At 41.8% G+C, this 72089-nt stretch overlaps 1 protein-coding gene across 8 annotated transcripts; it reads right to left on the reverse strand.

Moving 5' to 3' along the window:
- Positions 1 to 5333: 5333 nt before the first annotated feature.
- On the reverse strand, positions 5334 to 59158 carry pcdh19 (protocadherin 19). 8 transcript variants are annotated; one of them, XM_051419734.1, is made up of 6 exons: positions 58777 to 59158; positions 55839 to 58642; positions 52896 to 53241; positions 30037 to 30096; positions 28070 to 28253; positions 5334 to 8001 (listed from the first exon to the last, which is right to left on the reverse strand). In XM_051419734.1, exons 2-6 carry the CDS (start codon positions 57983 to 57985, stop codon positions 7442 to 7444), a joined length of 3297 nt encoding a protein of 1098 aa, XP_051275694.1. In that variant the 5' UTR covers positions 57986 to 58642; positions 58777 to 59158; the 3' UTR covers positions 5334 to 7441. The 8 variants fall into 8 exon arrangements, with proteins under 8 accessions (XP_051275694.1, XP_051275700.1, XP_051275696.1 ...); XM_051419740.1 differs by having other exon boundaries at positions 28070 to 28242; positions 30038 to 30096; positions 53109 to 53223; positions 55839 to 59158; XM_051419736.1 differs by having other exon boundaries at positions 52896 to 53223; positions 55839 to 59158.
- Positions 59159 to 72089: the final 12931 nt, after the last annotated feature.

Here is a 72089-nt window from a genome sequence, read left to right on the forward strand (position 1 = left end):
ACCAAGAAGCATATTTCCACTGTTGCGTTCTTTTTTCACTCATTCTTTTTCACACAATGGAAGCATTATTTCCCCTGGCACTCCATATGAAAACAGAGGGCCAAGAAACGAGCACTGAACCATGTAAACTGTACAGCTTGCTTAAAAACATTATGTTATATAGTTGCAGAAAAACAAAAAGGTTAAAATCAATATGCCATCAAATGCATAGTGGATGATCAATAAAGTAGGTTACATTTAGTTATAGCATGAGTCACACAGATGAAAAACACTTGGAAAACACTTTGGCTCAATACATATTTGGTCTGAAAATCTTCAAACGACACATAAGTTTCTTGTCAAAGGAACATTTTCAGAGAACAAAGACCTCTCACTCCTGCAAAGGTTTTTTAAAGACATTGCATATTTTAGAAAACTACTCTCTTGTCTCTGAGCATACCTCAGTAACCATGAGAACTGACATTTGAAGTGACATGCTCCTTTGGTTTTAGCTTTTCACAGCACATTTTGGTCTCACTTTGGACTGCAATCCATCTTTCTGAATCTCTGTAGCAGTGGAACAACTGTTCCAATCTTTTTAGTCCCCTGTATATCCCTGTAAAAGGCTTAATTCCTCAGAGACAGAAAAAACATGGGATGGACACAATAAATTGATTAAAAATGGTTCCTAAACAATCTTGAAACATTTGTACCACTTATGATCCAGTGTTTTCTGTCAATATGCTTCTTTCCAAAAGTGTGCGGAGGTCAGGGGACGTACCTGTGCCAGGGCAAAATAAATCATTGGCAAGCAAAGAGTTTAGGTCAAATAATCACCCCTCCGATAATGCACGTCCATGGAGAGGGCTGGTGAGATTCATTGCTGTGCTCCTGCTGACAATAATGGAGGCTTTCAAAGGCCACAGTCTTTAATTTCTAGTCCCTGCTATCAGCGTTTCTATCCTCTAGAGAGGAGGAGGTCAACTGCCCCTGTTCCACAGCCCCAGAGCCAGCATCCTGGGCATTAAGGGCTGTGAGAGGTGGCTGAGGTCAGACTGTGATTGCTGCTGGAGATGGCAGGCTTAGGGGTCCTGGGGCTCATCGGACCCTTCTCCAACAAAGAGGCTTTACAAAGCAGCTCCCAGGTCAGTTTTATCAGGGCATCACTAATGGTTATGATATGATCTGTCTAGCATCACTTCCAATTAAAGCTTGCTGGGGGAATGTGGCTGCCACTATTCCCCATCTCACTGAGGGTTCAGTAGTGGTCAGTGAATGTAGACTATTGTTTGAGCCACTCATTTCAGTGGCGATCAAAGTTTCATTGTGACTACCACAAAGGGAAGTGGCCACTGGCCAGGCCCATTAGATATGTAGTTGTGGTGGGGATGTGGAGAGGGTAATCAGTCTTCTTACTGATAGCAATGACCAGCCCACTTCTCACCGTGACAAAGACTAACCTCTTCAATAGAATATAAAGCTATAACAAAAGGTTATTCTTCTTGTTTGGATAGGCTTGCCTTTAGACCAGGAAAAATGTGTCCCGGAGAGTCTTCATAATTTCTGCTTTCTCTGGCTTCACACTATAGTCTCTGAGCTAATATACAATTCATAGATCTTGCCACTTTCAAACGACTGCAGCAAAGCCTTAACAGTGTCAAAGTCTGAACTTCCTGAACCCACCGTGCAGCGCAAGCCAGCGTCCACAGAGGACTTCAAATCTCCACCCAGGCCCAGACTGAGAACTGTGCAGATGTTGTGCGAGGACACATACAGGGCGAGGTGAACCCAGCTCTGGGCCCAGGTGATTTCTCTCCAACAGTGATGATAATCGTCTTGCTTAAAGGTGTTGATCTGTGGAACAAATCATTATCTGTTTAGTAACTCATCCATGAGAATGTACACGCAGGGGCTTGAGGAAATCACTATTCTAGTCACTTTTCTTTGAGGATACTTAATAGTTTTCATTTTCTAAGTTTGAGCGAGAGTTACAAAGTATATCTTTCAAGGTAAAAGCTTTTTTTTCATGTTTGACTGAACCTCTCTAACTTGTGACTCTGATGTCTTGACCACTTCACCTGCTTTTCAGTGGAAATAAATTAGAGAAGAGATGTGAGAAAGGCAGTGTATCATTTGCATGCCTGATATAAAATGAAGCTGGCAAACTGTAGTGGAACAGGGAGAGAAAATCATTATTTGTAGATACTGTATTTGAGGGTGTAGTCAATGAAATACACAATCGCATATGGTGCCATGGGACTTTTCAGCCACATCAAATAACAGATATAACTGAATCAGCCCATTTTTCTGTACCAACAGACAAAAACAAAGACCTCTCACATAAATACGCTCAAAATTAGCAAAGAATTTAAATTAACTGTTTACATCAGTTGACTGCATTTCAATCAGGAGAGACTTCATTTTGAATTAACAAATATATTTAATTGAAATGTGCACAATAAAGATAAGAAATATGAAAAGTATTTGGTGATTAGACTCTCATCATTGTATTTGATGGAGTCTAGACACTGTTGGTGGTGGTGAAGAGAATGGCTGAAGATCTGGATGTAATGAGGAGTGAACTTCTGATGAAGGTTGCAACGATTCCGCACTGAAATGACAGCTGAAAGCAGCAGAGAGGAGAACAGCTTTAAAGTTTGACTGCAACAACATTATTGACTGGAGAAGATTGTGGCTGACTGGTTTAACTGAAAGAGTAAACGTCCATTGTCAGCTGATTAAAAAGGAGAGTGAGAGAGAATTATCTTCCTGAACTTGCACTGAGCTTCATTATTTTATTATCCTTTTCAGCAAACTTCTGATATTCAAAGTTTGCAACAAAACAGGAAGACAGTGGAACATTTATGTTAGTTAACTGTGTCAGACATTTTGTTCGCTGTCACCTGATCCCGTGGTGAACCTCCTCCAGAGGTTAGTGAAAAGAAGTAGCTGGTCATAATGAGGCAGGAGCAGCTGCAAGCCCTTTTGATAGAATGAGGTCATAAGAGCGACAGAGATCAGTGCGCCTGATTGTGGGTTGGTCGATGGGGGGTGGGGAAGGGCTCATTCAAAAGAACAGGCAACAAACTATTTTGTATTGAAGGAATGCAAGGCTGCAGGCCCTCCTCCTGCTCCTTTTCAATGTGTGTCTGTCTCAGAAATAAATCATTTTAATTGTTCTCTGATTCCCCCTCTCACCATTTTGCAAAATTATAATTTAAACATTAATAGGATGTTAATAGGATGTGTGTCCTGGTAACCTTTGATATAAATCTCGTCATAATGGAGGATATTCTCCATGACCACCATGAATCAGGAGTAATTAAATATGCGTGGACAAGCACCATTTTGGGAATTTACAAATACGGTTCCTGCATTGCAAATAAGGTTTGACTCAGGGGGATACTGTTGATATGGGAGACAAAGTTTTTGTTTTTTCCCCACAAAAATTACTGCAGCATTGTGCTACTAAGTCAGTTTTTCCAGTTAATCATAATGAGAATGGCTTCTTTAAAATATATTTTAAAATGCAGACTTTGCCCTTCAGTTGAAGGCAGGACTGTACCTTTAGCTCAGGCGGGTTTGTTATGGAGACCCAGGGGTCTAAACACTACTGAAAGGGCATGAGTAACTCATGCGAGTGGGGCATGGCTAGAATAGTGGTATTGCCCATGAGAAGAGAACTTAGCTGGAAGAAACGAGATCCTCCTTATAGACTAATGGATGTGTTAGCAAGTGCGCTTTCAGACCAGCTTTCATGTTGGCTCCACCAGAGGGTATAGAGGGAATGGCAAATTAATTATAGAAATGGAGCCAACCTCCTTTTCTTATCATAGAGGGCAGCTGTGTGTTTCCCCTAGCTCGTTTCCCTTCTTCTCTGTCTACAGTGCTGGAATGTGTCTTGTTCTACATCTATTCTCTGCTTCTCCTCATCAATCCATACAAACTTACTCAAGAGAAAGATCTGCTGTGTATGGTGAAGGTGAAGAGTGGGGCCTTTATAGAGTAAAAATGTCATAGAATTTGTTGCAGTCAGGCAGAGAAAGAATCAGGCTCTGTCTTGCCTTTCAACTTATTTCATAGCTTTTAGAGCCTTCCACTCAAAGTCGACTAATAAATCAATATTTCAAGTGGGATCTGGTGTTGTAATGACATCATACTGCTGGCTGTGAAAGCACATTAACCACCAGCTGAATGCGAGGCTCAATGACAGGCTACATGGTCCTGATCAGCGTCTGTATTGTAGTGTTTTGAGAGACATTTGGAGATGTTAAATGTCTCAAAAAATGGCATCTGTGACCCACTCTAGTATATTAAAAGAGCACTACCATCAGAAATAGATACTAGCACACACTCACCTCACTTGTTGGACCATTCCCAAAGGTCTGCTTTGGGAATAATGGGAAAGAGCAACAGTGAATGCATGGAATATTAATGGAGAGTGGGAGCCAGCCTCGATTCAAACTGTTAATTTCCATTTTATCATGACAAATAGAATAGACACATCTCCGTGTGTTATGTTGTTTTCAAGAACAGTTCTCAGACTTTCACATCATATTACAGATTGTAAATTGTAAATTATAGTAGACCTAAATTTTGTTAAAAATGGAAAGCTTAATGCAAACTGTTACACAGCACAAACTCATCTCCATTGATGGCATATAGATTATTCAAATTAAGTAAGTGAGTACTTTGTTCTAAGTGTTCTTATTTGCTCATAACTGTAAAAGAAGCTATATTTCTGATGAGACAGTGCCCTCTGTATTAGCATTAGGAATGGTAATCTAATTGGTGCAATATATGTGTGTCTGCCCACAAACAATAGTTAAATCAATTCTCTCTCTCACTCTCTTTACACCTATGGGCAACACAGACAGTAGTTGACCAGCTGGGTGAGCGACGTTGTTAGCCGTTCCTTAGTCCCATCTGTTATTGAGAACTCTGTTACTCAGGGTTTCAGGATTAGTGCTCTATAAATACAGCTGGTAGCCTTTGTATGATGCAAATGGTGGATAACCAACACAATGTTAGCTTGTTGACAAAGGGAGAAAAACAATGTGTCAATCTTTGTAGGCAGAAGTGCTCCAGGTAGTGGCTTACCAAAGAAGTTGATAGATCGTCTCCTAGGATTGCTGGGCCTCAGAAAAGAATGCAGTGAAGTCAATCATAAATGCCCACCCAGAGGTCTGACGTTTTCCACAAATAAGTCCAAAAATGGTTTTATCCTCTTTTGAAAAATGAAAAGAATCTACACAATAGCTCCGGTATCATTACAGTCTATAATTCCTTGAAAAAAAAAATAAGAAGCACAACTTTAAAACTGTGTTGAGTAAAGACAAGGAAACAAAGCAGAGAACATTTAATAGTTTAATTATAAGCTGCTGTATACATTCAGTGATTATTCCGATTTTCATGTTGCCAGAAGCCATGGGTGAGACCAGCAAAACATTCAGCTACAAGATCTAGTTTGTTGTATGCAATTTGTCCATTTTCATTCATATTTTCCACATTGTACATAGTTTACTGCAAAGCAACATAAAACCACATTGCTGATGTGCAACACGGTTCTTCCAAGACCTTAGTTCACTCAAACACGATTCCACCCAGTCTGTTGTGTGGTGCTCGTAGGAGGGGAGAGCCCAGTTCATACCACTCTGGTCTCAACCTTATCTTTGACATCAACTGAACACAGATGGCACAGGGTGACAGCAGTGCTGAGCAAAGCTACTCTGCATGTCCAATTGCCCTCAGTTGAAGCTAAAAAAGTCTTGTTTATACTTGATTGGGCCCAATAGGAAAGCAGACTCATTAAACAGTTAAAATAGGTGGAACCCTGTTACCAGCTTGAAGAACACTGGGAGCCTTAGATTATCCTCCTTAGATACTAAGATTAAGCAACATCCGGCAATCTTTAAGGTTTTGTTTGCATCTTTTTTGGTTTCTTTTGCTATCTCACTCTAAGCTCATTGAACTGACACACTAATGTTGGTGCTGATATCGCTTTTTTTGTTGTTTTTTTTTTTTGTCTTTTTACATTTTCTAGTAGCCCACACAGAAACTTGATGGCACAAGAACTGACCAATAAGAAACTCTTTACAACAAGGTAGACTGCAACAGTTGCCAGGGGTCACACAGTAAACAAAAAATAATCCAAGTTCATTTTGAAAATAAAAAAACAAATCAGGTTCAATATAAAAGCAAAAGACAAATGAACAAAAGCAAGTTAATTTCAAGTATAACTTACTCATAAAATAACTACACAGCATTAAATATTCTCATTATACATTTTTAAATTATTTATAAAATATATTTTGGCATATATGTTTTTTTTTATTTTTGTGTTTGTGTAACAAACGCTACTGTAGCTTCAGTTGAACACCAATGTTTATTTGTTTTTTTTCTCTTGAAACAAAACATTAAAGGGATTGTCACATAACAACGGGTTATTAAAAATGATAATAGTAAACCCTATAGAGAGTTTCACATAGCAAGACATGAGTGACGATCCCTTCTATCCTAGCCCCATAGTCAAAAGTCAAAAAAAGTACAAGACCAGAGCACAAAGTTCTAATTTGTGCTCCACTGGCTACAATCAAGGTTGGGCACAGGAGATTTCAAAAGCAGGAAGTCTTTTTTTCATACAACTCAATTTGAACACAAGGATCTGTCTGTCCCACTTCCAGTGTTCAGAGCGGCTGGGCAGATAGCGAGAGTTCATTTAGCTCCATCCTTGATAAAATATAAATACTGTAAAGACCTCACAGTCTGATGACACTAGGATGTCCTCAGGGATACGCAGAGAAAGTTTCTCTTATTAGTCAAGGAAAAGGACAAATGAGACGGAAAGGCCTCCCTTTCCTTCTCCTGAATGCACTGAAAACTGTTGAAGGAGTAAATTGAGGATATTTTAGATGAGTCCTGTGTATGTTGTTTATTACATTGATGAAGCTCACTATACAAAGGAACAAAGAGCGATTTTGGCAGCTAGAACAAACTGCAAAACCAAAGAAGGCAAATATCAGTTTGTGATACAAAAGTAGTTCAAAAGGCATAACTGTACTTAAGAAGTGGCACCTCAGGTGTCCAAACACGTAGTGTCCTGCTTTGGCGCAAGGGCTGGAGAGCTCCACTGGCCATGTCCATGCAGTCAACAGTAACCTGCCTGTCCACTCATTGCAGATAGAAAGAAAACTGAACAAAAAGCAAACAAGGAAAAAGTACTGCGACTACAACAAAGCCACATCCACTACCTCGGCTTGAGCACACAACTAGCTGCAGCATACTACAGTTCATCGTCCTCAGCTCGAGCTGGTTCTTGAATATTGTATACTGCAAATGGGTGTGTCTCTCTACTTCCACAGGCTGACTTTCTTCTGTGTACACACAGCTATTGTGGGGTACATATATGTGAGTTTACACTGTATGTGTGTATGCATGTTGGTGTGTGTCATAGAGAAGCTCGCTAAAGCACAATGTCCTTCAGGCGCTTGCTGCTGGGGGATTCCTTGTCTCGGCCATCATGGAGAAGCGTGTTGATCTCCCTGACAGCTGGCTCACTGTCCTTCCCCTCCGGCTGCCGCAGCAGGCTGTGGTTGGCGATTCGCTCTGCATCGCGGCATTTCAGCGTGTTGTAGGCAGATGACGGCTTGGACACTGGGCTCTTCAGGTGCACAGGGGAAGTGATGGGGCTGGCTGCCTCGCGCCCGTTGCCAGCTTCACGGACAGCCCCTCCATTGGCCTTGGGGCTACACACCTGAGACTCCTGAGTCCGCTTTCCCTTTATCTCTCCCCGTTCCACGTCCTCAGGCCCATCCTTGCCGAAGGTGGCAAAAGTCCTCTTGGTGGTGCCATCCTCGTAGTGGGGCACATCCACTGTGGTGGCCTCGATAGACAAAGCGATGACATTACGGGCATGCTCGGGTGATTTGGCACGTGCCGGGATTGGGACACGAGGCATCCAACAGCGGTCAGAGTGGCCTAGGATGCGACACTCGTCCTGGCAGTGAAAGCCTTCACTGGGATCTGTGGTGGGGAGGGGGGAGAGAAAACAATGATTGTTAGATTTACCTGTAAAATTTACTTTTATACTCATTTGCACACAGGTCTCATGTTTTTCTTCCAACGTGGAGGAGCAAATAAATTGATTTACGTATGTCAACCCTGTCGTGAAATAATACAATAAACAAATGAAAAACAATGCTGCATTTGTTTTAATTAAAACAGCCCAAGTTAAACATTTCCGAATGATGCTTTCATTTGCAATGCATTCCTGCATCTGCCCAAGACTGCAGCCCCGTTAACACTATTCACTGATGACTACAGCTGGATGTTTTGGGTACTTCTAATATGCCAATTAAATTATGTATTGTTAAATCAAAAGTCCATTTGCAGCTCTTGTATAATTGGGTTTTCTGTAGCAACACTAGATGAAAGGCAGGTTTAAACAGTGCAATCAGATATCTCACACAGACACCAGACGAGTTGCGGTGTTGTTGCCTAGTTCATTTCTCTCTCCCTCTCTGTCTCTGTCATCTGGCGCCGAGTTATAAATATGTAATGATGTTTAACGCTGGAGTGAAAAAAAGATTTGCCTGAGTCTGTATAACGGCACTCTTTTGTACTTTGTTGTGTTGGGGGGGAAGGACTTTCAAGACAATTTTTGAGTTGTTACAACAGCACTCTTACTCACACAGAAATGCTGTGGTATTGTTTTTCCCGTTTGTTTTAATTCACATATATGTATACTCTAATTGCCAATAGAGCATGGTGCAAGAAAATCTTTAAAATCCATACATGACTTTGCTTCTCTTCTGGAGAGTTAATAAAAAATGAACAATGTACATACACCCTTTCAAAATTGTTCAGCTCGAGAAAACATAGTTGCAACAGTTCTGTGCTGTCATGTTTTCCACCTGCTTCAATCTTGAGAAAGAACCTGCCACACAGATACACAATGACACATTTCTGCGCTCCCCTACTGCTTGTTTCACTCCCAGCTAGAGCCATTCTCCATTCTGGAGGCCCAGGGTGACAAGAGGGGATTGTGAGAGGGATTGCCATCGACCCAAATGCATACGCTTACATCTGGCAATCGCAGCTTGACAGATCACCTAATTAAAATCACTAATGATCTGTTTTTCTCCCTTCTTTCCTGCACTCATGAGAGGCACCTCTGCTTAGGCCCCAGGGATCGATATTTAAAGATCGGAGACAGGCTTTTCAGGGGCAGATATGCCAGAGGTGTCTTTCATAAAGTATAATCTGATGAGACTGACAGATAATGCGGTGACTAAATGACTGAATGAATGAGTAAAGGGTATTATGGGCCGTTTGAACTTGTATATGGAAAGTGGAGTTCTGAGGAAATCATAATGCTTGAAGACGGAAAACATGAACACCAGCAACAAAAATGCAGACCATGAGTGACCAATGTCAACGTGAATGCTACATAATGACACAGAGGCGACACATAATTAGTTTCTTTTGGTCACATTTGTGTCTACATGCGCGCACATACGCACACTGACAAACAGACATGGCATTCTCTGTAATAAAGGCAGACTTCAGACTTCCTCTTCCTTACAATAGATGCCATTGTAATAAGCATCTCAAATACAATTATAACACACTTACACGCATGTCCAAGTCTTACAGGATTTGTGCAAAAAATATGAACTTTTGAAATATATATATATATATATATAAAATATCAAATATATCATTACATACTATTATCCATATGATCCATACTGCCGCATAAATAGGCAGTTTTATATAACATCTCTACAGCTAAAATAATTTTATGAGGCCTGAAAAATGAGCAAATTGAATATATTTTCCACAGGTTTGCACTCCTGTATGTATGTAGGTTTGTATGAATGCTGATTGGTCCAAAGGACTGCACTGGCAGCAATCAGGGAGACAAAGGGCATGAAGCTGGGGGCTTTATTTAAAGAGAAGGGATCCAATCAGAATGTAATAATGTAATCACAACAGAAAGTCTTTACCAGGTAGCAGGAACATAATGGAGGCAGATGAGTAATAATAATAATATTAAAAAACATGCCCACACTAGATTAGATTGTCCACTGCAATGGTATTTTTAAAGCCCTTTCAAATCCCATGTTATTTTTTTAATCCTATGTAACCTATGTTGCATTTTCTTTGATAAATTGCTCACAATAAAAATGCATTATGGAAATAAGATATTCTAGTACTTTCTGGCATTGGAAGTGTGTAATATGTATTTGAAAGTTGTATCATACATTTCAAACTTGTACACATATGCTAGACTTCAGCTCTACATCTAGTAAACTGAAATTTCTCCCAAAATCTTATTTAACATGTTTGAGAAAGTAGGTCTTTTTCTACACTGATTAAAGATTTACAAGCATGTTGGTAATGAATGCAATTTCCTCTAAATACTTTGGCTTTTTTCTGTAGCCTGAAGTACTTTCTAAGGCATGAAAAGCCCTGAGGCACAAAGAAATATACACAAGTTGTATGCTCTCTAAGCAGTTCATGCATATGCAGTGAATACCGTTTTCTCTCCTTTCCTTCAGGGGTCTATGGGAGAGCAACTGGGTTGTAAATGACATTGTTATGAAAGCCAAGTGCCATTAACACTCACACATCCTGCCTCTGCTCAGAGCTTCATAAAACGCAGATGTTGCTCTAAAAGAGCCACAAAAAATGGAGGAGAGAAAATTTAAATGAAAAAAGTGACAGGCCATCGACCTCTAACAAAAACACAATCTCCTCCTATTTCAAAAAAACGGGCAGACTGTAATAGTAAAAGATGAATTAATGGCTTTTACAGCGGTACTTAAGTTTGGAAGTCAACAAGTACAGAATGGAAGACAGTGAAGGCACCTCATGCTGTGAATGTGTATTCAAAGTAATCAGGAAAATAAGCTTGCCAATCAGCTTCAGGAACAGACTTAAAGTACAGTACAGAGCAGGAAGTCATTGGGAACATTTCCTATCTACGATTTAATACCTATTAATTACTGAGAGAGCTCCATTGGGAGGTGGAGGCTGCCTGTGTTTTTTGGTGTTCTACATTTAAAATACAAACAGTCTAATGGCACTGGAGGCACACAAAAAAATCCATGTATCAAGTAGCACAGCACTGCTATCAAATCAGACCTTAATGCTGAATTAAGGTCCAAAGACTGGCATAGGGACTGGGGAGCACTTTCAATATGAATACTGATGCGCATTGCATTGGAAAATAATAAATATTGCCACTTCAAATATAAAAGCGAAATTCTCCTGATAAGTCTGGCCATGTTTTTCTGTTTGTAGTTACCTGGAATAGCATCACTCTGCATCAGCACAGAGAGAAAACCCACATGTTCCCTGCCATTTCATCTTGCATCTGCAGCTTGCCAGCAGCCGATTCAATCAAGTCTCTTTCCCTCAATCAGATGAAGGCGTCTCAGCTTCAAGTTGCAGCAGACAGATATTCAGCTTCAGCAAGGGGATCACAACCTGACAAGCTCATTGCTCAGTTTACCCTTGTGCACCACATATAATGATCCCTTCATGTCATACAGCTGGAGGTGCTATTTGTTTGTTGCTAATGTAGCAAAAAAAGAGGAATCATGTGTTTCCTGAAAGAGGCAACTCCCCGAAACCCTCCCAGAGCTTTTCGCCAGCTATTTTGCGTTCTGTTTGGCTAACACGCCAAGCGCTTGGCTTGGAAAACAAAGGCACTAAAAGTAGCGCACACAGCTTTGGGGTTGATAACAGTGATGTAATCCTATAAAATGAGTGTAAGCAGCCACAAGAAACAGAAGGCCAGACTGGAGGGCCACAGACAGGGTTGAGTTGATGTGAACCCAGATTCAGGTGACAAAATCTTCATTCTGTATTTCTTAGTTTAGTTAGAGCCACAAGGCGATGGGGACTTGCAGTATGACACAATTCAGTCAGTTTGGTTTTACAGCATGATGAACCCTAAAAGGAATTTGGAACAGCAGTGTGGCATGATAAATCATTTTTACAAAGAATGTCTGCCACTTTTGGCTTAAACTACTTTTTTGTATTTCCTCTGTATGCTGACATTTTTGTTGTAGCAGTAACAACGAATGTCCTAATTCTGTTTGTCATAAATAGATACTCCTGAACAGACAGCCAGACAGTATAATGTAGATGTTAGTGTGATGTAGCTGTTATGAAAGCAAATAATTTAGAGCAATTTACACCTAGATAATACTTTACTTGTGGCTTGCATAGACTTCACCAATTCCCTTTGATTTCCTGTTCCCCATGGTCTTTGATATTAAACCCTATCAAAATGCTGTGACAAAGCTATCAAATGTAGCCTGTCTATAGTCTAAAAAGACAATTATTCAGCTGTGGTATTGAAAGAGCAAACAACAACTTTGAAATTACACTTTGTGTCTCTTTTCAATCCTGTGTGAGATGACTGATATAAAATCAAAAAGAACTAAATCCACAGAAAATTAAATAAATGTGGCCGCAGTCCTGATGACCCTTTTTGAGGACAGCCTACGAAGCCAACACTCCCTGCCATGTCTGAGTGGCGTACAGAAGGATTCCGTTTACTGCTAAAATGCCGTCCACTTTTCTGCTCTCATCTTGGTGTATCTCTGACAGTGAGATGGCTGTTTTCTAATTGCTCTCCATATTAATTTTCCATCCTGGCAGTCACATGGCAAAGATTGATTAAATCTAAATTGTTACTACAGAGTCTTGATGGAGCCTGTGATGCAGAAGCCGAGGGAAGCGTCACAGGGGAGGAAATATTCAGAAAATATGGCACGAGCAGATTTGAGGATGATGGTCTGTGGCTGGTTGGTGCTCAGAGTCCAAAGCATGCTCGAGACCAAACAGGCTTGGCCCTGCCTGATCCTAACACTGGGGACGGAGCTTAACATCTAGTCTGCCCTAACTACAGTGGAGGGCAGTTCTACGGTCCAGCTGAGGCTGAGGCTCGGCCAAGCAGCCTCCTACACTACTCACCAGGGAGAGTCCAAGCACTGCTGTCATCCCAGCCAGCCAATTCAGTCTGTGGGCCATAAATCAGCCCGGAGGCCTGGCTCCTGCGGGAGCGGCAAGATGGAGTGTGATGGTCTTGTTTTTACAAACAGTAGAGGGGCACCCTTACTGCGCCACGCAAGCCATCATTCTCTACACAGCACCGAGTCCTCTCCTTCTCCCAACAGCATCTGGTTCAGTCACATCAAGCTACTCTCCCCCCGACACTCCCAGATTCATCCCTCGCAGCTCCCCGCACAAGCCCATCCTTTATGCTTCTCCTCCTTCTGTCCTCCTCTTTCATCTCATCAGTACTGCTGTCTCACGTACATTGGTGTAATTAAATAAATCCTTCACCCAAAAATCTCTTCCTCTCATTTCTGCCTATCTGACCAGATTTCCTTCTACTCTCTCAGTCAAATATTAATTGTCGAGGAAATTAGACTCACTGGGCAGCCTTGTTAGTACTGTCATGCGGATAGTGAAGCCAGGGGTTCATGTGGCCCTGGTTCTATTTCTGAGCATTAGTACCAGTCAATTTATCAAGAACAAATTCACTCTCTAATCCATCCAGCAATGCAGAGTGTCTGACAGCTTGTCCCGTCCACCACGCCTGCCTCTGTCCTCCCAAAAGCTGCCACAAAATGACATGCAAACTTAGCTTTGAGCCAGTCTTATAGTACTTTATAAGCATGATGTCAATAATTTTTTTAAGAGCTAGCAACAGTTCAAGCCCAATTCTGCAAATGTTTGCTTCCACTGTCTGTGTTCCCTCCCTCACTGCTGGCCCATCCAGCCCAGCCTGTATATTCTGCAGCAGATCCTGGTATAAAGAATGAATTTCCAAACTGGTGTTGACAAACAATGCACTAGCTTCTAAATTGGTACAAACAGCATCTGTTTAACAGCTGTGTAACAGCAGCGGGAGAAAAAAAAGCAATCGCTATGCTGTTTTATAAATCACTATGTCATCGCAGAGCACTGTTTTGCTCAAATGCAGGACCACTAGCCAATGGACTGCTTGATGAAGTGGAAACGATGCGAGCTGGTTGTCATGATGACATACATGAGTGGGCTAGTTTCAATGCCCCGGCAACAAAAACTGTTTTACTGGGAGCATTCTCTCGCCTTATTGTGTTATTGTATTGCTCCTACCATCACTGCCTCCTAGAGGTGTCTCCGTAACAGTTTTAAAGGCTTAAGAAGCATCACCCTTGGCTTCCGTCATGACATATGTAACGCCTGGAGGGGCAGGATTTACAGTAGTGAGTTCTTCTTGTGTGAGCTGTAGGTTTTTAGACCATAATTCCTGCCCTGGTTTTCATACACAACATGAGCCACTGACTGTTTAATGCTGTTTAACATGCACTCTGTACTCAATCCAGGCAGAAGAGCACAGAGACCTAAGCCTAGTTGCATAAGGCTGAACTTGGCTAAACAAAAAAATAGAGAGGTTGCGGAGAGGTTCCCAAGATTGGCAACAGCACCAATACAGCACACTCATATGTCCACAAAATATCAGAGAACCAGTGGGAAGGTCAGTATCATATCTGCCTGAACAAAGTCCAACTGTTCAACCAATCCAGCAACATGCCGAGACTCAGTAGAGAAATAAGTGTTCTTCCTCTGGGTCCCTCACTGGACACTGAAATACAGGTCATCATCAAAAGTAACCACAGAGCAAACCGATTCTGTTCAAGTTTGACTGTTTGTGTCAAATCACTGTCCTTAGAGCAAACTACCTATTGTTGCCAGCAATGTTTTTGGTACCATTCTAGCCATAAGGAGTAGGACTACCATTTTTAAAAAGTTATTTTACAGATTTTGGGGATGTGGCTTTGAATTTGGATGTGTTTGCCGACTATAAAGAAATAAAGTACTTGGGCTAAAACACAGTTGTTCTAGGTACACTTTTATCAAAAATAACCAAATGTGTAAATAGGGTTGGACAATAAATCCATATTTCTTTTTTTTTTCTTCTTTTTTTTTTTTTAATAAATACAGCTAATAAATTGTGAAAGAACTTGTAATATGTCTGTGCTTTTCCTCTGCCACAAGATAATTATGCAAACCATATCACTGTCATTGGAACAAGAAATCAGCTTAATAACTCTGTGGTAGTAAATTAGACTACTTTTGTGGCCATATATAACATTACCAAGAAAAACTAATCAGGGATGTAATTCAGTGATGAATTTCATCAGAGAAAATTCATCTTCGTATTACAAGTATTTTAAAAGGGATAATTATTTTAAAATATGAAAGATACCGGATGAAAAAGAATCCAATTAAAGTCAAAATGAAACTGCAACTTGAGCTCACCTTACTCACATAATTTGATACATTTCCAGTTAAAAGTGGATATTATGGGGAAGAATCACGCAGGGAGGAATCATCCAAAACTGAGACAATTGTAATTTTATTTGATTGAACAGGCATTTTTTGTTAAATGATTTGCTTTGATGCTCCATTCCTGGTTGTTACCAATTTCCACATTACTGACACAAATTGTAAGTAAACTACCTGTACTGGTTGGTAGCCTGTCAGCCTGTTGAGTTCTTGACCCTCACAATGCTTTCCACTTTCCAAAAACAGATAATATATGACTCTTTCATAAGTATTTTGTTGCTTTCGCGGTTTGAAACAGCAAGACACAGACACTGTCCTTAATGACAAGGGTTAATAAATGTCACAAAGATTGTTATACATATATAAATACAATTATTCAAATGGATTACGTTACGCCTTGTATTCATTCCTGATCAAGGTAGAAGTGCAAGTATTGTGTGTTGTACTGTGTATGTGATGTACTCCACCATACTGAAACAGCAAATGTCACCCTTGTCAATTCTCAGCATCCAAATGGCCCTTCTAATGATGGGCTTCAAATTAACCTGTGTTCTGGTGCTCCAGGCCCACAGCGACAGTACAATGCACTCCCAAAACTCATCACAGCAGGCCGCTGGCATCCCAGTTGCAGACCTGCCCACTCCTCCATGCCAGCCAGCCAGCCAGACCGCCTGCCTGCCTCTGTCTGCTTGGCTCGTTTCCTCTACAATGCATCGGCAGAGGACATCTTTAAATACACTGGAACAAATGCAGCATTTCTGTGTTTAAGCTTGACCGAGCTAGCAAGCTAATTTGCTCCTAAACCCTTGAGTCTGGGAGAAGCAAGGGGGACAGAAACAGACTCTTAAATTACATCTGTGAATGGGGTTGGTGGGGGGAAAAGGAAAGCAACACGGGGAGCAGGGATGGAGAGGAGTAGTTGAGTTGGCTTAGGGATGGCAGTGGTACGGAGTATGATCAATGATGAAACTGTGAGGAATGGAGCTTTTCCTTCATAAACAAATTAAAGATGTTTCACCAACACCAATATTTCTATTTGTGAATCCAAAGTTTCATCCCTACTGTCAAAAATGCAACTATCAAGTGTGGGGAAGCAGATTTATGAATTGATGGTTTTGAAGAATCTATAACCCGTAAACACCCTGGAGTAAGAAACCATTATATTCTCACATTTGCCATTAAGAGACATTTCTCATTATTATTTTTTCCTTTCTCAAGTGCTATTTCTATTAGCCATCTGAAATAAACACAATACTTCAGCCTGTCAGTGTGTCCAGCTCCAAACAACTATGGACGGCACACCGGGCAGCATACCAATATCTTGGGATTTCTCTCTCTCTCTGTGAGTTTCAGCTTTGCCTCAAAAGAGTAGCCTTACATAATTAATATAATGAGGCTTCTCATTCAGTCATGTTCACTTTGTGTCAGCCAGGACTATGTGTTTTATATTCCATTTTATCTTGTCGCAGAAGCACCAGCATGGTCCCAGCTCTTTCTCATTTCATCCTCAGAAAAAGAAATTTCTACATGTCCCTTTTTTAAGAACCTCTGGAAGTAGGACACTGTAACATGGTGAGTGTGGTAAGATGTAGTGAGATGGGCAAGTTTAGCTCAAGGCAGCTCAAGGCAGAAACATACAGTAAGATTGGGTGGGCCACACTGGGACATCATGGTCTGAAAAGACAGTCCCCCTGTTTCCCATTGAACCAGATTGACAGTGTCACTCTGGCACGAGCAGCACATAAAGGAAATAAAGAAAACACAGCAAGGCGCTTGCTGCGTGGAGATGCATTAGATTTGCACCTAGCGGGCAGAGGAAAAGCAAGGGGGAGGCCTTTCTAACACGTTCTATTTCCCTGTCACAAAGGCCATTCTGTTTGGCATCTGGGAGGCATGCTGCTTCCCTCCCAGCTTCTCCATTATTCGCCCCAGCGAGGTCTGCACCAAGGTACCACTTAATATCAGACAGTCAGAACCAATGTCCGTAGCATTAGCCACCCACCAGCCAGTGCTATGCGATATAGAGGATTGTCAGTAGTGAGGTAGTCCATGAGAAGAGCTGCAGCTCGTATCTAAGACACACAGATTGAAATGGAGGTGGGAGACTGGTCTGAAGAAAAGAGAAGGAACTAATAGGCACATCTTTTCTGATTTGAGGAACATGACTATAGCATACATAAGGATGATGGCAGGGGTCTGACACAGTGGTAGTAATTGGATTTCTCAGGCCCTGTGCCCACTCATGATAACATGCTGAGTTGTGACATGAAAAGTCCTTATGTGTGGCAAGGGAGCAAGGTGCAGCAGAGTGGAAGTGACAGGTGTCAAAGATCCAATTCCCTCGCTCCTCTCGCTCCTTGAGTTCTTTTTCTCTGGAGACAGCGGAGGAACAACCTGCCCTGTGGTAAAGCCAAACACCAAGCTTGACATTCAGTTGCAAATCCAAGCTAGTTAAACCTATGTAGAGTGCAGCGGAGGAGGTGGTGGTGGAGGAGGACGAGGTGGAGGGAGGGTGGGGGGCTGGCAGCACTGTGGATATAAGAGGTCACAGCCTGATTGCTTGCTTTATTTATTTTCTGACGCTAATGTGAGCTGAATACAGAAGGAGCTCGGGATGTCTATACGATGTGCTGGAAAACAAAGAAAGGAGCCTGAGACGCCCACTGGATGCAGGTCTTACAGAGGAGTGTCTGGCCACAGTTCCCTCCCTGTACTCTGCATGCATTCTGGCCTCATCTTTAACGAGGACTGCATGAGAAGAGGCACATCATTAAAAAGAGCCGCTCTGAGACTTTGTCTGCCATTAAACTTAACAGCCGACCTCTCCCATTACCTTTTATCCCCCCCTTTAAAAAGGTGGGGGACAGCAGGGTTTGAAAAGCCACATTTGGCTGTCACGATGCATCCAATGAGTGAATTCTGTCCTTTAGTCAATTGTACATAACAAGGAACAACAATAAAGCCTGGAATTCGATGTATTCTTTTGCATACTATAACCATATTACTGTAAATAATAATACATAATAAAGCAGATTAACCTAACAGTTACTGTAATATTTACATAGTTCACACTGACCTGATTTTACATAATACACTAATGTAATATGATAATTTGTGTAGTGCCACGGAAGATGTATGGCTGCCTAAAGGAAACATCTTATTAGCAGCACAAAAACAGAGTGAATTATGTTTTTTTATGTTGAGGAATTAAGTTTAATTTGATTATCCACCACCGCCAGCCACGCCATACTGTAGAAACACCACTCCGCATCCTGTTCTGCTCTTGACCTTCATCACACATGAAAAGAGTGAAAACAGGCAGAAATCCGACTGCAGTGTGTGCATAAAACACAGTTATTCAGATTGATTAGGAAACTCAATGTGGTGTTCAGGTTATAAGATAAATGCTGCAGCAATATGTCTGTTTCCTGGTTAATTATATAATAATTATAAAAACGGATCAACAGAGAACAGAGGTTTAAAAGACTGGGAGGTTCTTGAAATGAAGACGTGTTGAAAGACAAAATCCAAGCAAGGTCTCACGGGGACTGGTGGCCAAGAAAAGGTCGGGGGAAGCTCCCTGCATGCACACACACCTCAGCAGGTCCCTCCTCTCTGTTACTGTGCCTTCACTCTCTCATCAATAGTTTATAACCTGGGTCACTAGCGAGCCACAGCGTGCCTCCCACTATTGAGACCTACTCAAAATGTGGAATTACTACATAGTGAGCTCATCCCTGCAAGGTCATCTTGGGGACAGCAAGGGAACACTGACACTAATTGGTGAATGAAAGATAGTAATGATAGAGGTGATTTGGATGACTTCTCTTTAACCTCTGTTTAACTTCTGCTGAGTACAAATCCAAAGAGCACATTCTGCCCATCCGATGTTTTACAGTGTGTGCAGGGGCCTGTGCGAGAGAAATCCTGCATTTCAACAGCTATAAAATGTTAGGGAATAAATTATTCTCACTGAATATACATGAGGAGAGCAGAATATGGAAATATTATAGCAGCATGCCTGAGGTAGTAACCTTTTGTTGCCACAACTGAGGAGGACGACATAACTTTACATATTCCCGCTACATATTCCATCTGAGTTATAATGTTGTCAGGAGAAACAAGGTGATGAGAACTAAGATAAAAACAAGGGTGGAGATGACAAAGGCATTGGGGGAGACACTGAAATGAAAGAAAACTAGAATGTAGGAAATCTCAGATGGATTAAAGAGGATGGAGGTAGAGTGTTTTTCACACAGAAAGGAAGTAATAGGGGTTAAAAAAAGAAATGCACATTGCTGCAGCACAGGAGACCCCAGCCCCCCCTCTCTCTCTTCCTCCCTTACCCCAGCTGCAGTGATAAATGTCTCTTTGTATTCTGGACAGAAAACTGCAGGCTACAATGTACTTGTCAGAAGACAGCTGATTTTCTCCTTAAACAGAGCATGGAGTATTTTCTTAATCTTTCCTTTCATAGAGAGAGAAGATAAAACAAATGCCTCGCGCCAAGACACATAATGCCCAGAAAATCTCTTCCCATTCACTACGTTTGTGTTGCGTGTAGCTACAAATGTGTTGCTGTGTGTACAATGTATGTGTCTGCAGCAGGTGTAGCTATAGCATGTGCCACTGCATTCTGTTTGTACTTTTCCTAAATTTTCCCAGCATCCTCTAATCCCCGCAGTACAGCAGTATGGTTCCACTATGAGGGCTCATAAATGGGAGTCAGTGCTACAGGTAATGGAGCTGATTATAGCTATCTGGGCTACGGGCCAGCTGCCAGGCTCTGCCCTGCCTGGAGGGAGCACAGGCCGCCTGGTGTCTGATATCCTGGGATCCCTGTAATACAAGCCTTGCTTTGGCAGTCGCTCTGTGACTATCCTGCCCACTTCCAGCCACACACTGAGGCTCCTTTGAGTTAGTCTATGTGTATAGTATGTCCTCATCAGGTTGTTTACTCCACATGGCATCGGCCTATAGTCATACCATTTCAGCAACAAGGCTGTGGTAAGTCATGCTTTTTTAAAGGTGTGTTAAGGACTCTTGAGAGGAACTAAAGCTGTAACCAGAGGATCGGGATCGGATCTGGAGTTATACTGTCTGCTATTATCTATCCTAGGGGCAGAGCGGTTCTCGTGGCCAACTTTACTGTTACGCACACAACTTGCATTCCTGACATGACAGAAAACAATGGGTAATCAGATCGGGACACATTCCCCTGGCAGTGCCATAGACATCTTTCTCTCAGCTGAGCAGCAGCTATTAGTTACTACGGCAATTAAGCTTCTTCATTTCTTGTAAAATGCAGAGAATTGGGATGTCTTGAGCAGTGCTGGGAATGAAGTGATAAAAAATACCATGTTAGTGTCATCAAATTAATATTCCCAGGAAGTGTTCAGTATATTTTGGCCCTGAGTTAAGTATAAGTCCTCCAAATGAAACAACAAAAGGTGGTTAAAGGAGTATCCACAATGCAATCATCACTTTAAATTGTATGAACCTTTATTGATTAATCAAACAACACAAGTCATAAGATAAATAAGTAGTTTGTCTGCGCAGTAGTTTTCTGAAGCATTTTCTGATCTGATGCCCCTATCAAGAGGAACCGTTACAAATCCGTATTGTGATAACAGCATGGTTAGGTTTAGGGAGAAATCAGCATTTGAATAATAATAAAATAAGTACCTAGTTACGATGGGTTATGGGTCTCTTTAACTGTGTAACTTCACAGTAAAATTTCAACAGACATGCAACACAGAGTGACAGCCTGCATCAGTATCTCTAAAGGAAAAATTATTTGCCTCGGCTTCACTGTCGATTTCATTGTCACGACATGAGACAGCTTCTGCACGTGCACTGTTTGTGGGTGGGAAAGACGTAAATAAAGAACACCATGGCAGAGGAGGTTTTGTTAACCTCTCATTATGTTGAATTTACATCTTATCTCACTAGATAACGTTATCACTGGAAAATGTAAATTCAGTTCAAATTAGAATCCATGGCAGCAAGCCCACAATCCAACTGGAGGTATGGGATCCTCATCCCATTAAAGACACAGTAATGGTGAGAATGGCTATACAGGCTCAGATACATTTGTGGACAAGTGGGCCGCAAGTATCGCTGGGACTTCTAGAGAACGACTATTAAGAAACGTAATGAGTAAAACAATCTAATTTAAGCTATCTCATTAAGATTACTTATCACAAGCATAAGTAACACATGTCCGTTAGGTGTGCGCGATCTAAGTAGAAATGGTGCTGCAGTTCCTCCAGCCATCCAGTCTTAACCCACAGTCTTATTACTTCTTTCTTTGCACTGCAGTGGAGAAGGGGTTGAGCCCATGCAGTGACCTCAAAGAATTAAAAACACAATGGTGCGGTTAGGAAAAATGGCTGCTGCTTCTGTTCCTCAGACAAACCTAGAATCAATGGGAGCCATAAGAGGCCAGTAGACCGGAGACAATGCTATAGCTCTGCTACTTGAATTTCACCCTGTTTCCCCCCACCTGTAGTATTTCTCACTTGTGCCTTGTCTTTATCTTTCTCCCTCTCTCTCTCGCTCTCTCTCTTTCCCCCTCTGTCTCTGATTAACCTTTAAAGACACACACTTGCAGCCACACACACTCCATATACTGTGTACACACACAGATTTAAAATTCAGGTACTCTCTCCTCCCTCTCTAATACACACTCGGCCCCCATCAACTTCAGCACATTACCTGTTCTTAATCTCCCTCCCTCTGTCTGGGATCATCCTGATCCCCCTGTTTTCCCATCTGCTGTCAATTGGGGCCCAGCTTGGCTAGGTGTTCAACAAACAACTGTGATTCACTTGGTTTCTGCGGAGATTATTAACACACCTAGCATGCCACAGCGTCATGAATAAGCAATGGAGATCCGGAGCCCTATTTTCTCTCTGTCTCTGTGTTTCCTCCCTCTCTCTCTCGCGCTCTCTCTCTCTCTCTCTCTCTCTCTCTCTCTCTCTATCTTGCCCTGCCGCGTTGTGAACTGAACGACAGGATTGTCTAGAAAATGAGCTGTCAGTGGAGGGCCCGCAATGAGATACATCAGGCTCATTGTGAGCCCTAGAAAATAATGAACTATTCCCATTTCTCTCTCTGATATGTTCAATACGCTATCCATGACAAGTGCAGAGAGATAAGCAGTCCCCTCTTGAGCTGATTAAATACACTGGGTATATTCAGGAGAGCTTTGGCAGAATGAGGGTTCAGGGGATGCCATTATAGTATTATAACACTACTATATGTTTTCAGGCTGGGTTGGAGAAGAAGACTGCATGCATTTTTTGTTTGTGTCTGTGCAGTTGAGGAAGAGCAGCCAGAGGCGATGCTTGTAAAAACTTAACAGAGAATCAAAACATGTCAACTTTGTTAAAGCCGTTCTCCACATCTTTTAACTTATTCCCTCTTGGAATTAAGTAAAGAACTATTTTGTTGGTTTGCTTATGCAAGTGCTGAAAACAAACTCTACGAAGAGGCCACAGCCTGTGTAAAACAATGTTTTTTAATTCAGAAGAGACATAAAAGTGGAGTAGATTGTGCAGAAACCGGCATGCTTTACACAGTGAGATATGTAAAAACAAGGAGAGAGAGAGGGAGAGAGAGAGAGAGAGAGAGAGAGAGAGAGAGAGAGAGAAGGAAAGAAAACATCCACATCTTCCCTTTATGTGATAGAGGTATCTCGTCTACTTTACCAGGTGCAGAATCAATACTGGTCAGCTCTGTTTTATTACATTAGGTGTAATTTCAGTAAGACAGAGCCAGAGAACTCACTGAGTCAGACAATGTCACTGAGCGACGTGAACACGATAAAAAAAGAAGAGCACAGATGGACACAACTTGAAACAACATTTTATTTCCTTATACTTCCTCAAGTCTCTTCATCTCAGAGGTAAAATCTGCATCTTGGTTGTTCATTACAGACTTCACCACACCTGCCTGCAAGCATCCTCTGGTGTGTTTGTGCGTGTTTGTGTGTGTGTGCACTCTATCTTCCTTAATGCTTGTATTGCACTGAGCTCTTTGTCACTGTCAGCCATTTTACCTCCACCATGGGTTACACATTAGATTAGGCAAATCCAAATCAAAATGGATGGTCCCAGTATAGAGTTTGTATGTTAATCTAATCACAAAATATCATAACGCAACACGTGTTGTTGCCAGCCCGCAACACAAGAAGAGTATTGATGCTTAATTCAATAAAGTGTTGTTTGAGAATCAGTCAAATCCTCGGGCACATTCACAGTCTCAGAGTCAGGGAATGAAAAAAATCACTCCTACCTGTCAGAGAGATTGTTTCCTCTTTTCCTCTTTTTTATTTCCCCTCGCTAAGACTGCTTACTAGACTCTCAGCTCATCTCTCCATCTCTGTCTCCCTCACACACAGACACACTCTCTCTCCCCCTCTCGTGTTGTCAGCACAGCCCTGTTCCTGTTGCCTTCCTGATTCTGACACCTGTCAGCGTTTTCGTTAGTAGATCAGAGAACTGCAAACTAGAAATGTTCCCGTGTTGAATTTAGGGCAAGTTTGCAGCAGAAACATGTGAGGTGCTTTTACTCTTTCTTTAATTCAACAGGGGGAAGGGAACTGCTTGACTGGCATAAAGTTGGGAGATGTGGGTTGGAGATGTTTGCACTCAGTGGATGGTAACAGCGGAGAAAGACAGGAAGACATATGGAGGGAAAGAGAGAGAGAGAAAAAGAAAGGTGGTGGGGGGAGCGGAAATCAATTAGGAACACTGAAACCCTGCGGATCTGCTGAAGGAAGAAGGGAATATGGAAAAGACTGCGGCCCACGGAGGGGGCTTCCATTCCTGGGCTCCAGCTTCAGGCACACACCCACAGGGAGCTAACAGATAGATGAGAGATATTCTCCAGAGGTGGAGGCCAAGGAATATGTCAGAAATAAAGGAGGCCTGTTCCCTGCTCCGTCTAATTGAGCAGTCTTGGATCCCTTTGAGTCTAATAAGCCAAGAGGAAGAGCCTTTTTTTGAAGAAGAAGAGCACTTACATATTGACCTGGTAATAATTCCAAAACCAAGACCAGAAACCTCTAAACTCACAAATCGGACATTGTAAAAGGACATCATGCTCTCCCGTTCCCTCCTGCAGAGATAACTCGAGCGATTTAACAATACACGAATCTTAATCCTTAAAAACCATGGCTCATCCATATCCGGGGGGAATTAAAGTGTGAGCTATGACAATCAAAGGGAGTCGGAAAAAAATAGATTTAGCTCTCTTTGTCACCAGCCCCCTCGGAGTCTGTTCCCTTGCTTCTCCCTTGACACTAATGGTTCTACAGAGCCAAAACTAGCATGTCGCACATTTCAACCAAATCCCCCCTAACTTCACAGACATGCCTATAAAGATAAAGAGGAATTCATTTTATACTGTATAGCTTCTTCTCAATTTTTACTTACAGCGATATCATCCCGTTTTATTCTATTGGCAGATATGAGGGAGCCATTACATGTTAAAGATAGCCCTTCCTTTATAGATTTTAAGAGATTTAATGTAATTTGTTCACCAGATACTTCCCTAATCTAATCCACTGGGTGAGGATATTTCAGGTCAGGTTTTTAAAAAGAGCACACACGCCTCTTTAGATTCTTGGCAGGGATTCAACAAAGAGGCATTCGCTCAGATTTAAGTCTAAAATCTCTTCACAAGCACTTCGCTTAAAGTTACCTTGGTAGTGGCTGGTGCCGGAATAATGAATAGCAGTTGTTGAAACCACAAAAGAAAAGAGGCATAACTGTGGTGGACAAAAGCCAAATATCAAACTCCTAAATTGATACAGAGAAGGAAAAATTCCCACTGTGATTCAGAGCTGGGTTAGTTAGCAGCTGAATCTCGTCACACAAATGGATTCCCACATGAAAGCCCACTAGATGAGGGGGATGCAGGGTCTTTGTGTAAAGGTAATGGCTGTCTCCTGGGCAAACAACACCTTTACATGGCACTGGGAATGGTAAACATTTGCACTGTACAAAGCCTGAGAGTTTAACCCCCCCCTTCCAGCTTCCTTTTGTTCTCAGTGCTTATCAACACAAGAAAACAGAACAAGAAAAAAAACAAGGCTCTTCTATCCTCGGCTTGTGTGTGCTGTCCTATGGCAATTGCAGTCTCTCAACTTGTTTTCTGCTTTAGCTGGCAGGAGATGCAACAGAGTTACTCCCAGATGACATCTTAGCAGCAGGGTGTTTAGTGAACATGCCTATTTGTTTTCTGACAATTCCCTCTATTCACTCAATAGAACTAGCAGATAGTGTCCATTTTTGTCAATTAAGACAGATGAGCTCAAAGTAAAACCACATCATCACATGACTGTAACCACTGCCGATCTCAGATTATACAAACAAACCCCAACTGTTCTATTTCTGCCTTTGCACTCAAGTCAGTTTGCGCAGAGGAACACGGAGCAGGGAAAAGAGGAAGCTCTCCTGAGGAGCCACACACAGACACACACACACACACAAAATTTGACTGTATAAAGTCCCTATACAACAGCAGAGACATATTCAACTGTGTGTCATGCTGAATCTGCCCATCTCTGTCAGCCCACCATGGCCTTTAACTATGTAATTAGACCGTTGAGATGGTAATAGAGGGACGATTTCATTTGCAATGTCATTACATTTCTGCACGTGTAAGGATCTTTGGTCAATTCATTTAATAATTATGAACAGCCTCTCATTACTCTCTGGTGTGACCACTGCTGCTGACTGACTCTCAAAACAAAGGGAGGAAAGATTCCAGTGGAGCCATTTTGTTAAGTCCCTGCTGAGGAAAATTGCAGGCCAAAAGTGAGTTCATAGCTGACTACAATAAAAAAAAAGAAAAGAAAAGCCAATAACAAACCATCTAATTGTAATTCCAAACAGATACTTTGTTATCATCTATTCGTTCTGGTCAGAAGAATGGACAGCACTGTGAAATAGCCTCTTGTTCTATTTACCAGCAATGTGTTGCAGCATTACACATTCAGGAGGCATGCATCCATTTTGCTGAAACAGATACAATCACTGGCGGTGTTAATGAAAAAAGAACTGCCTCGGAGAGCTTTCCCCACTTGTAATATTCTTCATGTACATCATTTCTAATTGTCTCCGATAATGAGATCCCACTACTTGAAGACCTGTCAGCATGCATTTTTAAGGCACAGGGAGCTTTGCGGGTTGTGAAGTAATTTCAGCTGGCAACCAATTGTCAGCAAATTCACTTGTCATTGTTCATTACCCGTGCAAGTTGATTCTAATGGTCAACATACACCCTGACCCTCTATACGTCTATCTGTATTTCTAATGGGCGACCGGCAATGTAGGCAGCTCCATTTGTATGACTCTAGTCTAGATTATAGAGTGTAGGTTGTCTAATGTTATTATTACCCAGTCAAACAACATCAGCAGCCAAATTGCTCCATGTAAAGCGTCTGGTTGGTTAAACATGCCAGGGACCAGGCAAGGAAAGAGCCTACACATGTCTGTTACTGCTTCTTCAACCACACCCACACACTTCACAGTCCACTGATTAAAAAAAAAATAGATAGATAAATAATTAAATAAAATATCACATAATCTTCACTCCTTTATGCATTTTTATAAAGTATGATTCCTTTTTGTTATCTCTTGCTCATTAAAATTTCTCCCCTATATGAGCTGAGGAGGAAGAAAGTAGAGTTGTGAGGCAAGTAGACAGCCTTACTAGGGCAGTGTTAGTAAAAAGGAACCAAAATTATGTCGACGTTAGCTGAGGGAAGAGAAACTAAATTTGGCACACAAGTTCCCAAATTGGAGCACAGTGCAAATGTAAAGTTCAGATACTGAACGAGTGAGATCTGTGAGAGCTGTCCTCAAGAGTGTGCTTTTAAAATAAAATGTCCGGCATTTCCTCCTCACTCAGACTAAAATTGCGTATGTGAGTCATCCTAAAATGTCTGCAATTTTCACACACACACGCTGACTCCTGTGCTCTGCTGAGCTGTTGCACCTGTGCATGTGGTGTTTCCTTTGAGCTCAGTAAATACCCTCAGGTGCATATAGTAACATCCTGGCATGCTCCAGACAGCGTTATCCTGCTTTCTCCACTCTCTCTCCCTCTTGCTGACCCACTCTCTTCCTCAGTCTGACTGGCAGTAGTTAAGAACGAACATGACCCTTACACTGACTTCTGCCAACCAAGTGGATGTCTTTTTAAACGGTGAGTCAGAAATGAAACATCAACATTAATTCCCTGCTAAATGATCCCGCTGAATAATGGATGAGGGCACGTGGAGATATGTAGATTTCCACCTTCTACCTTTGTGAGCCCTAATTGCTGCCATTCAAGCACATCTGAAGTCGGCCCCACTTCAGGAGCAGACATGGCTACTATCAGTCAATAATGTTGCCTAAGCCTGTATCAAAGGGTAGCCTTAGCTGTCAGAGATCCCTCACATTAGCTGCTCTAGCAGGACATCAAAGACAAAAAAACTGTGATGTTATTCATACTTGCACATCTGAAGCCTGCAATGGGCATAATGCACCTTAAAAGATGCTCCAGGGGCATAAAAACAGACTTGGGCGCGGACACAAATACACATTGGTCTTATCTTGAAACTGGCAAAGCACACTCCAAAGGATGCTGAAGTCCTTTAAACACACATACTGCAGCACACACACACACAGACACACACACACACACACACACACTTGTGTACAAGCAGAGGTTTTCTTACCTTGGTCTGGCAGCTGGCAAACATTGGGGGGGACAGTCATGTTCAGCACATCATTGACAGCCGTGTCAACATAGTGTCCTCTCTGGACATCATGTTCACTGTCGGTCTGGTCGCTCTCCTCGTGGCCGCTGTCCTTCAGACTGTTCCCCTCCAGGTCCTTGAATGTCGATGTGCTACATGGGGGCCAGGAGGGAGGAGAGGGAAATGTTGATTAACTGTCACATCTCCTTCTCTCACATGCTCTCCTTCGTCCCGGTGTCTCTGATGGTTTGTGATGAGCTGTCCGTCTTTCTCTCTTTGTCCCCTCTTTTATGTCCTTTCGGTAAGTTCTTTGCCCTTTTACGTAGTCTATTTCCAAGAATTCAAAACAGATGAATAGTTCTAATATTATTTTGTTTTTCAATTTTAAGTCTTTGTTAAAAACGTCGCAATTGCAAAGAAAAAATACTTACTTCAGCTTCTAGCTTGTAGTAACCATGAAATAAGGAGGAAGTTTAAATCTGTTGAGAGCCTTTTTGGATTAAGTGGACATTTTTAAACGAATGGCGGCTATGGGGTATTTTAGACAGAGACATTTTGGATGGATGCACTGACTTCAAGGACATCGCATCGAACAAACAGGAGGCACTCACTCACTACAATCAAACAAATACTGCAGTAATCAGGAATTCCTGGAAGGAAGATGGATGCGGGAAACGCTGGAAGCATACAAACTGAGCATCTGTCTTGTTTGGGGCTCACAGTCAATAAAGAGGGTGGGGTGGGGGGGGCACAATCAACAGCTGCACAGTAACAGCGTGATTTCCCTTCATTTGATTTCCATCCCACTGGAACAAATTCTGCTTTACAAACAACACTAAATAGGGGTGAATATATGAACATGTGTTCTCGCAGGAGAGGACAAAAATATATATGAATGAGTTCATATAGGTGTGAGAAAGAGATTGGAAAGGAGAGAAAACAATAGATAGAGGAGAAAATGAGAGTAAACAAATGTGTTCAAACAAAGAGAAAGGTAGAAGAAGTGAAGGACAGTACAAGGTAGCTGCATTCCCCCAGCCCAAGCCTCACATTCTCCAGCCTGGGAGAGAGGACTGCAGGTAATGCTGGCTCTCTGATGTTATCACTGTAATTGCACCTGTCCCAGACCATAGGCTCACTGGCTCCTGAGGGGATTTCTTTGTAGTGTGCTGCAGAGGCCCACACTTGAATGCTCTTTGTTTACATTAATACAGGGAATCTTTTGGGAGGGAAATTGCCATAATGGCTTTTCAAAAGGCCAGGATGGCCTCAAACAAAAGAAAGGCTGGAATGTACCATAGCTGCAGGTAAAAAGGGAGAATTGTAGTTTTCGAAGTGAGCCTGGTTACAAAAAACCTCAATGGCTGGAGGGATTTATTATATGACCCACATCCAAACTCCTAACCCTCTAGCTAATATCCTGGTACAAGTGGACTGAAATACAAAGCACAGTGAAAACATTTGTTCTTCACTTCTTCACCCAAGAAAAAAAAAAGGACACAAATATTGACTATTCATGAAACTGCTGTCTTGAAAAACAGTAGATGGAGAAATTTCTTGAATATCATTTAATCATTGAGTAGCTGTTTTTTATGCTGTAACCTGATGCAATTCAAACCACATGCGTTGCTAATGAACCGAATTACAGAATAGTAATGAGGTTATCTGTAAATATGAAAATCATTACTTTCTGATTCCGCTGCTCTGTGTGATCTAATAATCTGAAAGTATGAGTTTGTGGCTCATTTCAACAAGTGTCTACTAAACGCATTATGGAGTAATTCTATTTATCCCAAAATCTTATCCTCCCATTGCAATTATACTGAATGAAAAACATGCAGGAACACTTGCAAACTGCTGCAACGGTAGCTGTGCACTCATTAGATAAAACAATTACAGATAACAATGGTAACGAGGTGCTGGTAACAATTCCTAATCAAGACATACCTTTTAATGAGGTGGGCTCTGCTGTTCACGTAACTGGAGTCAATGGAATAATTCTCCGTCTGTAACAGAGCAATGCAGGGGGTGGGGGGTGGTGGGGGTGGGGGTTGTGTTTGAGAGATGATGGGGGGGCAACAGAGAGAGGTACTTTTAATAATGGAAGCAACCAAAATAATGTTACCAGTAATTGGCTTTCAGTAGAAATGTTATTTTACACAAAGGCCCCGGTGAGCAGCCTCGGCTTTCAAAGGGCTGAATCCTATTCTCTTTCAAAGCACACACACAGAGAAGCTGACTGGGAGTTGAGAGCTGAGGAGAGTGCTGCAGTGAGCGCAGCCTCTCTTCTCCTCTTCACCCTCCCCGCTCTCGATCCCTTGCTCCCTCCCCTTCACTGCCGGTCAGCCCACTGTCTTTAAAATGGAGTCATTAGGGCGGACAGACTATCATGCAGACAGAGGGAGAAGAAAAGTTTCCCTTTTTTCTTCTCTGAACTCTTCACTTTTACCATGTTTGAGAAGACATTAATGTAGGAATATTAAATAAATAACTGCAAAAGAAGTAGATGAAATTAAGAGTGTACCAAGGGAATCTTAACTCTGCAATTGCAGATGAAAAGGCGTTCAGAATATGCATACGATAGATCTCTGACCCACATTAGAGAACACAGTTCAAAGGCATCCTACATTCTTTTTTTTTTCAACATTTATTTAGCAAGGAGAATGTCTGACGAGTAAGAGCACATGGACAGAGGAGTTAGTGTACACTGAGCAGGTAGCCCCTCCTGTGTCTGCCAAGCATCTACTCACACTAGGTAAGATGTCAGAGGGCCAAAGGGTATCAAAGCCTCTCAGAGGACTTTCTCAGTCCTGCGAAAAGCCAGGATACGACCCTTTCGACAAAGTTTGATAAGATGCAGGTGTTTTCTGCAGAAAGAAAGCAGAGCCTTCACTTAAAATTCCACAAGCGCAGATACTGTATCCTGATAAAAGCTGCGAGTCAATGGCTGACTTCCGAGGGAAGTCTACAGTACCCATATCAAAGCCCTGTTGAAAAAAAAAGTCACCCCTATGATAAGAGAGGTTAATGCAGGCACTGGAGCACAATTGCTGATTATCAAGTGAACTACATGTTTGATGCAGGCCTGCTGGTGAGGTAGCAGCCGCCCTGCGCAGCTGTCATACATGGTGACCAAACAGATTTGGATCAACTGTGCAAACACTCCTCTTATTAGATGTTAATGGAGTTGAACCTTTTGAACTTTTTCCAGTGTTGCTGTGGAAGTGAAACCACGTTGCCGCGCAGTGAGGACGGCAAGAGCGGAGGAAATGTCAAACATTATAGTCCCAGTCTTCTTGGATCACTTTTGAAATAAATAAATACGGGAATTTAAAAAAAGTGATGCTGGCAGATCACAGCAGCCAATGTGTGGTGTTTACCTCTGGCAAATAGCTCCAATGACCTGTTTGCAGTCTATGAAAAATGCAGGAGCTTGTTAATGCTAACAAATACATGTCCTTGTTTGTTTAGATTCCTGGTATTGATGCCTTGTTCTCATGCCTTCAAAGACAACATATATGCTGAGCAGCATTATTATCAGACTGATGCGGACGCTGGTCTTGTGTCTTTGGTTCTTGTAAACTTTAAGGAACTTCTAGTTATCTTTCAATATCCTCAAAAGAGCATAGGTCTACCTTCAATCATTAGGGGATAAGCTGTTGTTTGCCATCCCACCTCCTGTACTGACTCTGTAATGAAAAGCAACAATGCAAGGGCAGGCCTCTGATTGGGATTGGCTCATTTATGATGCAGTGTGTTTGTGTTGAAGGTTAGCACCATTCCATCTCCTTTTTACCATTTACCCCTAATTAAACTTTAACTCATTACTATAGAGAAGATAATTCATAAAAAGGAATTTAATTAACATTTTATTATTAGCCCTTAATTTGGAGCACACTATGTTTGTTCTCTTGTATTACCCCTGACTCCTTTTGTTCCTGTTCAGCTTGCCTCCATTAAATATCAAAGGTAACAGTGACAACAAACTCTAACTCTGATGAATCATTAATTGAAGATTACCACATATTTTTTAATTAATTTATAAATCATGCCACATTTTACAAACGTATATGTGTTACTATCTTTTCCTTAAAATAAGGTATGGTTATTATAGATCAATAATGTTTCTATGTTACAGTAAACATACTGTATATGCATATGTTTTGAGTTCCACCTGCACTCCACTTTGGTCCCAGTGAACACAAATTAAACTGCCTCATCCTCTACAGTGGCTGCGCATCCAGTGAGAGACTAATGAAAATGCAAGGCATGAGTAACAAGGGGAAAACTTCATTTAAAAGACAAGATAGAAAATTTCTTGTGAATGTCACTCTGGCTGCAGCCTGTAATTGGTTTGGATGGCAGGTTCTGTGTGAGCACGGCCTGAGGAGGAAGGAGCAGTATGCCCCTTCTCTCAAGGTGTTCCAGTCCAGAAATGGAACTGTACTTTCCATAATGCAATTCTCTATCAGGGTTTTTACATGGAGCGCTTTTTAGGAGGTACAACCAAAGCACACTCTATTCAACCATTCAGTGTTTTTGCTCATCTTCAACACAGCAGCTGCTCATTAATCAGGGGATTCAGTGGAGATAACCACATTTCCTCTATTCATCAAATTGTCAGTGGAAATAAACAAACACCCAACATGTGAGGGCATAACCTTGGGCATTGATGAGTCACTCAAAATGCCTATTCTGAGGTAGAATCGGATGCATTAGCCCAGGCTTCCTGTAAAGAAATGTAATGTCTGCCCCCACATTTCTGAACGACCTCAAATTGGAGGACAATAGATCTTGCTGGGAGGTCAAGTTTCAGGCAAGAGGATGAGGACTGCTTAACTACAGCGAGGACGCCACAAATGGCTCCTTAATCAGGTTGGACAATGTGTTGTTGTGATCTGAGCGGCCCCAGTTTGGCGGCCAGAGCCACTCTATCCCCGTAATTATTGTTCCGTTTCATCTGGAGGACTGGAGGGAGGAATGTAGTCCCCGATGTCGCTGGGTGACTGATAGGTAGTGTCAGGATGAGTGGGGAGGGAAGTGGAAAGAGAGTGGAGAGAGAGAGAGAGGGTGAAGATGGGAGGAAATGGGTGAGACTTGACCTGCGGGAGGCTTGCCGTCCAGCTGCTGCAGCCCAGTAGCTTTCCCCTTTTCACCCTTTGCTTCTTTCTCTCCAGTAAAACCTGAGGCACAGGGACGATGGGCTTGCTTCTCTGCCACAGAGAGGAAAAGCAATCTCCTCGCCTAGTTGCTGCCGTAAGATTTGATTTGCCTTCCTCCCAGCGTGACAATTGGTTCTGTAGTCTGGATGCAAGTGTATTCATTGTGTGGGGGCATGGGGAGCACCAGAGAGAAGAGGAGGGGTGAGGGAGTGAAGACGCCAGTTGTTACACCAGTAAACACCCGACAAGTTCAGCAGATGTCACAGAGATAGGGGAGAAAAAGAGAGAAAAAAATGTCACACAGCTGCCCTACTGTATGTATTATCGAGGCTGATAGCACAGTATAACATTTAAACAGGGAATCAAGCTAGAAGAATATGGACAGATGCAGCCACATGCATTAATAACATTTTATTTTTAAAAATGGGATGCATGAGATGACGCTATCAGCAAATTGTTTTTTACTCAGGAATTTCCTTTATAGACATAGTTTTCTTTTTCTGGACTAACATGGAACCAGAATATTGCAATTTTGATTAGCAATCTTTGCCAGGCTGTATCTTTGTCTGGAATAATTACCATTTACTAAATTACAGAATTAAACCTTGCTCAACACAGACGCATTTGTTCAATCTTTTAACATTTGAGATAAACTGTATCTATTAAATGTGACTTAAACTGTTTAAAAATAGAAGGTATTTAAGCAGGGCGGGGTGGGTTGTACAAAAAAAGGAAGAAAAATTGATTACAGAAGGGAGTGTTTCATGTCTGTCATGGATGCAACTCTTTAATGTCATCAATTTAGCTGACAAAAAACATCCAGCCACGCTTGTTGTGGACACAAAATGCCACACTAAAATGCAGTTTTAAAATACAGAGCAACAGACTAGACAGAATCAATTAAAACTGTCAGATCGAATTTTGCTGCTTCATTCTGCGTTTGAGAAGTCTGAGGTTGTGCCTCAGTCTTCATTTATTGTTGCTGCAGCACGCTCACGGACTCCCCTTGGTCCCGGAAGGAAATGTTACACATAATGTGCCTTGTTATTGATATCCCATTGCTAAAGGAAGAGATGAGGAGAAAGAGATCCAGGGGGCAAGCCAGCTGCAATTAGAAAATAAAAAGGCTTCATTATCCAGCTAGGTTCGGTTTGTGGTAATGTTAAAAGTGGGTAAAAAAAAATATTAAGAGCTAGAAGGAAATTGGAGCGAAAACTTTGCCGGATGAAGGATGGTCAGTGTCTCAAACTGCCTGTTTACAGATGCATGTATTCCCCTCGTGTAATTTTGCAGTGCGGATGCAGACGAGTGTGTGTGTCTGCGGGTGACTTTCTCATCCTATACACTGTGACTATGAAAAGAAATGCTTCACTTTGAGCCTCTTGCACATTCACATTCTTGCACACACAGACTCTCTCTCTTTCCGCTTCCCTCCAAAAGCACTGCTCTGACAATCCCTGACTTGCAGGGTTGAGCTGGCGCACGACCACCATGCCTCTGGGTGCAGCACCTCAAAGCAGCTCACATTCAGTCTGTGTGACACCCATGACGAAGACACATACCACCAAGGCACCTGCACTGGGTGGGTTTATATTTTGTTTAACATGTGAGTTTCAGACCCTGTGTTGCTGTAACCCCCCACCCCCCTTCTGCCCTCTACCCCGAAGACCATCATCACCACCATCTTTCTGATTATAGAATTTCCCATAGATCCTCTGCCATCTGCTAGATTATAGATTTCCCTCTTCCTTTATAGAGGGCAGGGCCCCTGAGGGAGGATCAGTGGTAAAAAGGGTGAAAGAGTGCCTGAGGCACAACCATGGTTGTGGATGAGATTACATTTTCTATTTCTGCCTGCTAAAGGGGGGCTGCTGTGATGAATACAGAGAGTTGTTACCATTTAATATCAACTGGCTCCCCTGCAAACTCAAATTATACACAATCAATTGTGACAGAAGGGTACATGTGTGACAAATAACCTGCCACATTCTCTGCATCATTTCACTTCATCACCCATCAATTCACCCCAAACCCAGTGGCCCATTTGGGAATCAATCATGTTATGAAAGTGAGTGATTCTGTGGAGAAAAGGTTTCTAAAAGCTTCCTGGCTGCGCTGTAGCTTGTAAATTCCCACAGTCATTGTGACGCGATAAAAAAGAAAAAAAAGGAAAAGTGAATTAAATGCCTTCATGAGGTCACTTGTGTCCTTGACCACATGTGTTTTGTGTTGAGTATTGTTTGAGCAAACTAAATGACAGCTTTTCTGAAACACAATGAAACAGATACGTAAACACAACACCACTTCCTGCTAGCATTTCCTCCTCATTTTTGTTGTCTTTCCGTGTGAAACTGAACAAATATTTGCTCATTCTGAGCAAAACAATCACCCCAGTGCCCTAGTAAAGTGAGGAAAAAGGCCAAAGTACCACAACTATTGCTTGTTCCACCTGTGTCTCACCCCCACATAGGAAACTGCAGATAGTGCGGCTGTCTTTTATTCTGAAACACAGACAATAGTCCAGACCAGTCTCCATGTCACTCAGGCCTACAGGCTCCACACAAGTCCAGTTAGTAGAGATGTGATTAATTATACATACATTGATAGAAACAACATTCATTATTCATGAGCTTCTCAACGTCAAAGCTATTTCCCTCCCATTCAGCATGATGAAAAGATTTTAAATAATAGGCCCCCTATGCAGACGTCTGCATTCCAGCGGAGTCGGCTGACGCTAAAGAGGCTTAAGTCAGAGCTGTTGTCTTACCAGGGAATCACTGCCCTGAACCAACATGTTTCAAACTGTTGGTGGCTGTGTGGGTTCCGGGGTCGGTGTTTTTGTTATGTCTTTGTCTTAAGAGACAAGGCTGGTGCTTTTAAGCCTTTCAGATGGAGTAATAGTATCCACTTGGAATGAATAGGGGTCTACGAGGCACAGAAGGCTAGATATGGAGTTTTTTTTTTTTAACACCTGTTTAGGTCTGCATGCGTTTTCAGTCTTATTCCATCTCAAAGTCTGAAAGAAAACCTGAGCATCTCTATAAGATTACGATTCATGGTTTTACATAGTAAAACAGGGAGGTGGGGTGGAGGGGGTTACTTGACTATCTTTTTTTATGGCGCTTTTTCCTAAAAGAAATCGGCTTACTTTTCTTAAAGCCCGTGGAGCCTAATCAAACTTAAATGGCAGGAACTTCCCCTTTAGGCAAGTCTTGAGGGATTTTCTTTAATTTCGATGTCAGACTGAAAAGTTTTCACACTCCTCTCATCCAAAAATCCATTAATGTGTGTATGGCGCCACACGAGAGAGGTAGGTGGTGATTTTTTTTAAAAACGGCTCTGGAAATGTTGAGGGCAACATTTAATCCAGGTAGACTTTGTGGTTTTCTGCACCCTCTGGGAATAAGCACTACAAGCATATGTTTTTAGCAGTCATTTAATCTGAGTGAGACAATTACTAGATAGCATTTTCTCTTCTCAGTTGTGCCCTATATTAGCCAGTGTTGAGGGGGAGGGGGGGCACGCTAAATGAGTGCACAAGGAATTCCCAAAGGTTTCTCCCACCTCCCCTGGGCTGGACCATAAAAATAAACATTCAGAAACACTGCAGAATATGTAAACACGGTCCCCTTAAATGCTTACATCAGAGCTGTGACTGAATAAACAGCATAAGTTTGAGTCACTTTTGAAATCAGTAAACTTAGAATTAATTTTTGATTAACTCAATACACACGAGGACGGTGGAAATGAGAAATCTGTGTATCTGCGAGGAGAGCTGATCAACTTGCACTCTACAGCACGATGGAGCGTGCTTTAACGATGGCTGCCAGTCACATCGGTGCTGCTGTAGTCTCTCTGTCTGCCTCTCCTTCTCCCTCCCTTGCTCTTTTTCTCTCGCTCACTGTGACAAGGCATCTTTCCAGACATTTTAGTTGGATGGAGATTTGCAGCAGCTCATTACAGACTGGGAGGCTCTGTGAGCGGATGCAGTCACTCGGAGATGGATTGAGTGGGTCTGTTTATTGACATGCCTTAATCTGACACTGGGTAAAGGGAATGAGTCACCGCCTCCAGACACACTACCGCATCACAGCCACTCCAGCAAATAGGGAGGCAGCACCCAGGATACAAGTGGAACTTCATCAGTGCTCATTAATCCAACTACCCCAGGCCACTCGCTCAAACAAACCATGTTTACACTGCGTGTTGGCTGGATGGAGGGGTGATGGAGCTTTTCAAAGGGCATGTGTGCAGGTGCTCAGATTCGCAACCCACACACACACACACAAACATGTACTCCAGACTCCAGCTCATCAAAAAGCCACCCACCCTCCAAGCCCACAACCCCCCAAAACATAATATCTGTGTACACCAGCTGCTAAAACTCAGTTGATGCAGAGCTGGTGCTCAGATCAGGGGTGGACAATCAGGCTTAATGCCAAAGTATGTATCATAGAAAGGGGCTTTTTATTAAACAGATGGGCACACAAGATATTTTAGGTCGCGTCACAACAAAGCTACTCCTATCAGTGATTGAACTATGGAAGCCTAGTTAGCTTTTTGATCCTGTTTGCTGGTGCTTCAACGTGAAGCACATCTGCTGGTAATATTTGGGATGGTCTTTCTAGGCAGCTGTCAGCACCGGGATTGACAGCAGAGTATTAGTTGCTTGCACATCACCACCGCATCTGTAAATCCAGCTTGTTAACAGGATTGTGACAGGCTGCCATCAGGGCATAGGCAGAACAAAACAACATCCAACGCTTCGTGGTCCGACGCTAGTGTTTGTTTTACATTACACTGCTGTTTAGTATATTGTCTGAGAGATGTGAACTCTTTATTTTACATTTAACTGTCAATTTAAAAAAATCCAGACCATGAAATGTGTGCGTGAAATGTGTAAGCCAGTCACAAACAAAAATAAATCTTTCTTGAAGAAAAGCACACAGGCAAAACAAGCAAAATGGAATAAACACCGTCGGAGTCAGAAAGGGAAGAATGCAACACAGTCTGACAGTGAAACACACGTGTTCATACACAAACACACACATGCAGTCTCAGTGGGGCAGACAGTCGGAGCGGGGCCTGCTGTCGTCTCCGTCAGGGACTGGGAGCCTAGCAGCTTGAGAGCAGGGGCAGTGGAGAGGGGGCCAGATGCAGCGGGCTTGACCCACTCATTCGTGAGGGAGGGGGCGGTGTTTCAGCAGCTGAAACACACAGGGATTAGGCGCACTGACTTCATTCAATTTAATTTAATTTGTATTAGGGCCGTCTTTGGGGGCAAACATCGTTTTTCACTGCGGGGGGATATATGGGGTCACGGAAAACAGCAACAGACGGTGGATCTCTGCCTCCTACCCTTGCAGTGGATCCACAGGGGAAGGCGAGGCACTGTATTCCCAGACCTCAGGCACACACAAACACACACACAGAGGGACACACTCAAGCAGATATCATGTTTCCTCCTAATTATGTCTATATTATGAAGTCAAATCTATCCCATTGAAATGCATCTTAGACCCCGCATCCACCTTTCCACAGCTTGATTTCTTGAAATGAATACCTTGAATCCTTTTGTTCTGCCACCATAAACAACATGTAGTAATTTTCTGTGCTTATCAAAGCTCTGCTCTGTGCACTTGTGCGTCTGTGTTTGTGTGTGCGTGTTGCAAACACACACACTAAGCTGTTATCTACCAAGAACATATCTTAGGGGTGGATGTTTATCTGTGCTGATGCAGATTGGAGTTCTCTTTGTCTCAGTGCAGTGGTACATAATATTATTTGTCTTTTGTTTCCCCCCCCCCCCTCCGTTTATTTCTCCTAGGCTGATATAGTTTGATATCATATAGCGGAGAAATCCTTTTAGTTACTGCTGGGCGTCTAATGTGCTTTTTACTTGTAATCTGGGAATTTAATAAATGAAAAGGAGAGGAAAAAAATCTGTACACAATCGAATAATTCAACTCCCCATTGTATTCCGGGGAACATGACTTACACTGTTAAGCAGAGGAAGAAAACAACTGCAGTGAGTGAGTGAGTACCAAACATGCCTCCTCACAATTTACAATAGCTCTGTGGAAAAATATGGCAGCGATCAGCCATGAAGTCGACTGTAGCTAAAGGCTGCCGTTCAAATAAAAGCTTCCTTTCTGTCTTGTGCAGGTGACATAGGCTGAGAAAAAGCTAATGTACCATGCACTGGGAAAAGTATTTTTATTACAAAAACATCCAGAAAAAAAACGAGGGAAAAAAAAAAACGTATGACCAGTAAAAGCGTTGCTTTGTCTCTTCTAGACAGTATTGCTGGAGCCTGTACAAGACTATCAGGCGCTCACTAGCAATCGCTTTTTTTCCCTCTCTCCCTCAGCCCCAATCAAAAGATGTTACTGTGTAAAATGTCAGAGAAAAAAGAGGCAAGAGAAGTAATCTTCTTCTCCTTTTTGATCGCAAGTGGAATAATTGGAACCCTCTTAGGCTCATTACATGAGTTGCCCGCCAGCCAAAAGACGGCTCCAACTGCCCCTCTTCATTCATGTTGGAGCTTTGAAAAATATCGCTTCCTCTAGTAACAACTCTTTATGAGATGCAATGACTAGAGGTCCTGGTACCTACACCAACGGGTAATCCCACAGTGCCTTTGAAATATATCTTTCAACTACCACTGTCAAACATCAATTCAGAGCAATGGGATGGAAACAGCAACAATCTGGCTGGGTAATAATGTCATTATGCATATTGCACAGTGCTCTTTTTTGGCAACGCGTTCTTCTCAATTACGTAAGATATTGCATATGTGTAGTGAGTTCATTCGGATCTCTATTACTAATAACCTGGTCTTCATTGTTATTACAACTATGCTTGTAATTATTGTGACTCTAATTACTATTACTGTATTACCCAAATTAACCTTATTCTGGGTTTAGATCACCCGCACTGATGGTAGCCAAGACATGTCTATGAAGAATGGCACCAATGTCCCTTCAGATAAATCCAGTATAATTAGCTATGTGCCTTACAGGGCCTGTGTGATGGTAATAATTAGAGCTACTGTAGCAAAGGTCATGCAAAACAATTTAGAGAGGATGCTGGCTGCATGGGTAATAGGAAGAGAGGGGGGAGGGGGCGACAAGAGGAGTGGAGAGCTCGGATGAACGTGGAGACTCTTTCTCCTTTTCCATCTTTCAGTGATGGAAGACGTATGGTTGTTACTTTACCTCTGCACTTGGTTCATTTTTTAACCAATGCTCTCAAAATAATAGAAATTGAAAACCCATTTTAATGGCAAGTAGACTCCTGGCTAACGTAGTTTAAATGGATCCATGATTAGATTTGAGGAAAGTGCTACAGGGTGTATCTGTGAACTGGTATCAGCTGAAATCGATTCGCAGCCTTTGAGGTGTGATAGTTGCCCCGTCACTCTGTTGTTACATCTGTTCATTAGCTTGAGTTTAATGTGCTTGTGCTTACCCTTAGTTATCATTATTAATTGTGAGAGAGAAAGAGAGACAGAGGCAGAGAGCGAGAGATGTGTTACTTCACCCAACTGCACAGGTTAATGAGCAGAGTCAAAAATGTTGACACTGAGGTAAACAAGTACCCACACACTGAGGTACTTCTATTTCTACAATTCCCCCATGTGGCTTGGCTCTCTGTGTAACTCCCAGACTGCTCCTAAGCTGAGAGCTCAGGGTTCACAGCCTGGATCCACCAGGAATTCGCTCCACTCCCTCACCTTGCCGCCATCACACCCCGATGAGATAAGTAACAGCATTGCGATCAAATATAGCATCTCAAACAACACATATGCCTTGGTGTGCTAGATTGGTCTCTATTCTCTGTCTATCTCTACTCCCTGAAGCCCCCCGCCCAACTCCCAACAACACTTAATTAGCAGTGAGTGATACAAACAGCCCTAAACTGGTAGCAGCACACCTTTTCTATAGCTACTGTCTGAGTTTGTCAATATCACCTGGGCTATATAAGTCTGTTTGCATGTTTTTATATCTTATATATATCTTATTTATGACAAATAAAGTACTTTACATTACTGCAAATTCATAGTTTTTGTTTTAGATTTCTGAATGTGTGGCAACTCTTTTGCAAAGAGTGAGATGCGAAGATTGATACCATTCATATCTGAGCCAGCAGACAGTTAGCTTAGCTTTGGGTAAAGACTTGAAACACAGCTAACCAAAAAGCTACAAGCATGTATAAAGCTTAGTAATAAACATGTTATGAAAAAATTGGGTTACAAGCCAAACTATTCTTCTTCACAACAACAAACTGTCAAACTATTCCTTTAAATAAATAAATGGAGGCATTGTGTGTATTAGCACCACTGGCATGGACTATTTTTATTTTATGAAAATTGATGAACATGGAGATAATGTTAAATATAGGCAATTTTCTGCAACAAAGGCTGGAGCCATTGTGTCAAAGAGTTAATAAATGTCTGTATGAAAATGATTAAAGGCACTGCTCTCATAAACTGCTGGACATCTGATTTAGCGCTTTATTTAGTTGGACTCTGTTAACTTACTGATGAAAATCACTGGGGTGGGAGTGGAGGCATATGCTAAGATCCATATGTCTTTGTGGCTGTGAGGGTTTAAAAACTGTAAATTGTGATTATCATTGATCTCAGTCATCAGATGCCTAATCTCTTTGACTCATATCCACACTGGCCACATTGGGTGACGATGAAATGTCCTCCCCCACATCTCAAGTCCCAAACAAGTGTTGAGGGAAGCAGTGATAAGCAGGTCCTTATCCTTTTAAAGACACTCCCGTAATCCAACAGGGATGTGGGGAGGGAGGGGGCTTCAGCTTTAAGGGATTTAGTCTGGATTATAGCTAGTCCTCCAAATTAAACCAAAAGTCAGCTTTCTGCAGTTGCTCATGCAAGCTGGCGACTGGCTTGTTACCAGCACTACTAACAAGGAAAAAACGATGGAGGTCTATAATTAGAAAATGCTCTCATTCAGCCACCAGGCGAACAAACATGGGTAATGCAGTAGCGGAACTCAACCCGTCCTCACCTAAACAGTGTATTCTGCCTTTCCCTCCCCTTTCACTTCCCAGCTGACCTCCTGTGACAACACTCAAAATGTCTTCCGTGCTTTGTACCTAACTCCCGTTTCCAACCAGCTTAGCCACAGACAAGCTCCTCAGCCAGGGCAAGGCTGCTCTGTCCCCATAGATGCTGCTTCCCACAGCAAAACAAGGCCAAATCTGGAGCTTAGAGGCTAAAATAATCATTACTGGGTAGCGAACAAATGAAAAGTCAGAACACCACTCCCATGTCTGTACTCCCCCACCACCTTGGTATTTTGTCTGCTGTCCTATCGCATACTAACAAAAAGGGGGCAGCCACACATTAGCATTTAGGATGGACAACATTTTGGCCTGATAATGCAAACTGAGGAAAACAAAGCTAAGACTGGATTCTGGAATTTGTTCTAGAAAAATATACAGTTCTGCAACAAGACATTAAATGAATTGTTCAACTGTTTAGGAAATACACTTTCCTTTTTGTTAAGAGTTAGAAAGAAGATTGACACCATATATATGTATATATATATGCACAAAATATGAGGCTGGATCTAGGTGATGGTTAGCTAGCTTAGCTTAGCATGAAGACTAAAATAGAAGTCTATTATTATGTAACTCTACAAGAAAGCCAGTCAGTGCAATAATAATATAGAAATATTCCATTAAAAGTTATGCTTTTTCCATTCTGAATCTAAAACAAGTTCTTTTGGGGGAATATTTAAAGATTTTGGGAAGCTAACTGTTTTCCCCCGCTTGCATTGTTTGTGCTAAGCTTGGCTAAACACGTCACAGAGCAATCTTCTCATCTAAGTATTGTTAAGAATACAAATATGCTAATTTCCTACATTTAATATTTCCTTATAATAGTTTATATGATTTATTAATATATATTTAATGTTTCTTTCCCATGTGTCCATGCGTGTATCATCTATGTCGACGCATTAACAGTCCTTGAACTAGATGAGAGCACTCAAACTCTGCTCCATAGTGGCTGTGACAGAGGAGCCAACCTCTGTTATTATTAAAGCAGAAAGGTTATACGCAGCCAAGTATATATATATGGGGCCTTCCCTTCTCACTAGCTCCCCATAAGACTGAACTGGGAACAGCTCTGAAATAGAGAAAAGGTACAAGAGAGTAATCTTGAACTAAGGAGGTTACTGGGGAAAGAACTGCACTCAGAGCAGTCTGACAGAGGCCAAGTGCTTTTCATTCATTAACTTGGCCGCCTATGCTTTGGTATGTCAAACGATGGACGTGAGCTGAAAGTCAAAACTGACGTCCCATTGTGCTCCACAGCCAGACACTGACTGAACCCTGAATATTGTTTTCTGATGCCATAAGAGAGCACAAAGAGGCGAGCGAAGTTGTTATCAATTCCCTTGCAAGGCAATCATAACTATTATCATTAGTAGTGTTTTCATCCTTCGAGCTCAGCCCAGAGTAGATATCTAATCTATTCCCCGGCACACATTCTTGTCTTTCCAACTTGACCTGGTATCACTCGAGCAAAGAAATGGTTTCCCGCCTCCCTAGAAACTAGATATGGGCGTAAATAACAGGCATGGGCCCTTTCTGAAAAGCCCTAATCCCAGGAAAACAAACCTGTGCGAAGCAGGCCCACCTGAATTGCTTTCAGGAAAACTAGATAATCAAAATGCAAAACAGCTTTGATAGAAAAATGAGCCGACTTCTAACAACAAATCCCCTACACCTAACATCAGCAAATTCTCCTCCTGAACTTTTATTTGTAAGCTGTGTTTGGGTTTTTAATGTAATCACACTGCATACGGTGCTCCATCAATGAGCTATTCTGATTTATGTCAGCCTGAATCAGACTGACTGCTTAGAGCTTTACAGACATCATGAATGAGAAAAGGAGCCACACATTGAACACATTAGGGGTCCCACCATCTCCTCAGACAGGGGAACAATGGGTAGGGGAGCGGAGATAAAGGAGGGGGATAACAGGGGTGAAGAAATGGTTGACGCTGATCGGGCAGAGAAAAAAGGGGGAGAATGGGAGAAAAGAAAAGAAGAGGCCCAAGACACTGGCCACACAGGGCAAAGGGAACGCGAGGGCTCTGAGAGGCCTATACTCGGTCATAGCCCATTAGGCTGGCTTGGTGAAAATGCTACAGCTCATTACATGCTCTGCCTCTGTTCTGTGGATGAACAATGCACAATTACGCTTCCCTGCTGCTCCTCAGCCATATACTGCTGCATGCCTCTGAGGCGGCCGATATTGCTGCTATAGTGGCTCGCCTGCCAAGAGCCTCTGTGCTCATCAAACATCCCATACATGCGCTCCCTAATGCGCATCCAGGTTTATGTCTAGAAACAAAAGCAAGTATGAATTTTGTTGAAATGAAAGGAGTGGAGAAACAGGAAAGGCTGCTTCACCACTGGAGCAAACAAAACGGTATAATGCAGCATTTGTGTGTAGTACAATGACGTTTTTCTCCCTTTTGTCTGCTCTGTTTATGATATTTTTTAAAAAGGTAGACATGTGACAAAGGGATAATACTTTTGTTTCCAGATGAATTAAGTTTCACTCAATGTTACAATTACTGTAAAGCCAAGTGCCGTGCTAACATACAGATATAACAAAAATAAAGCAGACAACACTGGAAGTACCGTGACAATATCTGCAATGCAGTGAATAACTAAACTCAGGATTCATCTATCCACCAGCAAATTGGTTCCCTTCAAGTCTTCCTCCTTTTTATGCAATTATGCATGCAGTAGTTGACATTTAATCTGATGGGGGAAATGCTAACTAACATCCTCCTGCTTCCTCTTTGTTTTAGGAAAAAAACAGGACACTTGGAAAGGTCATTCTTCCCTGGTGTCAGAGCTGGCTGCTTGGAAAAGTTTCCGTTCACAGCGAGTATTGTTATTATGTTTCACAGAATCCCTACCACCATCCCCCTCTGTCATTCAAAAAGCACAGCATCAGCACTCGGGAGAAAGCCCTGGGAACTCTCTTAACAATGTGGCAACAAGTCTGGTAACCTGCAGTTCAACTTAGACAGGACAATAAAAAAAAAACTGATATCCATGAATTTGAATTAATACCTTTTCTCTCAGCAAATTTGGATGAAATTACTTTTTTTGGCGCACTCAAATCATAATGGTCATTATTAGGGAATTGTAATTACTTTTTTCTCACTTGGTTCACTCAGTGAAAAACGCTCTGGTTTTGTTGTGCCACAACAGATCTGAAAAGAAAAAATATATTCCCCCCAAAGACCCTGCGAGTCCCTTGTTATTTCTGTAAGGAGGGACAAATATATTGAAAGAGTGTCAATGTTTACTTACAGTGCATGCCAACACACATTGTACAAATGCTTTCGTTTTAATATTTTTAAGCCAGTGGGACAGAAGTGGGCACATTCCTCTGGACATACACTGGATATGACAGAGCAAATGGTATTGTGAGCTTCCATGGTAAATAGATTTAACTCCTGGCCAAAACAAGCCTTAAGGTTTGTGTTTTTAAATATATAAGCTGACCTTTTCTACGCTATATTATTGTAACTACAGGCATTTCCAACCGCAAGCCGCAAAATCTGCATTAATGAGAAATCCTGGAGCCTTCCATCGACATAAGTTTTCCTGACACTAATAAAACTAATGTATTTTATTAGTTTTCATTAAAACTCCACCTTAGTTTTTTTGAACACTGAAAACTACTTTGACACTCACATTTTTCAAGAAAATGTGTGAAAGGCCAAGCCTATGATCGCTGCAAACACACCTTAATAAATATGTTTTCCTGATGGTAGACTTGCACACGTGAACTGCTTCTATGTAGGGACTTGAGAGTCAAGCGGTTTCCATGAAAGAAAACAGAATGCGGCATATTTGTGTCAGAGTTTAATTTGAGAAGTAAAAAAAAAAACACAACGCCGCAGGAAACTCATTTAAATGGGTAATTACGTCCACGCAGCATTGCTTGCAGGGCTTAACAAGGTGCGTAATGATGTCCCCTTCCCCAGCGATAAACATCATCACTATGTCCATTTCCTTCACTCCATTTAGCCGCCTCTCATTTACGTGAGGACCCATCAACACAATGCCATTATACCCCTTTTTTTACATTTACGTACAAGTCCAGGAAATATAATGTAATTTAAATTGTTGGACAATTAATGACATTTGCCCATCTTTGGTTTCAGAAAAATCCCCTCACTTTGATGTTCAATTGGTTTAAAAGGAAGTTATTTTTGTCCAGGTGATAGAGCTTTTAAAGTAATTTAAAATATATTTTCCTTTTCAGTGATGTTGTGTTGAACCAAGTAAAATTATTTCAAAAGATGGATAAATTATTAAGTTGACTAGTACCATTTGGAATTACTTTTTTATTTGGAAGTAACTGTGTGCTTGATGCATAAATGCATAAAACAGCCTTAAAAAGGTCTCTTGTAACATATTTAGTTTGCTGATGTTATCAAGATTGAACATTTGATGATTTTATCCTGGACTGAAAAGAAAATAGAGTTGGTGCAAAACTCAAAACTTATTCTCAAACCACTATCCCTTGTTAATACCACCTTCCATGTTTGCAGGTACACTGAAATAATCATAATATTTGATTTTCCAGAGGAAAATGGCATCTTGTACTAACAATAGAAGCGTGAGATTATTGCTTTCTGTAGAGATTGATATAGTTTGTGCAATAAAATCTCTTCCTCATCCTCATCCTAATACTACATTTTACAGAGAAAAATAACATGTTTCAGGCAGTAGCAATACAGGTTGAGTAAAATCATTGCTATTCTATAAATAGGTTTCTCTCCCCTCCCCTGTTCCCTTCTGTCTCTCCTCGTTTTTCTAGGCCTTGCCGTCTCTCTACAGTATTACTCCTCTGTATGCGGCGCACCAGTCACATGCGGTTAAACACACATACAGTGACATGTGTACATCAGGCGCCGTCACTCATGTGTTTTGACTCTTAAGCTCTTTGGCTGAATGCTCTGATCCCAACGAGAGGGTGGCAACCCGGCGGGCCTGGATGCTTCTGACTGGTTGCCTGGGGTTGTTATGTCATTTCATTGTACCTCTGCAACATCGAGAATGACATGCAGTGATGGGGTGTTGCGGGTTGGGGGTCAAGGCTATAAAAATCCAGCCGAGTGTAAAACTAGCACTGCTTGTGCATGAAGTGAAAACCATCTTGTTGAGTAATGTCACAAAATCACCCCACAGCTTCAACAGTTTTGTGTGTTAAACACGGTGGGAGGAGCTAGCCGAGGGATGTAATAAGAGGGCGACGAGCACTCACAGTTACAGTGTTAATTTATTTCTGACAGACAAGGCTTTATTTCACCTTTATAAACACTGACACTTGAAAGGCAGAGCATTTCTGAAGTCTATGCCTTACAAATAACCTCTCTAAATAATTAACAGGCTCATCTGCCACTCAATCAGTGCACACCTGAAGCTTCTGGAGATGAAAAGATTCTTTCTCAAATCCTTTGAAAGGAGGAGACTTTAAAGAATGCAACATACGCTTCCCACTCCCCCAACACATCACAAATAAATAAATAAATAAATAAAAATACTGACTTTTAAGATCAAGCAGTTATGTATCCCTTCACTTTAGTTATTGCACAATATCTGTATAACTGTTGTTGTTGTTGTTGTTTCTTTTCCAATGACTGACAAACTGTTCGAATAGGTTATGCACCATCAGAGAATCTGTTTTTTTCTTTTTCAGAAAGCTTTTCAACAAAACATTGGCTGTATGTCCTTTAGCTTCTTGTGCTGTCTACTGAATTTAGAATAATTAAAGGCGTCACTCAATCACTTTTATTTTCATAAATCGTCTTGATCTTGTTCCCTGGGAACATTGTATGCTGTTGTATGTTAAAAGGACATTTCTTTCATTTATGTGATTACAATCTTCATTTAAATGCATAGACCATGACTGAGGACACTTTTGAATTAGCTTTGCTGAACACGTCAGACTCATTCACTTCTTTTCAATTCCAAATGGCATTGAAAACTGAATACAAAGCCGACAGCGAGATACTGCAAAACTAAACTCAAACTTCCAGACAGTGTCAACAACGTGAGAGCAGCATAAACAAGACAAGAGACACAGAGTTTTACCTCCTCCTTGTGCTTCTCTCCTTTCCATGTTGTCCTCTCCCAATTACACTTTCAACCAACTGTTGATGTTCTCTACTTTCTATCAGTCACGGCGTGTTCAAGTCAACAAACAAAAGCTAAATGATTCTGCCAGTCTGTAAAGATAAAATGAAAATTAAGCTTGAATTCCCACTCAGTATCTGCACCATACTCTTGACTAAAAAAGACTTAAGATGTTTTTTTACATTTAAATTGAAAAGCTGCTAAAATGAGGAGAAAATATATATTTATATTTTATATTTCATGTAACTGTAACACGGCTTACACTGAGAAAAAACAGCTAGGAACTGCAGTAAATATCAAAACTTTCCATTAACACCAGAACTAGTCCTATAAAACACTAAAAAGCAAAAACTATTAAGGAAATCTTTTTAGAAACATTGTTATCCAAGAATATCTTAAACACCAGAGAATAATGAAACAACATGAGTACTTTAAATGCACAACCACAACAATGTTTGATCATCGAAAATGCTGGATTATGCCTCTCATTCCTCCTTCTACGAGATTTCAGAGTTGGTCATAATGTTGAAAATGATAATGTCACGGCACATATTTCAAATAAATGTGACACTCCGTAAGAAATATTGTGTGTGCGTGTGTATTCATGAGTATATGTGTGGGAGGAGATTGGCAGTTTCAACAGATGTGTAGTATGCGCTGACAGCATGACATCTACTTTGCATGCTCAATATGACACGTTTGAATGCTCCCATGCATATTGTCCTGATGTGAAGTGATAGCGAGGGATGTGCAGCCTCCCTGGAACCACTCCCTGTTGTCTCTCCTACATCAATATCCAAACGTCTTCCTTACTAACAGGCGTAAACAGCAAGACTGGAGCAATGAGATACCTTGTGTCACTTGTTTTGTTTCAATTTTCATTTTCTTATTTAGGTTCCTTTGATAGTCTGCGAGAACGCAACAAACAAACACAAAATGAACATCCATTTCTCTTTTGTCAGAATTTGAACCTGACAATGTGGCATAGAGTTTTACAAGAGACTTATGTTGCTGCAGTATCTTTAAGGAAAACAGGGCAGGGAGCATCTAGAGGAAGACTGCATCGATTATCAATTAACTAAACTTGTAAAGCGCACTCTCCACCAAACCCTGAAGATTTTACATCATGTAGTCCAGCCTCCTTTTTAATTATAATTCATTTATCACCTTTTTTCTGACTCATTTATCATTCGCATGAAAGAAAAATCTGCAATCTCTTACCTGAATGAGGCTAATCAATAAAGTAAGATAACTTATTTTCCTGCCATGCTCATTATCTGGAATCACAGGTGTGAGAAGCCGTAGTACACATTACAAATTCAAAAACACATTCTAGCCAAAGGCCATTCCTTTACTGTATAATTGTCTCCCCCACCAAGTGATTCACTATAATTAAGCCATGGAAGACAGCTCTATTCTCCTGTGAGCGTTCATATTAGTGCTACCACAGGCAGGTCTAACAAACATCTCACAGCTGATGCTTTTCAAAACAATGGACAGCGTTGTTCAGGGAGGTATATACTGGTACACATTCTCACAAGGGAGAATACAATATACACAATGCAATTGCAGGTATGAGGCCTTTGGGGAGACCTGTCACTGTTATCTTGGCCAAGTCTGCTGTGTTTGCGTGTGCCTGTGTGAGTGTGTGCGCGCCAGTGTGCTGCTTTGTCTGAAGCAGGAAAAGCTCGACTCCAGCTGCTCTGACATGAGCGGCCTGTTCACTGCCCCACATAAACTAACAATGGAGGAGAACTTTGCGTCTATCAGAAACAGAATATACAAACAGACATAAGCTCATATCCTCTTTACCTCCATTAGCGAACCTAATCGGACCTTGTATCCACATTCGAATGCATATGATCATTTTAATCTACAGTGAAAATAAACAAACACAAAGACATCATTGTGCCCTGGTGTAAAAACAAAAAGCTCTTCCGCAGAGGATAAATGAATCATGGATAATTATGAGGTTGCCCTCAGGATGAAAACAATTTTTTGGGGACAAAGCAGCCTTAGTAATCACAACAGTGCAGCCACTCGTGTGTCCTAGCCAGTCAATGGGATATGGGTTGAGGACTTGTGGAGTCAAGTGGTTTCAAGCCCAAGCTTGCTCATTGTAACAAAGCAATTATCAGTCATTTCACTGCTGTTTGTTTGTGCTATAAATGGCATTGTAATTATACTGAAAACATTTTTTATTTAAGAGCAACATTTGTACATACTGTAGGGCTTCTGTCTCTAGCAAATGTCACAATGGGGAGGAAAGAAAACAATGACAACTGTTGTTGCGCTGGGGTTTACTCTGTTGGAGGGTAAGGCGTGCTCTCGGTAACGCTAGTTCTTGCTTACTTTCTCAATCTCACACATACACACACACACACACACATTCTCTTTTTTCAGTCCAAGGGAAAATATGCAAAGACCGGGTCAAAGAGATGTTTGTCAACATCATGTGCAAGGCGGAGAGCGATGGAAGCTGCATGCTAAACAAGCCCAACCTCTATCAAGCCAATCAACTGCCTCCAAGAAAAGGAGAAAACGTGTTCGGGGCTCAGACACCTGGCACTAAGACTCAATCAGCCTCGCTCCCTTCTTCCCTTCTTATCCCTCTATCTGCCCTCACACAGCTCTATGAAGACAACTCCAAGCTTTGCATATGGAATCATCAAAATCAATCTTCAACCCTATTTGTCTTCCTCTCCACTTTTTCATTAGCTGAAACAAATAAAGGCTCTACTAATCCTGCGGCAAATGTGCTTTTATTGGATGGTTAAGCCACAGAGACAGGATGCTGCTGGAGCTCTTAACAACGCCGGCTGATTTCTTTGTGTAGCAAGACCCACATTTATTTTATTTTATTTTGGCTGAGAAAAGGGTTGTGTTGACCTGCAAAGCACTACCTACCAGCAAATACAATCACAGCATACGGGTCACTGCATGTACCTGCTGAATCCCCCACCTCTGCCTCCACTGACCGGATAACACCACAGGACAACCCCCCCCCACAAATGTTCTCATTCTTTCCACCTGTGTTATTCACACACACACACACACAAGCACAGTCAGAACCAGCTCAGACAGGCCCAGTAAATCAGCATGCCTGTAAGTAGGTCTCATTGACCCCTCAGGATCCATCGGTGCCTGGATCTCTCTGGATCATCCAGTCAATACATCAATAACCATCTTGTGTTTCTTGTTTTAAGACCCCCACTCCCACTCCCAACCCCACAACCCACTTCCTTCTTACTGAATGTCAAACGGAGATTGGAGTCATCAATTACAAGTGTGTGTTTGTGTGTGTGTGTGTGTGTGTGTGTGTGTGTGTGTGTGTGTGTGTGTGTGTGTGTGTGTGTGTGGAGCTGGAGCTTATTTGCTGCTATCTATAGATGTGAGCATGATACACATTCTTATACAAACACACACACTGATGCACATTTTCTCTGTCACACACACACACACACACACACACACACACACACACACACACACACACACACACACACACACACAAACATAAATGTCCCTTTCTCCCATGGGATCAAGGAGAAGTGGGTCATGGAGAGAAAGAGAGAGGCTGACCAAAGAATCCAATAGACCAGTTCATACATACGAAAATCTATAAACTAAAGATCAGCCGGTTGGCATACACTCTGTCAGCCTGAATAGTCTTTCAAGTCAGACCTACACTGCTCTGCTGGAGCCATGCATGGTATGTCAGGGTAATTCAATGGCTGGCTGTGCAGAGCGGCCATGCGGTAACACTGCAGCCAAATGGACAACACACAGATAAAGCATTTAAGCAATGATTATTCTTTCTGCTAGCACCTGAAATGATGTGTGCTGGAGCTGATTAGCTGGGTCAATACATTTGGCAGGTGCTCAGACTCCTGTTCTTTTTGCAATAGCTCAGCACACACAAACAAAAAAAGAAAAGAAAACAAGTGGTGTAAGAGAGGGCAAATAATCCACTTTGTCAGGCCTCCAAATTCTGCTTGGCAAAGCGCTCTCAGTCACAGGTCAGCTTCAATATCTCAGCCCTTTGAAATGCCTTGAAGGATTCCACTCAGATCGACTGACATAGCGTCACACGTGCCATTTCAAATAGCTCCGCTTTCCATCAATAACAGACAGACATTTCACTGACAGTATAGTCTGTGCTGCGATGGAATGCTAAATATCACTTGACCTTGAGTTGTGTTAAAAGGCAGTGCACTGAATCTTTATAGCTCATTGTCTGGTTCACTTATTGATAATAATTAATGAAAGAGGAAATCTAACACAACTGACTCTTTCTTCCCTGCTACTCAAACCTTGCATTTAGTGATGGGAATTCATTTTAAAACCCAACCTCCCCTTCTCTTCTACCCTGAACACCCAAAGCAGCCCAGCCAAGGATTTAGGACAGAGCACAGCGAATTGTATCTCACCTCTGGCAGTGGCATGCCGTTGATGATGAGGTCTGGCTGCTGGTGGCCCTGCCCAGTGAACGGGTGCTGATAGCCATGGTTGGGAGCCGCATTGCGCGAGTTCTGGTTCTCCACGTTGAGGAAGGTGCTCTCGGAGCGCCTGCAGCCCAGCGGCAGGCTCTGCTGGTGGTAGTCGAAGTAGTTGAGCGAGGAGGTGAGAGATGAGCAACTCACCACATTCATCTTGTCTGTCTCCTCGACGTCACGTGGCACCAGGCGGATGTCGTTCTTGCTCAGCTTCTTCTTCTTGCTGGACTTCTTCTGGTTGCCATATGAGTACTCCGCCACCCTGCGCAAGTAGAAGAAACTGAACAGACTCAATAAAGCAGTGTTCTGCCTTCCCCTCCCCCGTCCACACGGTCAAAAAGCTTGCCCGCCATGCCAGCTAGGGCACTGTTCGACCATGGGTGCCAGACAAAGGCTCATTGCCCGTGTCCGGGGGTGGAACAGCACACTTAAGTGACTCCCCAGTCCCGGGTTGCAATTGAGCCGTCATCCCTTGTTTGTTTTTCATTTGCATGCTCAACAATCAACATGTCACAAACAGGCAGACAATATGCAAACATGCCAAAACCACAGAAGCAAAGCAAAAAGAACACACTGGTACTGAGCAGCACTACCGGTATATGCAATCATATTCAAAGCACACAACCCACACTAATTCCATTTTTTCTTTCATTATCAGGCGAGCCCACCAGCAATACGGAGTGCAGGAGAACTGCAGATTCAAATTCATTTAGCTGCTCTCAGTGGCTGCTGCAAACTTGAACTGAGTATTTTGACTTTAATAAGAGTAAATGAGCAACACAGCCATGTTTTATCAAAGGATCCTCAGACTGGGGGAAATATTCATTCTTCGCACAGCTTTGCAGTTTTCCACAGGAGAACAGATGCTATACTCTATAGTGATGACTACAAACTTCACTAGACATATTTTATATAATTTGTGATGTTTTTTACCATCTGCATTACTTCAAACTCTGGAAGAGGCCACTTTTAACCTATATTGCATGGAGCATATGGTTTATTTTCCATTAAAGCCCACAACTAAAGTATCATTTGCCAACAAACTGACATATCTAGAATGTCTCGATTTCCTGTTTCTTGTCTTGTCTTGAACGTCACTGCTACACTAGAACCCACTGGCCTCTGTTCCTCACTAAAATGCAGCTCTAATCCTCTGTCGCTTCTAAAAATCACACTGCTTTAGAAGCAGTACTGTAGTTTGTCTTTTTCATTTTTCTTTTAGATTGCATCTTGAAAACAGCTCCCTCCCCCATTCTGCTCCCCCTTGATTCAGAGGAAAGAAAATGGGCAGCTGCAAGGGTAGAAAATATTCCATCTCTTTTTCATTTATCATTTTAACATGTTGTCGCTCTACTCTGTGCCCAAATTGAAATCTGGGAGGGGAAATCTTCAGAGTCACACAGACTGACAGAGGACAAGCAATAAATTGGAGATAACTGCTCCTCATATTCGAGGTGGCGACTGAGAAGCAGAGCACATCAGTGCTGATTAAAGCACCCAGCAGGGAGAGTGGCTCACACTAGGAGAGTAAAGTACTGAGAGCAGTTTTGAATTTGGAATTTGTTGTTGTCTATCATTGTTTCTTCTCTGAACAAAACATATAACTGACGTTGCAAACTGCAGAAAGTACCTGTTGTAATGAAGATGCCAACAAATCGTGTCCCTCTATATCAAATCAGGCTTGAATAAAACACATCTGGAGAAGTTTCTCAGTATTCCTATGATGGGAAGCGATGTGGGTCCTTGCTGTTAACAATGTAAAAGTCACTATTACACTACTTGAGTAATCATGCTTTTACTTAAAGCTACAAGGGGAAGGACAAGAATTAATTTTAAAAATGAAGCCCTGCAAATTCAGAAAATGTTGAAAAGCATTTGAAAGTTAGATAATTATTTACATTTTTTTTAAAATTACACAAGAATAAAAAACACAATTCCCACTGTATATTGAGAGAGAAAAAATCTCAGCAATATTGGGAACGTTTTTGAATGTTTTGTCATGACTAAATGCTTGAAAAATGGCCTAAATGAACAAAATTATGTTTAGAGCAAAATATGATTATTGCTTTAGGTTACATTCTCAAATCCAATCTATATGTAAATTTATAGTGGTAACGTGGCACAGGGAAATCAAAGCCAGAGCTGATGATCAGATTGATGAACAAAGCAGAATGGGCCGGAAAATAATAATCTGCTCCTTTCCAGGAAACTGGGTAAATAGTTAATGACTAAGATCTGACTTTACAGGATTTTATATAATCTATACTACATTTTTTTGTGTTTTTATTATTTGATTTTGTTCCAAATATTTCTTGGTGCAGAAGAAGGCAGAGGTAAATATGAATGATCCTGAAGGACTGTCCATAATCACACTAGATTAAAGCTGATAACAGCCAATCAGCCATGGTGGACGTTAAATAATAAATGTCTGGGACTGCTATTGAACCAGTGGGACGTTAACTGTCCGGCAACACGCCCGCAAATTGAACATGACAGTTGAACCGTTATATTTATAAGTCAATTGGTTACAATAGGACGGATTAAATCAATCAATCACGTTTTTCCTTAACGCGGAGCAGTGGGACTCAGCAGAATGTGTTTGATGTAAAGCAGTCTAGCTCACTTTCAGCTGTGTGTGTGTGTGGGGGGGGGGAATAAAATCTGCAGTCCTCACATTCGGGGCCTCTACATGCTGCATGACAAAAGCAATGCACTGACAAGTCGCAGTTTCAGGCACGGTCGCGGGCAGACTTACGGGCGTACGCTCTCTCTCTCTCTCTCTCATAAGCACACACACACACACACACACACACACACACACACACACACACACACACACAAACGGACAGAGACACACACACGAGATTTAGTCAGTACCTGCAGTTGTATGTCCGGATCTCTTTGTTATCCCTCTTGCACTTGACCGCCACGAAAATCATGGTGACGAAGAGGATTGCTGCGATAGAGCCCAGAGCGATGATGAAGATGAGGGACAGGTTGACAGGTCCAATAGACTCCTGTGCGTTCAGGTCTGGCGAGAGGTACACCACGATGTAGGCCGAGGCGGACAGGGAGGGCTTGCCGTGATCCCTCGCCACCACTGTGATCTCGTAGGTGGATTTGACGTTCTCTCCAAACATCCTGGTGGAGCGCACCTCTCCGTTCACCTGGTCGATCTCAAAGAAAGACCTGTCCCCCTCTGAGATTGTGTAGGTCAGCCGCCCGTTCTCCCCCTCGTCGTAGTCGTCTGCTTTAACTTGGGTCACCATGTAACCCACCCCGGCGTTTCTTGGGATGGACACCTCAGCTGTGCCATTAACCAGTGGGGGGTTTGTCATAACAGGTGTGTTGTCATTGACATCCAAGACAACAATACGCACAGTGGCGTTGCTTGATAAAGAGGGGTTGCCATTGTCTCTGGCCAAAACTTTGAAATCAAAAGTCCTTGTGTATTCATGGTCGAATGATCTCATGGAGTAAATGCGGCCTGATGGGTTTATGCTGACATATGTGTTTACATCCATGTGCTTAATCTCACCGGGGACTATGGAGTAGGAAACTGTGCCATTCATCCCCAGGTCCGGGTCTTCTGCTGATACTGCAAGCAGACACGAGCCAGGGAGGTTGTTTTCCATCACCATCTCTTGATAGTGTGGTTTAAGGAAGTGGGGAGGGTTATCATTTTCGTCTGTGACTTTGACTACCAAAGATTTTGTGGCGCGTAAAGGCGGGATGCCACTGTCCTCCGCCTGGATAGTCAGGTTGTATGTGTCCTTTTGCTCTCTGTCCAGCCTCCCATCAACAAGTATAGTGGAGAAGCTCTCATATTCTTGAAGTCTGAACGGAACATTGCCCTGCAGCCTGCACTGCACTTTGCCGTTTGCCCCAGAATCCTTATCTGACACCCTCACTAGTGCAATGACATATCCACGCTGCGCGCTCTCACTAACTTCCACCATCTCTGTGTTCAGTGAGAGTAAACTGATGACAGGTGGGTTATCGTTCGTGTCCATCACGTTTACTGTGACTTTGCAGTGAGCCGGGATAGAGTTGGGACCTAAATCTTTGGCCTGGACGTCGATCTCGTATATTTGCGCTGTTTCATAATCCAAAACACCGTTGACGGTGATGATCCCGGTTCTGGGGTCAATTTTGAACGCGTCCCTCGTTTTCTCGGTGACGTAACTGTGGAAGGAGTACACCACCTCTCCATTAGTGCCCTCGTCAGGATCCGTTGCATTCAAGTCTATGACTAATGTATTGATGGGGGAATTCTCCATCACATTGACTGTATACACCGTCTCGTCAAAAACAGGGTTGTTGTCATTAGAATCAATCACCTTGATGTTTAACTGGACCGCGCCTATCTTAGGAGGGTCTCCTCCATCTTCCGCGCTGATTTCATATGAATAGTGGGACTGGGTCTCCCTGTCTAACGATTTTTGCACGACAAGCTCAGCAATTTTGGAGCCATCCCCTCTTGTCTTTATTTCTAGTCCGAAAAGCTCATTCGGGGTGATGGAATATGATTGCACTCCAAAGATCCCCGAGTCCGGATCGCTTGCCCCCTCTAGGGGAAACCTGGTACCAGGGGAGGCATTCTCAGAAATTTCAATGTCAATGTGGCTCGTTGGGAATCTGGGTGCGTTATCGTTCAAATCCTCAATCTCAACTTTGATGACACAGATCTCCATAGAGTTTGACATCACTTCTAGGGAAATAATGCACTTTGGGTTCTGTCGACAAACTACATCCCGGTCTATTTTCATTTGGGTTGTAAGGATTCCGGCTGGACTGAGTTCCACCCATCGTGGCTCTGAATTGGAAATAACCCTCAAGTACGGGGGCTGCGGTGCAATCTGAAATCCTTGCTTTAGTGCGTCCTTTGTCACATTTCCAATCACTGACCCGGGCTTCATCTCCTCGTTTATTCCATACTTCAGGTTGATAACAGCCTCAGTCCCGACCCAAAATAAGAGGAACACAGCGATTAATTGTATTAATTCCATCTCCTTGGCTTGCATTGTACCTGTTGAGTTTTTTTTTCTTTTTCTAAAGACCTTGATTATTACGCACACGAATGCACGTCAGAGAGAAAAGGAAAAAGGCTCCAAATGAATCATCTCATTAAAGTGTCCGGAAAAGTGTTTAGGTGAGGAATAGCTCTTGTGTATGGAAATTATATCATGGCGTGAAAGCTATAATTGTAACAAGTGCCTTAGCCTATTTTACTCTTCTCGGGCAGAGCACATCCTCCGGTCTACTGCAGCGGACGAAACATTGGGGACGACAGATCTGTGCAAACATGCTGAATCTTCTCACAACAGTGATTTAACCGTGTAAATCCGTGCAGCTCTCGTCAAGCGGCAAACTGGTCTTTACACATGATTCATATGATGAACTGTCCATTTTTTCAAGTGGGCTGAAAGGAGGAGAAATGCTCGGACTGCATAGACACAAAACGAGAATTCCTGTGAGCCACAAAAAGTCCACAAAAAATTATTTTAAATCTTCCGTGCAGATGAAGTAATGTGGGTTCAAAGGTCCGTGTTAAATTCTCCGCCTCGGTGCCAGCAAATATTTAAGTCGCATGCTGGATAAGCATCTTGCTCTGTGATATATTACAAGCAGTGATAAAATTTCCTCTTCGGCCGGCAGCTACGGGTTTTCCAACTGCACATCTGATGAAAAAAAAGGAACGCAAAAGGATCTACAGTCACAAAATTATTCAACAGCTTAAGTACGAATATCTTTGCCTAAAGAACAGTGGTGCAAATGCAGGAATGTCTCATCACATAACTGAAGTCCCGATTACCTTTTTTTATTTCCAGCAGATTTAGTCTTTCATCCCTTCCGCAAGTCTTTAAGCTTTTACTTACTAATTAATTTCCTCGTATCTCACTTGGAAAAAGGCTGAACATCCCGATAATTAGTCCTTGCAACACACACACACACACAAAAAGATCCGATGAAAATGTAGCCAAAAGCCAGTGAGGAGAAAAACGATGCAAGAGCCCAGTGTATGTATGTATTACATGTTGGGCTGCAGCAAAGTAGAAGCACAGAAGCCTGTATCCAGCCTATGGTTGAGGAGGCACAAAAAAGAAATCACCACTCGTTGCCAGTAGGCTGTCTAGTTGACTCCCAACAAGCGCTCCTCTCGCTTCACTGGTGCACACTGGCGGACGCGCAGCTCCGAGCCGAGCGCTCAGTCTCAGGACCCGCAATCCCCTCAGCCAATCAGGGGTTACACAGGAGGGCTAGAGCTGCTGGTGGGTGGGGCAAAGTACAGCAATGAAACACGGCCAACTACCTGTTCTTCTGCAGATGGACGACTCAACGGGCAATTACAGCATACAAGCTGAAACACGAAGCTGTGTATTAGATGATTGTTGGGAGCTAGTGGTTCCGAAAGTGGGGTCTGGGGACCCATAGCGGGGGGTGTCTCTGAGAGGGTTCCATGGGTGCCAAAAGGGGGGGGCAAGGAAAGTTACAGACTAATTTCTCTCAGCAGAGACACAGAGGAGAGGCTGAGGATAACTTTTACACAGATTTGCACTTGTTTCTTTTCTGCTACATGAGTCAATGGGCGGCTATTTGTAATAAGTCATATCTTTCAATGCGGATCCTGGAGGCTAATGTGGGTTTATATGAACCAGTTTGATCCTCAGTGACATGTCAAAGTTTGGAAACCTCTGTGTCAAAGCAATTCACCCTACCCACTACTGCATATTTTAAAGTGTATATAGCCGATCATCTATATAGGCGTTGCAACTGTACGCATTATATTTCATCATTTAGACCCCAGCGTGGTTCTCTTGCCTTTAATGTGCACCACGTCTGAACTTAAGCACTACCAGGCACCATGATGGTGAGGTAATTCACAATAATGAACAAACATTATAGATTATTGTTTCCATGTAGCAGCATGCTGGGAGGAAATCTTGCCATAGGCTGAATCGATACATAAAAGCCCACGTTTTTTTCTTTTTTCTTTTTTCTTGGAGGTCATAAAAATAAAAATCCCACACATTTCCTGTCTGAACCATTACCCACGAGTCCTCTTATCAATTATAAAAAGACTCCAGGACACAGCGTTAAATATCACATATTATATCCTTTAAAATGTCAAAACCATGTGTTGGTCAGTGATTAGTTTCTAAACCTGCTTAATGAATTTTACATGCAATGCTTTTGGATCAACACGTCCCCAGTAGCTGTCAGCTTCTAATAATAATAATAATAATAATATATATAATAATATATAACAATAATAATAATAATAATAATAATAATAATAATAATAATAATAATAATAATAATAATAATGGAGTGGGTTTATAATAGAGAAACTAGTTTTATACTGTGAAAAATATAAATAAATTGTCTTTACTGTAATTATATCGTTTGTGTTTGTCAGCTTCCTGTGTGTAAAGGTTAATAACGAGGCGGGTGGACTGTGACCTCCAGTCTGTCGCCAATCATTACTAGAAAAGGAACAACAAATCAATTATTAGCTATTATTGAGTGCCTCCCTTCTGCCTTTTATCCGTATAATTTAGGTCGACATTACATTGTGACTTATACGAACAAACCCCGCCTGTCACATGACAGAGCCGGCAGAGGTAAGGAAACTACTGAAAAAAGGGGGCACAAGTAAAGTAAACCCCTGCACATGTTGTCCCTCATCACCCTCCCGGAAATCTGTAATTCAGATAGAAGTGACACTCTTTCTCTTTCTCCCTCTCCCACACACACACACACACACACTCACTCTCTCTCTCTCACACACACACACACACACACACACACACACACACACACACCCTCCTCCCATGCTGCCAGCCTGCCTAGCTGCCTCTCAGCAGCGCTCTCAGCCGCCATCACATCCTGTCGAGGGCAGGCCGATTTCAAAGTCACAAGGGTGACACCTAGCGTCCGCAGCCGCCGCTCGATCCTGTTATTCCAGCCTGTCCATTTTACCCCCGGACTATTTCACCCCCAGTGACAAACGCAACAGCGTGCCACAGGAATAACAATGAAAGCCACCGGCAAATCAATTTCCTCTTTATACTGAAATAGAAAGCCGGCAGTTTGACCACAATGAATATGTTGTTCAAGAGGTGAATTAGTTCTGAGCCATATCCAATCATTGTTAATCAATAAGGAGTGATAGGACTGTATATGGGGAGGAGGAGGAGGTCATTGTTGCGCAATAGGGATATTTAATTTACCATGTTTATTTATGTTTTTATTTATGACAAAAAATAAAACAGTGTCAGTATGATAAAAATCATATTGATATCAAAAGTAGCAGCTTAATGGGCTTATTTTAGGGTACTAGATGGACACCGCTGTCATAAAACTGTTTATATAATTCAGAACATATGGTTATGGACACCTTTGTCTGACAGGTTACAAGAGTAAAATAAATGATTATCCTCATAAGGTTAGAACCACTGACTACCATTTCTGAATAACAACAAGATGAGGCCACACAATCTCAGTTAAATGCCTCAGATGTGATTTTCTTGTAGTGAAAATATCTTAAATAGCAACTTGTTTGCTCCTCCATAACACCTTTCAAGACATGTTGCAGTCGCATAAGGAAAGCGCCAGAAGAATCTTTAAACTCATAAATTCTTAATGTCAGCGAGTTAAATAACCGTAGGCAGTGGCAGGGGACTTTCTTTTCCTCGGGGCTTTCTGATGGCTGTATGTACAACACAGAGGATAGTATATCTGGTATTTCTATATCAGTCTGAGTTAGTGTTACAGAGGCTTGCATTGCCTGCTTGATTGTAAGTTATCCCTGGTAACAGTGTCAACTAAAGTACGGAACAATAAAATGTGCTTTTATTATGACATGATGTCTGTGAATGTTCTAGAGACCATACTGGTTGTATGAGCAATAATATATAACAAATAGGCATAGGGCCTTCTGTTATTGCGCCTTGTGTTTTTCATGTATTTATGAGTCTGTTCTTGTCTTATATTGTTTTTAAGGTGTTAAGACAGTGAGTTGGTTCATGTCATAAGGGGCTCAGTGGAGTTTTCAACCAGTCAATTACAGTACACCATACAATTTAAGGGTTAAATGTCCTTGGGCCTGCAAGTTTTGGTCCTATTTAGAGTGCTACAGTGCCTGATAAGGGCTAAGGGGGTTAAAAATGTTGCAGATGTTCTTAGCCCTGCAGTTGAGTGCAGTGTGAAAAAGAGGCAACAGCACTGCCCCGAGCAGCAGGGTTGATCATAAACTATAGCGCAGTAATTTAGCCACAATGTATTTCTTTCTCTCAGAGAGTGGTGGCATATTTCATTTATGAGCTACAATCTCCCTCAATATACTTCCTGCTGTTGACGTTCCTTTGTGTTCCTTCATTGATTTTACCTCCATGTTAAAATCCTTACATTTCTGTTGTGAGTGGTGGCGCGTAGACTGTTAAGCATCAGTGTTTGTTTTCACTGTCATCATTTTGGATGCTGAAATAAAGAGGGGAACTAATTGTGAGAATTCAATGTGTTTATTTTATTTACTGGTTCATTAAACTGTCAGCCGTTCAAGCTCGGGAGTATCTGACCGACCATGTTATTCTGGCTTGATTTGTGTTTTTTCACCATCGTACAGCATATTCACCTAATAAAATCAATGCAATGTACATCAAGTGTCAAGAGTGTGCTAATTAATGTTCAGTACAGATCTGTCAGTACAAACTTATGCAGTAAGGCTGCAGAACAAACAGAAAAACAGAAAACTGTGATTCAATGTCAGTTTTTATTGTAATTAAAGCTACCTCTCATTGATGTTTAAGAGGCAGAAAATTGATTAGATAATTGGCAAATGACAAATTATCAGCATTGAGATGTTGTGTGTGATTGTTTACATAGCTTTAGATTTAGAAGATAATCTATTCTTACATTTTTTTTCATTTACTGTGAAGATATTAATACCTAAATGTATTTCCTGACATGTAGCACTGTACAGTGTGAGGTTTAAGGCTGTGCAGCGGTTTATTCTTAAACTTGAAGACAGAAGGCAGAGCTAGGCTTCTTAAGTCCATGGGAATTTCACAACCTCGCACTGGTTTTGAGCATATTTGAAGCGTTTGTGGTGGAAAGCTTGAACCAGTGCAGTTGAAAGTACACAGAGAATGACTGATTTTATTTCATATCATTTTTTTCTCTGCTGCCAAGGAATGGCACGCGTCTGTAGTCTGTCCCTGCTGCTTGCTTGGAAAGGAATATCTAAGCTCCTCTGACAGATGCTGGCATTATCACCCCTATGTCCTGCCCGGCACTGGAACGCGGCCCATGCACAGACACGGACTTACAGGAGCTAGCACAAGACAGCAGAGAGAGACAGCGGCGCATTGATTCTGAATGGGCAAAATGGCCACGCTTATTTTGGCCGGAGCTGAAGATGACGTTATTATTATGGTCCTCATCCATACAGCTTCTCAAAAAAATTGATTCTTCCTGAGCACCCCTTGCCAGAGGCATAAAAAGGAAGGGGAACTGACAGGCTTAATATATGGGCCTCTCGTCAATGACGATACGCCCTCCACTCCATTCCACACTGTGCCTGTCCATGATACATCAATTAGTATCAATTCTCACTATCCATCAGAGGGTTCAGAGTCCCTTGGGCTCACCAATATGGCTGCAAGTACAATTCAACAGCAAAACTGACTTTTTTTCCTGCTCTTCACAAACTACTTTCTTGTTGTGCTGGTTGTTGTTGTGCTACTTTTAATTTAATCCTGTTTTTAATCCTAATTTCCCAAAGCACTGGCCTGGGACCCCCCCATCATGGCTGAGTTGAGGAAGAAAGCGTACAGCGGGTACAGCTCGGCTTTGTGTCATTCAATCAGTGTTAATACCACCCAGTACCATTTCTTTTCCTCCCCATCCCTCATCTGTGAATCAGCAAGTGGAAATAAAGTGGAAGTATTTGTGTTTGTGCCTCTTATGGGCACTGGGCTTTCCATTATCTACTGAAGTGGTTACCACAGAAGAAAACTCATGGCTGCTGTGATGCACTTGTTGGACACAAACGTGTCCTCATTTACCAACACAAGAGCTGCTTTTGATTTTCATATATTTGATTTGATGTGTTCCCGTGAAATGTCAAAGGTTTTCCCGAACAGACTCCTTCAGGTTTAATGGAATCACTGCTCTGCCACGCTTTGCCTGACACAAGCAGGAAATGGATTCAGATGGTCCCGTATTAGAATGGATGTGGCCCTTGATGCATGCAGATGCAAATGAATGAAAGAATTGTTGAATGTGGCTGTTTGAAGTTGCATGGTTGGTGGGGCTCCTGATCATCAAGAGCTGCATTGATTTAATATGCAGTTTGTTGATGTTTGAACAATTAATAATTAGTAACCCAATGACCCATTTGCTTCTGAACTGAAACATGTTTAAGAGAAGCTTGTTCTATTCGTGCATAATTGGTTTAGCTATTTATGCTGTTAGATGGCAATTAACAGACTGTGTACAGTCCTCTCATGTTTGGAGCCAAATGTGCTCTCACTGTTTCTCTTTGAATGTCTGTATGATAAATAGCAATTTAAACTTTAAAGGCTATTTGTTAAAGTACTCTCTTCAAAGTGAAATTACAGTTTAGCAATTCACTTTATTGTGTGTTATTTAAAACGCTACTTGTGTAATTTTCTCATTTTGAAATTACTGTACAGTAGAATTAGGTCTAAAAAGTCCAGTGAAAGAAGAATGTAGACAGTTTGCCCACTCATCTTTTCACTTTTAATTTCTTATTTTTCATGTAGAATAAATGTAGACACACAGTAGCTGAGCGGGATGGCAGATAATGTAATAGTCCTGTGCTAAAACAGTTCATAGAGGCTATAGAATTTTACACAGACCACCATTATCACAATCAATGAGATAATCATGTATTCAGAAAAACTCTTCTTTGCCTGCAGGGGCTCAATTTTAAAAAGAACATTTTACAGATTGTTTGGAGCCTCACACCATTCTGGATATTTTTCCATTTACAGTAGAATTTCATTTCCCCCACAAAAGGGATGACCTCTGAACAGCATTCTTTTAAACATTCCTGAATTGGGAAATCGAACATTTTACAGTAGCTAGGAATGCTTTAGGCAACCCAAGCTGGTAAAAAAATATTCTTTGAGTCAGGGTGTTCTGGACAGAGTCTGCTACATTTATTACAGATTTTGGGAGCTGCATGTTTTTGAATGCTTGACTGTTTAAAGCGTGATATTTAACATTCCTTCCCCGTTTCCATAGCGTAAAAGCACAATAGGTGTAATCACAGGCACAATGCTGGAGATTTCATTTTGATCTATTAACCCCGGTGTGCAAAATCAGTTACCTTTGTTAGGAGGCCTGGGCCATTAAACAAACAAACAAAAGAAACGACAAAAAAAAAGCCACATAAACTGAAGGCAGTGAATAGACAATAGACAGGATCTGTGAACAGACAAGTTTCTGTTCACCTGGCGTACGGTCAATTAGCTTTGTGTTGCTCTGTTTATTCAATGTCAGCTCTGATTAATAGGCACAACATGGTGGATAGAACACCTGAAAATGTAGTATGGTGCCTGGGTGGGACACTGTTGCCATCTGATACCATCTACACAACACGGTGCTTATCTCGTCGCCCCGCCCCTCCAGGGTGTTTACAGCTGTTTTCTCGTCAAGACAAATTAGTGAGGCTGTGTGCCTCTTTCACCCCCTTTGGAGTGAAGCGGTGAACGGAGACATCGTGGTCACTACCTCTCGCTGTGCTTTTGGATTTGTGCATGCTTAGCCATGCTTAGTATTATTTTGAAGTTAGTGACATGTGTCAGTTTTAAGTAAATGCGTTTGTTGATCTTTGTACTCATAACCGTGGGATCCAAGAAGAGAAAAACATACTGTTGGGGGTTTTTTTATTCCCTTCTCTAATCTGTCTATCTAATCTAATATCCAATTTTTTTTTTTTTTTTTTGAGCGGCTGTGGCTGATTTAGCCGTGGTAATACTCTAAATCCTGACAAGCCTGACCGGGCCGTGCGCTGTAAAATGAGAGAACGAGTTTATTTTCACAGAGGATAACCTCCCTCCACACAACACACACGGCACCCATCCACTCTGCCTGCCATTGGCTCTTTCTCCCAAAACACATCTAGCAAAGCAGTCATGGATTTCTTCACTTAACACAGAAACCTTGGTGATACTACTAAAAAGGTTATTGTCTAACAAACGTTGTGACCCTCCTGGTGAAATACGAGGTTTTGTTAAGAAAATAAATGGCATTTCCTTTTAGAGTGACCATGACAGTGTTGTTAGCAAACCCCAGGCGGGCAAGCACAGCCACTCCCGCGGGCACCCATATGTTGTCTGCGTGATGGATGCAGCAGCACGAGGAGGGGGCTCATGTTTATTGCCTTTCATAATGTGCCACCTATGCCTTCATGGTAATGAGGACTTTGCCCTATGATTGTGCCAGTTTAAAATGTTACACTTCATCACCCTAATACTGGGCTCCAGCAACATTTGATGGCACAGGCTCCATAAGGCTGGCCTCAAATTAGTAGGTCTTGTTATTTCAACATTAGCTTGTCGACACCTCATCTTAATTTCAACGCTGAACCACATCTGAACCATATAAATGGAGACCTCGAACACTTTGGCTGCTAGTGTCGAGGAGAGATAGGAGGTGAGAGTGTGTGTGTGTGTGTGTGTGTGTGTGTGTATGTGGGGGGGGTGTATAAGCACACAGGCGTATTTGTGTCTATGCCACTATGTATGGATGTGAGCGTGTGCGCGTGTCAGCATGTGTCAAAAAGGCATTCTCCTCCTTGGAGAGATGTGAATTCAAAATAACAGACACAGCAATAGAAATAGAGGGAGAGAGACAGCGAGAGAGAGAGAGAGAGAGAAAAAAATAATCTCATGCTATGTTATCCCTGCAAAACCTGACAAACCACCCCCGAGACTGATCTGGCTTAGCATTCAGTGTGGTTAGGGGCTTGTTTGTGCTCCTATGATTGGAGCAGGCTGGCTAAGTTGGCCTCATAACAGTCCAGTCACAGTGGAGCCCCAGTGGAGTCATGCTGCCTAGGGATGGCAGGCCTGTCTCTATCTGGCCACAGATATCAATAAAGGCAGCAGTGCAGTCTACTGGGAGGCTGGACAGTCCAAATTTTCTCCCCTGAAGGAAGGTTATTAATTGTCCCGATGTTGTATGTGGTCTGCTTGCACAACATGCTTTTTGTTGAACATTCTGAATTCCAGGCATGTATCCCAGAATGCAATTAGTCCTCTGCCATTAGATCAAGCGACACATGTCTTCTCGCCTCGTGCCTGGCCTGGAATTACGGTGAGGGGAGGGAGAAAAGAAAGAAATTAGTATGGAAATTAGCTGTCTTCAAAGCCTTTGGCGTTAAAGGTGGTGTAAGGTGCTACAGGAAGGTGGCAGTTCCCTTTACAGATTTCTCAGTAAGAGAAAATGCAGGGATACAGCAGGAATGATTTTCTTGGGAAACTCATATCCCTCTGTGCAATGTGGGATTAAGGAAATGGCACATGAAAGGCATATCATGCTGTTTAGTATACACTAATTGTGCATGTGGTATGGAGTGGTCTGGGGTAAGCAGATTGGGTTTTATTGTCACACACTGATTTTTGATCCATTGGGATTTGGAGGTCCTTAACATGTTAAAATAGAGTTTGTAATCTTTACGAGCCCAATGGAACCAAGCCCAGGCCTGAGTGATGAGTCTGATTTGTCTTCTGATGATTTTCTTCACTTCCTCTGGGCATTAGGAATGGTGACAAACTGACACATGTTGGTGCTCCACTGCAGTAAATATGAAGTCCTTAAAGCTACAGTAGGTTTATTTGAATCAAATGTATTTTAACCTTAAATTCAAGACAGAACTATATAGTATGTAGGTTTACTTTAGTTACTGCAGTAAGTCAGTGTTTCATGACTTTAGCATGTCTTCTTCAACCCAGTAAAACCTTGGCTCTAGCTAAGCTCAGGCTAAACTTAAAATGCAAATTTCATATTTCTAAATACCATACCACCATATTAAGCCATACTGGAAGACTAAATATATGTTCTCATATTCAGCTAAGATAATGAGGACAATGGCATCTTACTGGCGGTGCAAAGAGGCAGAAGATACGCCAACGTGCACCTCCTACAGGTCAGAAGAAAATGGTAAAAATTTGAATTCCCAATTGAAGAAAACCATCAAATTATCTTTTAACTACGCATTAATGAAACAGTTTAATTTATGCACAATGGCAATATTTGAATTATTACTATTGCTTATAAGTGATGGCTCAATGTTCAGCTGTGCACTGGGTTACTGTTGCCACTTCTGTGCTGAGGTTAATGCTCTTTTTGCGATGTGACATCAAATGTGCTCAACAATGAGCTACATTGTGTAATGTGTGAACAGTGTGAGACCTGAGGATTAATAGCATCTTGGCTGCAGAGTGATTCTTATATACTGTGACAGTATGCTGTACTGGCGCTATATTTTATAATTTATAAATGCTCAGACTGCTTTCACAACCTTTTCATAGACTTACATGTACAGACAGATAATGTGCGAGCTGATACAGTATGGTTATTACTACAGATTGGTTGCCCTCTACATTTGAAAGAAGAGAACAGAATTCTCTGGTATTACATATAGATACTCAGGTGAATTTTAACCATTATTTATGCAATGAATTATTGTTTTTAACAGCAAAGGGCTTCACACTAATACAGATTACACAGACTCACACTTTGAACCACAGTTTCCTACGTGCCGCTAAAAGTCCTTCAGACTAAACAACAAAATATGTCATGCTTTCCAAAATTAGGTGTTTTCTGATCCTATCATGAGGGTGATAATTTTAGTCAGTACTTTTCACGACTCACAGAAATAATTCATATATGTGTTAACTGTTTTTTTGTTTTGTTATTTTGCTGCTGCTATGGTTAGGGTATGATATATACACAAAAACTACTGGGTTTCATTTCAAGAAAATATCGTGGTTTGAGTTCAAATAAAAACCTGGTTACGGTTAGGGAACGATCATGGTCATGGGTAAGGAAGAACTACTTGGTTAAGGTTTGGAAAAATTTACAGTCATGGTGGTAGGATATGGGATTCAAACAGCTGTCTCCAGTGTCAAAGTCACACACTTTATTGAGCCAGCCATCCACTCCAACATCTTACTGAAGAGGTCTGGAGGTGCTACTACCACGACGCACTATAATTCACATGGCCATGAGAGGTCCTTGTCAGATACACATAAGCTGTATTTGGTTTTTTAAAGAAAAGAATACGTGAGCAGTCTCATTGGAGAGTAACGTGCCATTTGAAATAACACCCCTTTTTAAAACTCAGCTTATTTAAACTTACTTAAACTTACAACTACTCCTACTTTAGTCTTTTTTCGGCAAAGGAAGTCATTCAGAGTAGTCCCAAGGTTTCAAATATTAAAACATATCCAGGTTACATTCAGTATCTCTTTCTATTTCCACACGTTCCTCCAGTTCCTCTTTTATTCCACACAACCTCAAGGCATGCTAAGGTCCTTAATACCTGAATATTTAAGATAATTGCTCTTCCTGGCACCTCCTGGCTTCATTATCTCTCTTACTATGTAGTGGGGTGGTGCTGCTTATTTTGGCAGGAGGCAATCTGGCCCTGAGGCTATGGGGATTCCTTTCCCCCATGTGTCAGCTAATGTTTACCGAGGCCTGAGGACTGAGGATGGATCACAGGATTTCATAATCCACTGCCCGTACAGTGGAGCAAGGGCAAAAAAATAATTCTCTTTGTGTCAACAGTTGTTTCATTCATGGGTAATTTCCCCATAGCTAGCCTCATGCTGCAGCCAGAGATAGAGACAGAGAGAGAGGGAGAGGAAGGAAGAGATAGCAAGAGAGATGTCCACACTCAAGTGCTCTGCTTCCCTGGAAACCGCTTCATGATTCGGTTGTAAAGCCTCACTATTTGTATTCCACCTGAGTTGTTCCTTCTCATTCATGTGTTTTAACCAACCATGTATTTGAATTTATGAGTGCCATATAAGTCAAGAGATGCATATTATGTCAGCAGTTCTTTAAGGAGGGGGAGACATCTCTGGAATCGCTACTCTACAGTTTTCTTCTTGCTCCCTAGGCACTGGCTATTTTCCAAGACGTAGTTCAGGATCAATGCACTCTGAATGGCAGCACTGGAGGTAAAACTCACTCAGACCTGAGCACAGACTGAGTAAATCTGAATTTCTGAAATGTGATTTCACATGGTATATAGCAGCAACGCTTCCTTTCTGAATTTTTCTTTTTTCTCGTTTTAAAAGCATGTCCTGCAAAGGTGCAGCTTTTGAACACTCATCGAGTGTGACAAAAATATTTTTTGACCATCTATTTTTCACAATGAAAATGAGACTAAAACGAAATAAAGAATTACAATTAAAAAACAGAACTATGGCAAAATGTATTGCATTTTGGAATGGAATGAAAAACAACAATTTGGAAAAAAGATAAATTTAATGACTTATTCAATGACCTGCGTGCATCTGCGGCGAGCACACAATGTAGCCTCCAGCTCGTGATTAGTAAAACAGTATCCTACTGCCCAAAAATATCTGTTTTTCAGAAACTGATTTAGCTGGTTACACTGCTGTTAATAAGAACATTTAACACTCAGTAATGCTCCGTCTCTGTCAGTAATGTTATCTGACATTACCAGTTCTTGGAATAAACAGGCTAACTTCATCTATAATCCACTGATGAGCAGTAGTAACAAACCAGCTGAGACACATTACAAAAACGTGGAGTTTGTACAGAAACGGCAAAAAACGGACGAAAACCAGACCTTTTTTTGTTGATTAAAACTAGACTAGAACTAACCAAGATCAAATGAGTGTCTATTGCATCCTCATGCATGTGTACAATACAAACAAAACGGGGACCCGCTTGTGAAAACATTGCTCCACAATGCTTCTGGTGGTCAAAAAACTCCACAGTGGGCCTTTAAATTATGTACTCTGCAACTATTACACACGCAAACAGACCATTTTTCATACCAATGTCCACATTATTAAGTGTAGTCACACAACAGAGAAGCTAGAAACAGCTTCTTCCAGCCCCTGCTGCAGCTACAGTGTTAAACTTTCCCATCAATATGTGTTTATACTGCTGTCAGTGCTGCAACCTGGTTCCTCCTCTGCTGTGTCCCTCAGTGATCACAAAGGTGCAACAACCCCACACTGTTAGTGGGCGAGCCATCGTGGCCCTTTGCAGACCTCAGGATGTACATTCTACGCATACTTGTGTACTTTTTCTTTCCTCAGCTCTTGACTGATATCTAGGCTGCACAGGACTGCAAAAGCAGGATCATCTTAAGGTGGATAAAGAAGGACTTTCACTATCATAACCCTGTGGATTAACTGGTGCCTTCTCTATGCTGATATGAAAGTGCACTGCATTGCAGGCACAGTATATGAGCACTGCAGGCAGAGTATATAAGTCAAAGGTGCATTGTTTGGCGTTGTATCAGTGTGAATGGGTGACTCACTGTTTTGTTAGTTGACTGGTGTAGTGGCAGAAGTATGCACTCAATAGTTTGTTGGTAAACCAATATAAATACATAAAATGGCAAAAGGAACAAAGTAAGAAAAGAAAAAGAAATTAAAACAGTGAAACTATCTCTTGGATTCCATAAATATCAACAATAAAGAAATACTGACAGGAAAACAAAACAGTACAACAATAACAGGGGAGCAGAAACAACATTAACAAAACAAAAAATATCCTGCTTTATGAGAGAACACCACTAACTGCAATGTCTTGACATTTCCAGCACATACTGTATGCTGCAATCACGTTTTACTGTACTGACTGTAAAACTGATCATGTGAGAGGGAGGGGAAGGGTCACATCGGCCTCCTGGGTGTTATTACGTATGAGTATGTGAAATGTGACATTTGTGACAGCTTGCTAGAGAGATCAGTTGAAGCGTCAACAAACTGGTACCAACATTTCTGCAAAGCAACATCATTGGCAGTTCAGTGTAAATAGAATTACAATTGATTCACTTAATTTAAAAAGGAGCTATACACAATACACACAACAATACTACAC

Source organism: Dicentrarchus labrax, unplaced genomic scaffold, assembly GCF_905237075.1.
Source record: "Dicentrarchus labrax unplaced genomic scaffold, dlabrax2021, whole genome shotgun sequence".
Taxonomy (NCBI): domain Eukaryota; kingdom Metazoa; phylum Chordata; class Actinopteri; family Moronidae; genus Dicentrarchus; species Dicentrarchus labrax.

Bases quoted from the DNA above. Each gene is read 5' to 3' on its own strand.
- pcdh19 (XM_051419734.1), bottom strand. From the start codon at position 57,985: ATGCAAGCCAAGGAGATGGAATTAATACAATTAATCGCTGTGTTCCTC. The intron at 53,242-55,838 runs GTACTGACTAAA...GAGTCTGTTCAG, and splicing joins ATCCGGACATACAACTGCAG to TTTCTTCTACTTGCGCAGGG. The intron at 8,002-28,069 runs GTAAGAAAACCT...TCCCCACCACAG, and splicing joins TTGCCAGCTGCCAGACCAAG to ATCCCAGTGAAGGCTTTCAC.